General features: G+C 39.7%; 3 protein-coding genes and 2 long non-coding RNA genes across 5 annotated transcripts; 2 read left to right on the forward strand and 3 right to left on the reverse strand.

Annotated features, from left to right (window-relative positions):
- Positions 1-6,280: 6,280 nt before the first annotated feature.
- On the reverse strand, positions 6,281-7,254 carry LOC138223313 (uncharacterized). The gene is made up of 2 exons (XR_011181739.1): positions 6,986-7,254; positions 6,281-6,561 (listed from the first exon to the last, which is right to left on the reverse strand). It is a non-coding gene; the product is annotated as an uncharacterized lncRNA (long non-coding RNA).
- On the forward strand, positions 6,307-15,398 carry LOC102697842 (annexin A13-like). Its single transcript, XM_006639675.3, has 11 exons — positions 6,307-6,474; positions 9,470-9,545; positions 9,855-9,949; positions 10,064-10,234; positions 10,994-11,027; positions 11,677-11,756; positions 12,152-12,220; positions 12,471-12,572; positions 12,823-12,898; positions 13,610-13,722; positions 14,167-15,398. Exons 1-11 carry the CDS (start codon positions 6,460-6,462, stop codon positions 14,284-14,286), a joined length of 951 nt encoding a protein of 316 aa, XP_006639738.1. The 5' UTR covers positions 6,307-6,459; the 3' UTR covers positions 14,287-15,398.
- A 2,703-nt stretch (positions 15,399-18,101) lies between these two features.
- fam83c (family with sequence similarity 83 member C) lies at positions 18,102-31,079 on the reverse strand. Its single transcript, XM_006639766.3, has 5 exons — positions 28,535-31,079; positions 27,887-28,410; positions 26,574-26,741; positions 25,631-25,755; positions 18,102-21,000 (listed from the first exon to the last, which is right to left on the reverse strand). The coding sequence occupies exons 2-5, from the start codon at positions 28,403-28,405 to the stop codon at positions 20,031-20,033; spliced, it is 1,782 nt and encodes a 593-aa protein (XP_006639829.2). The 5' UTR covers positions 28,406-28,410; positions 28,535-31,079; the 3' UTR covers positions 18,102-20,030.
- A 7,382-nt stretch (positions 31,080-38,461) lies between these two features.
- uqcc1 (ubiquinol-cytochrome c reductase complex assembly factor 1) lies at positions 38,462-55,048 on the reverse strand. Its single transcript, XM_006639765.3, has 9 exons — positions 54,829-55,048; positions 53,467-53,574; positions 53,185-53,292; positions 52,036-52,108; positions 51,486-51,543; positions 49,351-49,459; positions 42,429-42,506; positions 41,672-41,785; positions 38,462-38,993 (listed from the first exon to the last, which is right to left on the reverse strand). The coding sequence occupies exons 1-9, from the start codon at positions 54,901-54,903 to the stop codon at positions 38,859-38,861; spliced, it is 858 nt and encodes a 285-aa protein (XP_006639828.2). The 5' UTR covers positions 54,904-55,048; the 3' UTR covers positions 38,462-38,858.
- Positions 41,741-46,396, forward strand: LOC107079612 (uncharacterized). The gene is made up of 2 exons (XR_001480564.2): positions 41,741-41,823; positions 45,132-46,396. It is a non-coding gene; the product is annotated as an uncharacterized lncRNA (long non-coding RNA).
- Positions 55,049-72,089: the final 17,041 nt, after the last annotated feature.

A 72,089-nucleotide genomic window follows, 5' to 3' on the forward strand; every position in this document is an offset into this window, starting at 1 on the left:
GGAGATGATTAGGACCTGAAAAATGGAAGTAAGGGTCCTAACATGGTATAGAAATTATTTTAATTATACTTGCTAGATGGTATAGTTGTGAACGAAACTAGAATAATTCTTGTTTGAGGACTCCCTCTATCCATGACACATGGTTTAAATGTTGAATTCAAATTCAAACAGCATTATTGGTATGACTGATGAATTACAGTGTTGCCAAAGCATGTAAGATAAGATAAAAATGTATTGTCCCATGAGAGATTTTTTTTATGGAAACCTAATACTCCTGTATATTTAAATAGAATGTAAACAAATAAAATTAAGAAAAGAGAAACATTGCACATTATTCTATATGCAATGAAAACAACATCTACAGAAATATTGTATACAATCTAAACACTTAATGGGACACTTACATGTACATACAACATAACACATTATTGAAAGACAGGCTCACTGTCTGTTCCTCAGTCTGGGACAGGAGATCACACATTGGGCTTCAGCTCTATTAAGTTCCCTGTTCCATGTAGGATTGGGAGCTCATCTGGGTCTGGCAGATTTAGATTTGTTATTTTAAGAAAGAATGTAGAATAAATATTTGCTTAAGATTAAGCAGTAGCCACAGGAAGAGTTCAGAAGCACATACCAAGACCTGTTCCTGGGATAGGGGACATGAGTTCCAGAGAAACACACCTGAACCCCTTTAGCACTGAACAACTTGAGAGACATTCTCCTGGGGTCTTTGTAGTCCTCTAGAGAGCCCAGTTACTTTTTCAAACAACAGAGATTATAGCCTTTACAATTATCTTTATGCAGACTTAAAACAACAAAAAATGGTGTTGATACTTTTCAAGACTAAGAGCTATGTGCATTGCTGCACTGGGCTCTCACAGTGTATTTCTGGTATGCTTAGATTGAGGGATTACTACTTATCAGTTAGGTAATAACTATCCCATCCTTTATATACTTTCACGGTTTTGTGCTGTAATTAAATTGGACCATTGTGTGCTCTCCATTAAAAAAAATACAATTTAAGCATTCTCCCTAGTACACTACAACAGTACATTTGAAACTTTTGGTACTTGAAAAAAGGTGCTAAGGAACGAACCAATTATATATCAAAGAAATGTAGAGAAGAAAGGGTATAAACTATGAGGACTGATAGAGCCTTAGCTAAAAATGTAACTTTTTACCTTCAAAATAGTAGTGCTGTTATACTAGCGGGAGAGGTGAAAAGGATGAAGCAGGAATGTAAAATAAAACTCCAAGGGATTGTACACAGAAGCTCACTGAACAGTGCCAATAATACGAATATTAACAGTACATCAACAATGATCCTAGTGATACAGAATGAGTTTTTTTATTGAAATGTACAATAAACTGCTCCATAATCATTTCAAGAATAAAGTGAAAAAGATATTAGGAGATAAGTTCTCAATACTGCTATGACATATCATTATCTTGGAAATCTGTACACAAAATCTTCGATTCCTATCCTTTGGGTGGGCATGAATTACAATGTCTTAACAGACTAAAGTAACACAAGCAAATCATTGTTTTCTACTTTAAAACAAAGCTCCGTTTGAGTCTGATGTTCTACCACACTTCAGCCTACATGCAATGTTTAAATATTTATGGAGGTAAACAGACTTATTTTGTGCTGTGTAACATACTTCCTCTTGCATCTGAATAGACCAGAGTGTACAAATATACAGCATGAAATATAGATCCTGCATGGTTGACTGTGAGTTCACATACAGTACATATCTGGCAAGCTGCACTGAGACAGTCTCCAACCTAAGTTAGGTAGCTCAAGGAGTTTGAGCACATTAAAACCTCACAACAACTCAGGAAGAGCCACAATAGACTCTCAACAACCATAGTCTCCATCAGCATCAACTCAACCAATGGTTATGGTGTCTTTTAAAAGCAAGTACTGTAGCTGATAAGAATAGTGTGATTGCAAATATTAGTTATCTCCATTTCACAGTGCTAGAAGAAAACCATCTATACATAATCTCTGTTTTTGCTTCAGATAAATAAAGATAGCTGATACACACCTTTATAAAGCTTACTGGCCTTATTTAATAGCAGCTGTTAACTTTTACAACAAACTTTAATCTTTCAAGATGTTCCCTTAAACACATGTATTAGATACACATGTAAACTAATTTCACTACTTGAAGTTAATTACCATGCTGAAAATATATATCATGCTGATTCATAAGTGCTATCGGTGGAGCCCACTTTGACTATGTATTTAAACAGTATATACAGTATACAAATACTTAAATCAGAGCATCAACAACTGTACTGATCTTAATAAAATTATTATTCGCATTCCAGCAGTCCTGGAAACAGCTTCTAATTGCTGCAAAAAAAACCATCCTGTTCCCATCACTCCGACCCACTTTCGATGGCGTCTCCACGGCCAGAGGCAGTAATACACACCCCCACCCGGGCTCTGAAGGGAGGGGCTGCAGTGAGCAACACGCAGAGACACTGTTGCCATGGGAACTCCAGCTGTTGTGAGCTACTGTAGGAAAGAGTCCTGTTCAAAACAGTTGGGAAATATTTAGACAAGGCAGGTGTTTTGTCATTTATTAAACAGTTTCATTAACTACAATGTGTTTAGGGTAAAGGTTCAGAAGAGTAGAGTTATGTGATTATTACACCAGACCGTGACAATGAATACTTAACAAAACTAAAATCTAAATGTCTTCATGCTTCATTTGTCTTTTTTATAAACAACCTTTTATCCACCTTAATGTCACCCTTTAATCCCAATTATTTGTTTAATTTCTGTTTCTATGTGTTCCAAATAGCAAGGCCTGTACAGTCCGGGACTATTGTCCTACCCTTCTCAGATGAGAAAACTTCATCACAGTGCAGGAAAGGCGATACCTTCTAGGAACACATGAGTCCTTTCTGCGCACAGCAATTTATCATCATAGTTCTCCTGTCTGGAAAGGGGAGCTGCTTTTCAGTAAAGATTTATTCTTGGTTGGGAGACTCTATAATAAATCACCACATTGATTCTCCTTGAATTACTAGATCACACTTATTAAAGAGAGCAGCCTGCGATGAAGTATTAGCTTCTCTGTGACCAATGCCATAAAACTGACCTGATATAATTACAGCAAAAGAAGACATTTGCTCTGTAGAGCTATATTTACTGTCTACTATTTAATTATTTTATACAGATGCCTGTTATCTTAATGAAACACTCCAGACTAAAATAGAATGGACAGGTTTTTCTAAAGCAACATTGTGAATTTTCTATACATCTTCATCTTCCATAATTTTATTTTTTGACACTTTGTATGAGTTGTATGAGTTCCAAAGCTCACCGATAAGACTGATGGTTTACACAAAAAATAACTTGTCTAGTTTACTATTACACCAGAATCTAGATCATTGATATAAAGGTATATACAGTATATATAAGGACAATCAGTGGTCCTGTGTTCCAAGAATGACTGTTAATAAACTATAATAAGAGGGGTAAACTTAAACAAATACTGGAATTTTGAGCTCCCCTTTCACATGAAAGATGAACTGTTCATTTCTGCCACAAATCTACTTGTTTTGCATACCTAAACTGCTAATTATTTAAATTACAAATTATAACTCTGATGTGTGCAACTATTTCAATAACAGCTTTAACTAATGCTGCACCAAATACCTAAGGTAGTCATGCCACATGGCAAACTGTAAATATACCAGTGGCCTTTGGCCTGTCCATATCTTTTTATTTATGTTTGGTGCGTGTTAGTCTCAACAATTTTGAATGACAAATCTTAGATCCATAAAAAGAAGAGGTCATTCATCCCATATCTAGTTTTGGTTCAGTTTTAGATAGTTCCCTTTTTTTTGTTGGGCACTACATTAGCGTTACTCCAGTCCCTGGTTTTTAGAGTCCATAGGATGTTATAGTAGCTTTAGAGTTTTGATAATGGCTCACAGGTAATAAATCTTGTTTCCTGAAGTACAGTTAGTAGAATACCATCAGACCCAGGATTTGTTTATCTTAGTGCTTCTAGTCCTTGTAACACTTTTCCATCTTCTGTGGTAAGTCTGTTAAATATAGACGTCTGTCTTTCCTCAGCCTGAGGTAGATAGTGGATTTCTATCTTAGTGAACACCTAAATGAAAAATCCATTTAGCTTTTGAAATACTAAGAAAAACATATTTGTTTTACACTTCACTATACACTTATTTTTTATTGATTTTTTTCTTACATTTGCAATCATTATGTTACTTTTACATGGTTTCTGGTATTTTCTGATCATTTTGTTAAGTAGTTTTCTTCTCCTTATACTGATTTATAAAACCACTTGAGCCACTGTTTTCTAGCCTTTGATTGACTTACCCCTATGGATCTGTATATCTGTTCTTTGCTTAAAATAAAATATCTTTTAAGTGTTGCCATCCAATCTCTAGTGCTGAGTACATGTCTTACTTATCCCTGTATACCTCTTGTAAGCTCTGGTTTGAGGACAGTCCTTCTTGATATGATAAAAGTTAAAAATCTCTCACACAAACCGTTTCGGCTTCTACAGTACATCCCTACATGATTCTAATTTCATTATATAATGTTAATTTACAACTAATATCTAAATCTGGAGGTATGTACTATACTTCTAAGTGTTTGAATAGTAATTAATAATAAACTTTATTTTATATGGCGCCTTTAAGATGTGCTGAATATAGAAGGAGCAGAGGGGTAAGGAACAGAACCAGTTAAGTAAAGGCTCATCTAAAGAAGAAGGTTGATCTTTATAGTGACTCTGCCCTTTTATAATTATAATTAATTATTAATAAAAATAAATACTTATACTTATATAGCGCTTTTTTGGACACTCCACTAAAAGCACTTTACAGGTAATGGGGACTCCCCTCCAACTACCACCAATGTGTAGAATCCACTTTTTATGCACTATAAAACACATAATTCTTACCCAGGGTTTCTAAACCTGGACCTGGGACGGTCACACCTGCTGGGTTTTGCTCTATCTGAGCCCTTACTTAAATAATTGAACCTTAATAGCACTAATAACCTTTTAACAGGTTTAATGTGACCTGGTTGCTATTTTAGTTCCTTAACTTGTAGGAGATTGCCTTTTAACTATTGTGTATTTTAAGGTATATACAGTTCTTAAGGAGAAACAATCTAGTACTTTGAAAAGGAAAAAAAAACTTGCAAAGGTTCTAACCAAACAAAATATTGATTCAATTAAGGATTTATTTAAGCTCTGTTGCATTGATAACCAGCGGGTATGTGTGTCCCCAGGATCAAACCTTGTAGATTCTGAGATGCTTGAATGAACTTGGTTAATTTAATGTGCTTGAAGTTTCTTTTTGGTATATAGTGCTTTCCCCCTCTTACTACTGTATGTATCTATTCGATTTGTATTCGTTACTATCACAATTCTTCAGCCACGTTTCTATTATACCAATCACATCGTAATTGCCAGGTGATGTAGCAGATTCTATCTCATACAGTTTGTCTCTAAGCTCATTTGCTGAGCGGAGGTAGGGTCTGTGTCGAGGTGAAAGTCTGGAGACTGCACTCTGGAAGGCAGGAAAGTGGGGGTGTCCTGTGGTGAGAGACACTGGTGGGCAAAGGTTGTCTCAGTTTGTGGAGACGAATCAAACCCAGGCTGGCCCGTCGGGTCAGGGTTCAGGAGTCGGAGTCAGGGGTCAGGGGGAGTCTCATCCACGGTGAAGCTGTTGTGAAAGCAGGGAAGGACCTGCTCAGCTCTACGGGGTTAATTAATCCGCCCTTCGGGGTGTTCAGGTAGTCTTATTTCAAGACGCACTTTGAAATGAGTTTCACCATTTTCCTTTTGAATGTCTTTTTGACATCAGAGTGCACCAGCTGCCTATCGGCTGCTGTATGAGCTTATCCACTGAAAATAGATTAATCCCCTTGTGTCCATGATCAATAGGCTTGCCTGGAGAGTGACTCACTGCCCTTTTCTGACACTTCCCTTATAATATTTAAAGGGAAAAGAAAAAAAACACGTCTGGGGAGGAGATTCGCTACCGAATAGAAACTAATGGCTCCTTGCTGTGCACTTTGGGGTAAGAATGAATGGTGTAGCCTGTGTTTATTGCCAAATATAATAATAAATAATTGAAATAAAAGACATTTGAAATCGAGATAACTTTTTTTTGTAAAAAGAGACAGCGTCAGTGGTGAATCAACGCAACAAATCAAATTCTATCTGGAGAGTGAATCCCTTGGTTTTTTTTTAAAAGAACGATTTAATTTCTTCGTGCTGTGTCATTTGTTCGTGGTGCGGCCGCTGCAGTCAGTGTTGTTACCCTGTGAAGCTGCGCTCCAGTCCCACCCAGAGCACGTCATCTGCGCGCAGAGCTCTGGCCAGCAGAGGAGAAGACGGGCGCTCTGCAGTACTGACTGGCGGCCGGGCTGCAGCTTGTAGCGGAGGGACCAGCATCGCAAACATGGGCAACATCCAAGTGGGTATCATCACCTTTCTCTCCGCTCTCGTAAAGTGCTTCTGCACCGTTAGGGCAATGGTCCAGCAAAGGAGACAGGAGCCAGCTCTGAAAAATTCATTCGAGAGCTGTTAACGTTTTTTAAAGTTTGTTTTCGGATATTTGGAACGCTTACATGTTACGAATCCTGGAATAGTCATTGAAGTATGTTGTGAGTGTTTATTAATATATAGTTTTAAAATAACGCTGGCCTTATATCTGCTGTGAAATACTTTCTCTTAACCTTGTGAACAAAGTGATTAGGTTTCAAATGTAGTTTTGATTTAGGTTTGGCTCTGGTACCAGTTTACAGGCAGACATTTTCTGTTAAAGTTGAGTATATAATACATGAGGAGGGAAAATGTCTTAATCCTGTTGGGAATCGTTTTTTTCCTCATGCGGTTTAACTAACTAGCATGGATTGTTTTGCAGTACGCTTGTTGTGTACACTAGAACAACGGTATTCTAGTTTTCTGTAAGCGAGGGAACGCACCAGTGAGGCAGTACACTGGCTGGGGGTCAGCAACCCCTCGCTGGAATTCGGCTCAGTCCTGCTAGGGGCCCTGGGTAGACAAGGCGTGTTTAAGAGCTGTGGCAGAGAAGTGCGGACGGGAAGGAAACTGCAGTTCCTGTGATGAGGCTGAGCAGAGCCGGCCCTTCCTTTCTGGAAGCTATTCTGAGGGCGGGTGGAGGGGAGTTCTGCAGACACCCTGTCTGGCTCTCCAGGCTGATTAACAATGACCGTTGTCTGAAAATAAGCGACGTCTCTTTGCTAGTGCTGTTACAGCTTCTGGTGAAACAAAACCATCAGAACAATATGGGGCACGTGTTGCAGAGACTGTGGAGAATATGTGCTTCCAACCTTTTTTAAAATAAGCTTTTTTAGCACTTCAAAATTTAAAACATAAGATGTTTTATAAATAGATATTGAAAACATATTTTAAGTGCTGACTTTCTGCAACTTTAAGATAGTTTGGAGCAGAAGAGAAGCCTGGTGTCCTCTTAAGATTTCTGCCCTGCTTCCTGAATTACAATAAGTATTTTTTGCCCTTAAAGTGTGTTCTTTACACACAGTGACACCAAAAAACAGATTAAAATAACCCTGTCTCAGCTAAGACTGGCATACTCAATACAATAACACACATAGAAAATGTGAATAAAAGTACAAGTAACAATAATGCAAGTACAATAGAGTAAAGCTTTATAATAACAGCATCTCCTGTTGAGACTGGAAGGGCAATGCAGGTGCCATGCAGAGAAAATTAAACATTAAGAACTAAGTGTACAGACAGTGTGGATACATATATGCAATGTCAACACACTGTAGTTGTGTATACATTGATTATATTGTATTGAGTAAACGTAATTAACAAAAAATATTACCAATCTGAGAATGAAAACTATTAGTGAGATACAGCATGAATGTTACTGAAGGATGTTGCTGAGCTCAGCGATCAACTGTGCTGTCTGAACATGTAAGTCTTGAGTAGCACTGACAGGTGGTCATGCACTGAGCACTGAGTCATCCCTTCATTGAGAGTAGAGTAGATAATGAGCTGATTGTGGTAGTGGGAGTACAGAGCTGGGGTAGTGTACAGAAGATCTTGTATAACAATAAGAAGTTAGTGTTCTAAATATTAAAAATGTTTTTGCTAGTTGTTATTGTTTTGGCAATGCTGTAATTCATGCCACAAATCTGAATATGATATGCCCTTGAATTTGAATGTGATAAGAGGCTGAAGACAGGCAAGAGCAGAGTGGCTGAGACAACAGGAGCTGAGAAATGTAGATTTGAGAAAGAGGTGTGTAGCTACAGAGAGACTAAAGTAATGGGGAGCATGAGAGAAAAGACGAGGTGTGTTAAGAACTTCGGTCACTTGGAATGGGCAGCTTGCAGGGCAGCCCATGAAGAAAATCGGGGTCTGGACTAGGAGTTGTATAGACCAGGATTCTGTGAATGAAGTGGCAGGGATGTGCCAGAAATGTGTTGGCACTGAGAGGAGGAGCGGGTGCTGATGGATTCAAGAAGAAAACCAAAGAAGAGGAAGAGGTATGGAGAAAAGTAGGTCTTGCTTTGAGAAGCTGAGTTCAGGGTGATGGGAGAGCATCCAAAAGGAGAGAGCTGTGAGCCTCGCAGGTATACAGTAGGAATATCAGTGGGAAGCGATGAGAGGACTTGGGGAGCAGGAGGAAAGATGGGACAGCAGCTGACTCAGAACAAGACCTCAGGAATGGACAGGAGAGCAGTTTCTGTGCAGCAGGCCAGTGGAAAGCCAGGCTGTGGAGTGTCAAGCACTGAGTGCTGCAAGAACAGAGAGAAAAGAAAGAGAAAGGGAAGACAGGGACTAGACTATAACTGAAGGTATGAGGTGTAAAGGAAAAATACAGATATATTTTGTACCAGAATGTGTTATTTCTATACTCTATATTCTATATTTCTACATGGGACATAAATTATATTTGTTAGGCGGGTAGATGAATGGGATAGGCTTGCATACAAACCTGAGTGAGAGCCAGCAGTGTATCTAACCGACCAGAGCTATATAACTGAAAGAGCTGGAGTTGTTCTGCTGGGCCTCAGCAATGCTCAGCAGAGACTGGGGAAGCCCACTTCTTCACACTGACCCATTCTTACACACAGGAATGGGAGCAGAACAGAGGGAAAGTCTGACATTCACACTGCAGTTATACTATGATGTCTTAGTTGAAAAAGGCAGCTTTGACACTCAGGCATGTTACTAATACACTAATACACAGACTTTACCATCTCTTGTGCTATTTTGCAAACAGTGTTTCCAGTTCTGTGACTATTGTGCCTTCTATATTCTTGTAGAAGAGCTTAGAATAAGTAGCTGGACAACATGAGAGAGGTTATAGGGGGCTTTTCTAACCAGATTAGTGATCCTGGGTCCTTGTGGTAAAAAACTCCCTTAAAATTAGAACCAAATCTGGAATTTTGTCTGTTCTTTTCTCCCAGCCTACCATTGTGGACTATCCTGACTTTGAGGTAGTGGCTGACATTAAAGCAATTCGCAAAGCCTGCAAAGGACTAGGTAAGAACCTGCTATGCTTCTTCTAATCAAGTACCACAGCACAGATTCTCAGACCCACCACTGTCGAGATAATTCAAAACACAGATTAGCAGACAGAAAAAGAATGGTGGCCAGATAAAAATCCCATGGTGTTGATTTACAGGGTAAAATGTGAAGTGACTCTATGAGGAAGCTTTTTATGTGCTGTGGTGGGGAATGGTTTGGCTGGTGTTTGTAAATCCAATTGCTTTATCTGTGTGCTTTGAAGGAAATTGTTTGACAAATATGCTTTTAATTTCTCTTCTCATTTGAATATTTGTTTTTCTTCAGGGACTGATGAGGAAGCGATTATTGACATTTTAGCCAACCGATCCAGTGCTCAGCGGCTGGAAATTAAGCAGGCATATTACGAGAAGTACGATGATGTGAGGAAATTTCTGGATTATCTTTACTCAGGATGAACAAACACATTAAATGCAATTGTAGTGGCAAAGCACTGAAAATAATTCTTTGCATAACTGAAAGAGCTGTATTTCCAGGAACTCGTGGAGGTCCTGAAGAAGGAGCTGTCAGGCAGCTTTGAAAAGGGGATCATCGCAATGCTCGACTCGCCCACTGTACTGGCTGCAAAACAGCTGCGGGCGGCGATGAAGGGCCCAGGAACTGACGAGGACGTTCTGGTTGAAATTCTGTGCACCAGAACCAATGAGGTTTGTCAAAGGGGCAGAGCAGAGCTGTACAGGAATGCACACATGTCTTTCACAATGTGTTAAATCTCGTAGTACCACAAAGTTTGCAGAAAAAGCCAGTAAAAAATACAAGGTCTGAAGTCACTGTCCTGTATCTACTCTGTCTACTATATTTGGCTGTGTGGAGTCACCATGTAAAGACAAATGGATTTAGCCTTTGGAATCAGCTAATATTTTCCTATTTATCATGTTTCTGTATGGCTCTTTTTCCTGTACTTTGACAGAAATTAATATAAGGGATTATAATATATCATTTATATACAAGATAAATATTTACTGTTCCATGTGACTGAGTTGAGAATTCAGACAGGGCTGTTCTAGTGACTTTCTCCCCGCTGTTCAGATGTTTCTGTAGTGCAGATGAATGCTACAGGTAATATTTTTACCAGATTTCAAATTAGTTCACATTAACATCTCTTTTTATCCATTAGGTCTTCCTGGAATTAATTTACAGAAACACAAATACAAAGTAAAAACAGAAATACAAATACAAGTTTACAGATATATTCTTAAAATAAGTACCGCAAACTGCAGAGAAGGTACAAATAAATAACAATAACAGAAATGACCACTACAGCAGGCAGATGTGGTATGGAGTCCTGGGCTGAAATGTGCCTGAAACAGTTTGATATCGAGATTGTTGTCCTCATCAAGTCAAATGTCTTTGAAGGTGTTCTGCTCACCAATAAACAAAAAAATATTTCCTATTGTTTCCAACAGGAGGTCAAAGCTGTAAACAATGCCTACAATGAATGTAAGTATTTTGTCAGTAGGAGTCTTGTCTGAAACTAGCATGCTGTCCTTAGTAAATCAATCCAGACTTGTCTGGTTTTCAGTTTTCTCACTGCGTTCCCAGCATAAACAGTTGAAAAAGAACTAGTTAAGAAACAAATCACATTATTGAAAGCTTAACTAAGGAGGTACAATTTAGATTGACCAAATATTCTGTTTCGGAGTTAGTACTAGAAACCTTTAATGACAAAAGGCAACTCTTTATTCACAGCAGCATTAACAATGGCAAAAGGACTAAAGGTGCCTGTTAGGATGATTTCAAGTGGTTAATTAGCCTTTTTGGACAGGTAATGATTTAATATTCAGATGGGTAGAGAGCTGTCAGGGAGATTTGTTCTTTTTTTTTTCTCCAAAGGAACTGAGCTGAGCCAAATTAAAGTCTCTGTTTAATCCCTGTGGTGCATATACAAGCTGTTCAGATCCAGTTGAGCCTCATCTCTAGTGTCTGCTAAGAAACAACCATGAGAATGGTGCTGTTATATCTCCTGACTGTATTCTGTTCTTCCCAGGCAAACAATGAAGAACAGCCCGCTCAGTGCAGCTCTTGTTGACATTTGCACACAGTTCAGCAGTGTTGCTGAGTGATTCTGTGATCTCTGTTGCTGTTGCAGTGTTTGAGAGGGACCTGCAGGAGGACATAGAGGGAGACACCAGTGGGGATGTGAGAAACTTGCTGTTGACTTTACTAGAGGTGAGTACACAGGGAGCCTGAGCAGATATTTTTCGATTGCAGGATCAGTATTAACTGATCCTGCAACCATGAGGATGGGGTGCTTGACGGGTATTTGGGTGGAGCAGTAGCTCTGTGGCCAATGATCTGCGCCTGTGGCTGGAAGATTGCAAGTTCAAATCCCGCAACCGGCAGAGGAGTCCTGCTCCTTTGGGCCCCTGAGCAAGGCCCTTAACCCCAACTGCTCCAGGGGCGCTGTACAATGGCTGACCCTGTGCTCTGACCCCAGGCTTCTCTCCCTGTCTGTGTGTCTGTGTCTCATGGAGAGCAAGCTGGGGTATGCGAAAAGATGAAGTCCTAATGCAAGAAATTGTACAGGGCTAATAAAGTGATGTTATGTTATTTCTCACTGTTAGGCCGACAGGGATGAAGGCTTCGAGGTGGATGAGGCACTGGCTGAAGCAGATGCCACTCACCTTTTTGAGGTATGATTACTTGCCACTGCATTTATTTAAAGAATCAGAACAGATGTTTACACTCTGTAATCTGAGCTCTTGTGAACAAATATAGGCTCAGTAACATCCACTATTTAGCTCCAGTCCGTAAATATATAATCAATCTAAATGAAATTTCTTGCTGCACAAATTCTGTGTTGTGTAGATATGCATATTCATGCTGTGCCAGTTTCATGTGGCACCCTTATGCTTTTGAGTTTTTTCTTTTGATTTCTCTTAGGCTGGAGAGGGAAGGTTTGGGACAGATGAGTCAACCTTTACCAACATCCTGGCCAAGAGGAACTACCTGCAGCTGCAGGCCACCTTCAAAGTGTATGAGTCGGTATGTCCTGTTAGACTGCAGTGCATGCTGTTTTACTCTTCTATTTGATACATTTATTCTGCTCACTGATTTTTGCAAAAATGGTCTTTACAATTTTTGCATGTTTTGTATAGAAAAATAAAGTCCTTTAATGATTAAAATCCATTACAGTTTTAAGATAAAAACAAGTGTTATTGAACAGTTGGAAATCTGACATCTGACCCTCATTGTTACTGTGCACAGTTCAAACAAACCTGACCTCTCTTTCTAGCTTTCAGGGAACGACATTAAGGATGCCATCAAGAGTGAAGCTTCAGGAACTTTGAAGGACTGTTACATCACTTTGGGTAAATATTCAGAGCCATATTTGTGTCGTGCCTTCCCACAAAATGCAATTAATTGTGCCCATCAGCTGGTGTAGGATGATTTTACTTTTTCCACTGTATATGCACCTCCAGATTACAAGTCAATTAAAAGAATCCTGTATTTTTAATACTACACACTATACTACTCTACGCGGAACTGTGACATTGTGCATGACTGTGTTTGTCCACTAGATGTCAGTGCAGCCCTGCAGACATAAAGGTGGGGTGTGGAATGATGTTTTTCAGGCGAAGTGAACAACATGTTTTATTCATGTTTAATTTACAAAAGGGTAGGTTTGGCTGGCAATGAAAATACAAAGGGTTAGGAGTGACACATGCTCCTAACACAAAGACAAACGAGGAGTTGCAATGAAGATGAACAACATATACAATGATTGATTCCGTAAACCTAATCCGTGACAATTTGTAATGCACAATAAACCTATTGACTGCGAATCACCTGTATGAAATACTGTTTATTTTATTTATTGGTTAACATGTTAGTGAAATAAATTTCAATTTGGAAACAAATGAATGTTTAGACATGTTTTCATCAGTTCATGGTGTTAGTTTGCTTTTAATTATAGTTGATTTCAGAGAACATTCCTTACCCAAGTAGTTGACTCTTTGGCTGCAGAAATGTAGTGTTGGAATGGAAAGCAAAGAGCCTGACAGCAGCTGTTTTTGGTTCAGTCAGGTGTGCGAAAAATCTGCAGCTGTACTTTGCCCGGCGTCTACACCACGCCATGAACGGAGTGGGAACTGATGAGGACACACTCATCCGCATCATTGTGGGCCGTTCAGAGGTACTGCCAGTGTCCCCACTCTCTCTCCTATACTGCTACATCACTGCCCATGTCCCAGCTCTCTCTCTCCTACACTGCTACATCACTGCCAGCTCACTGTCCACGCCCCAGATCTCTCTCCTACACTGCCAGCTCACTGCCTGTGCCCCAGATCTCTCTCCTACACTGCCAGCTCACTGCCTGTGCCCCAGATCTCTCTCCTACACTGCCAGCTCACTGCCTGTGTCCCAGATCTCTCTCCTACACTGCTACATCACTGCCGGCGCCCCAGCTCTCTCTCCTACACTGCTACATCACTGCCAGCTCACTCCCCATGCCCCAGCTCTCTCTCTTACACTTCCACAGCACTGTGGCCCGTAAATATGTTTCTTCTACTAACATTTTAATAAAACATGATCTTTAAGTTGAGAAGGGTCTCAGAAAAATGAATTATGCCTGTTTCAGATCGATCTGGAGACAATAAAGGATATGTACTCTGAGAAGTATGACGTATCTCTGAAGGATGCCTTGTGCTCCGAGTGTGGGGGTGATTTTAAAAGGCTCCTTTTGAGAATCCTGCACTAAACGGCCAGGGGTTCTTGCACCTCCCAATGACCCACCTGCTGCCAAGTCTTCAAGGGATTTTAAGCGACAGCCAGTGACTGAAGTCCACTGTTAACTACTGTGCATACACCTTTTGTAAATTGTTTTTCTGTGCATGTCTCACATAACACATTCCTAATTTTAAATTAACAATTTAACAATTGCTGACAACTTGAAGTGATGTTAATGTGAACGCTTTTTATGAATGTCTGTCCTCTGCCCTATAAGGAAGAGTTGCTAACTTTAACATGAATACTTAACAAATGAGGTTTTTTAGTAGAGTGTTGAATTCAAATAGATCATACTCGTTACAGCACCATCAGCTGGATAGTGGAATCAGTTATGACCAGGAAAGAGAGGACTTCTAAACTGAACTCCCACAGCTCAGAGCTAAATGCGACTCTCCTGTTGGTCCTTTCATTGGCTCTCTTCTGACTGACTACTATGACAAATATTTGAATTCTACTCTACTCTGACCTGTTTTATGAGTAAAAATTAAAAAGTAATTGCAAGACTGTAACATAAAATTGAGTACACAACAGATTTGTGAATAAACAAAAATGATCAGCTAGCTGTGCTTGACAGACCTGCAAGGTCTGTGAAGAATGACTCTGGGCAGTGCTGATGGTGTTGGGGTGTGGGAATCCCATCCTGTTTGTCAGATGTCAGTGAACCATGTGTACTGGATGTGCTGCTTTCCAGAACTGCGCAAAGTCAGAATAATCATTAAAGTTATTTTTGCAGGAGTGGCAGCACAAGGAAATTTTATATTTATTGAAGTAAATTCACTGGTAGAAGAACTACTGGAGCTATATTAGTAGTCAGACTTCCATTTTCTGTTTCTCATCAAGGAAACATTTTTTTAAATAGCTCCTAAGTGTGTCCATTGTAATCTGTTGCACTGCTTTTGGAATAGGTGAAAACTATTAGAAGTAATCTTCTACTTTGCAGAAGTGTGGGTAACTACTGTAATGGCAGGAAGTTGGTCTAGATTGTAAAGCACAGGCAGGGACCAAATACTAACCTCAGTCTCGCTACACATGAAACTTTCTACTTTCTGCTCTAAAGGCAGCATTAAACATTAGAACAAACAAGGTTTGTCTGTCTCTTTTATTAGTCTTTTTTGAAGCAAGTGCACAGTGGTCAGTGTCTAAAATTGTCAGTGAACTGACATTTGTCAGTTAAGGAACAAGTAAAGTTTTATTCCATGCTGAAAAGGGAAGAAAAATTCAACATTTCAGCTGTAGACCCTTCTTCAGGTGGTAGAGTGGTGGAATAAACCTTTATTTGTTCCTTTGCAGCCTTCCCATGCTGATGCAGCTACTTCCTTTAACTAGATTTGTCAGTTAAGCTGTCTTTAGCGCTCCTTTTTGGACAGTGGGTACACTCTTGTAATTTAAAAAAGCCATGTACGGACAGTATTAAGAAAACATTGGCAAAGAGCTCTAAGACTATACATAATTATATTCAGTTTTCATATATTGAACGTTTATGTGTACTTTGCAAAGTGTACTTTGTGTACTTTGCAGCACTGATTTTGACACAGTGTTAAAAAGCTTTGTTTTCCCTTAAGGGCTCCAAATAATTTAGCAGTCTTCGGAAAACCTGGTGGTTATATCAACACCAAATTGTTCTTTCTGTTTCTGACAGATACTGTACCATTTAATTCTGTCAATTGATTTAGATTGTACTATATAAAAGGAGTTTAATTCTGTTTGAACTTTTAAAAGAAAGATTTGAACTCCTCTGCAGTTCAGGAATTTTAAACAGTTTTTAAAAAGGCTGAGATTCTTCAAGAAATGAAACCTGTTTTCTCTCAGGGTTGGCTTGGTTTTTATATGGAATATTGTAAAAAAGATGTATAAGTAAGCTTCATTCATCTGTAATGTGATGCAAAGATCCCTTAATGTCAGCTACAATTAATTCAGCTCTTTAGTTTTTTATAGAAACTGTTCGCCAATACTGAACTGTGTGTTTGGAATTTCTCCCCTTCTTTATCAAAAAGGGAACAGCATAGTTTTACTCAGAAAAACTGCAGTTAGTCTTTCCAAAATAAACTAGTCAAGGCAAATGTGCTGTTTATGCCATTAGTATCATCCGGCTAAAATAAAAAAATATATTACAACCAGCACTCCCACAATGCATTCCCCATAGAGTACTGTCTGTACTAGTACAGCAGCTCATCCTATATCTGTGTGTAGGCAACTGGTTGCAATTAAAGCAGTAATCGATGCATTGCGAGTCCATGTGTGTGGTACCACGTACGTGGTGTGTTTCCATGTGTGCATGTATGCAGCGCGCGTCCGTGTGTGCATGTACGTAGTGTGCGTCCGTGTGTGGATGTATGCAGTGTGCGTCTGTGTGTGGACGTATGCAGCGTGCGTCTGTGTGGGGCCGCATGTTGTGCACGTCCGTGTGTGGATGTTGGTGAGTGTTATGTATTCAAAGGAACAAGTAACAGGTTTATTCCATGCTGAAAAAAAGAAGAAAGAAAATGTTTCGGCTGTGTAGCCTTCTTCAGGTGTGAAGAAGACAAGGCAGTCAGCAAAGGTAATGTAGCTGGAGAACAAAGGGTGGGAGAGAGGAGGAGTGAGAGGTGTGAGCAGGGGACAGACAGAGAGGCCAACCAAGAGGTGTGAAATGAAACCTCCAATGAATGGAGAAAATTTAGAAGAAAAGTAGTCTCTTGTTAAGAGAAGGGGGAAGGTGTGATCCTAGCTGCAGGATAATTTTGGTTTCTGTAGTCTTTCTGATGTATGAGTTCGTAAAACCGTCTTTGAGAACACAGATGGAGAGATTAGTGTGATCATGGCTGTCAGAGGTGAAATGGGAAACAATGGGCTTGGAGAGATCTTTAATCTTTACAGCCCTAACATGTTCTCTGAAGAGAACATGAGTGGTATGTATGCTGAGGTTCTCATTAGCTGTTAGGGGATTCATTTTGATTTGTAGCCTGAGACTATCCATTTGTTTTCCATCAGCAAACACTCTGTTAAAGAATGATTATGGCCTGATCTTATTCACAAATCTATTTTTTTTCAGCTCATAATGTATTTACATACAGTATTTACACTACAATTGAACCAGCTTGCATTTTTTCCAATTTTTCCATCTACTATAAAAGAAAGGCCACCTATGCACAGCCACAGTGGAATGCACTGGGACAGGCTTTTAGCATAGCCAAAAGACAGTCTAATGTCTCGACACACAACAAAGACATCTGGAGAGCTGAACAAACAGCAGGCAAACCGCTGATGTATGGTCTCAGTCAAGATCTAAAAACATTTCCAGACGGTTAGTAGTGAACAACAGGAATAAAGAAGAGGATAGCCCTTGTCAGGAGTTTCTTTTGACACTATTTCTGCTGTAACCACCAGTTCAACATCTTGTTTAAGATTAAGGACCATTACAGGTTTTACCAGGGTGGTTATTTGCTCAGAAGGTTACCTCTAGAATAAGACAGAACCAAAGAGAATTTGTGATTGAAACCAACTTCAATGAGTAGTTTTGGGCATTGCAGGTGTTGAAACAATGAGGAATCTTAAACTTCAAAAATGAAACAAAACTTATCCAATAACAATGCATTGTTAAAAGGTGACTTTCAGATAAACTGGAATATTTTAAATACAGCTAAGAAGACTGTAAGGAGGACTTGAGGTCAATCTCATTTGTTTTTACACACAGGAACCATAGTCAGTCCCTAATCTCTTATTTGTTCTGAAATCTATTGGTATTACAGCATTTATACTTCAATGCAAAACGGTTTGCAATGAAAATAAAATAAAACAGAAGTCAAATTCTTACAACAAACTTTATTTTTTTACATTGTTACAATCTAGGTATATTTTTAACTGCAACTGAAAGAACAAGACAGTATGTCCTGTTTTTTTTTTCCAGTTTAGCTACTTCTACTCTTAATCAAGACAGAATCAATCATACTTCAGGACTTTTAAATTTACAGGAACCCTATAATACATAAAATTACAGGCCTTTGTTGAATTTGTTACTCAAGACAACTGAATTTACTTTTGTATAACTATCGGCCTTAAACAATACAATCTACTGACATTTTTGTAACACTGTCAAATACATCCTGCATCCTGCACATAAGAACATTTATTTAAAAAATGTAAATAAAAACTAAAAGTAAACAAAACATCACATCAACCCATTTTTATGTACATTGCTCAATGCGTTTGTAGAAAATTCACATTGTAATGGAAAGACTGAATCGTAAACCACCAGCTCCTCCACAATGGAGCTCAGCTAGAAAATAACTATTTTCCAATAAAAAAAACTGGGAATGACACCAACCATACATTCCAGAAAAATTGTCCTACTACCCAGGATTACATTATGTGTTGTTGTCTCTCAAAGTATGAATATTTACAGCAGCCCAATAAAAGCTCCCAGTGAAATGTGAAGAATGTATGAACGACAAAGTGCGGCTGTAAGCTCCGATGTACTGTATATGAGCAGCTGGACAGCAGTTAGTGACACCACAGGGCCCAAGTGCAGCAAAACTTCTGTACGTCACTGAACCCTCTACGTTTCAGGGAGCCTGAAGTCAATTTTTCAACTCAGATATTTCTACAGAATTACTGTCTCTTCCCTCCTGGGTTCTGTAAATTGACAATTTTGCACCAAAAACACCATTAAAACATCATGAAAGAGCACTGTTCCCGTAGACACTTCACTTTATACCACAATGAAGAACAAATATAGTAAAGCCAAGTAGCAAATTACACTGTGTTCTACACTGCAGATTTACAGTAGTGTACAGTATGTTACAGTAAACAGTTATACTGTGATGCATTTCTTACTAGGACTAGTAGAGGTAAATCTTTTTTGCCTTTCATGCTGACCCAGGTTTACAAATGTGTATTTTTAAAAGAAGTGCCTTAAAATTATTATGTTAAAAATGTATTTAAATGAATATTTCTTTACATACAAAACAATAAATACAACAATCAATACTCATTAAAAACTCGTTTTGGAAGACACCACATTTAAAGATGTTCCTTTTCTTAAAAAATACCAAGTTCAGGTAATACCAAACATTTTAAAGAGAGAACTTGCCCAAACAGAACTGAAAATACAGGTTTGTCATGCTCACAGTTTAAGTTTATTAAAAATTATGATACCAGTTAAACATCATATAGTACAAAATAAATGTGTACAGGCTTTTTACCATTAAAAAAGTATAAATATGCTGTACAGATTTCAGCACCATCTCCTTTCAGGAAACAATGCTTCCTTTGGAAATTGTGGAAAATTGACCTTTTCCACATCAGTAAAGCTTTATATTAGTTCACTGTTTAAAAGTACCAGTTTGCCACTTCCGCAGCCATCAGACCATGAATTAAGGCTTTGCTACGTTTAAAGAAGCCACATGACCTCTGTTATATCTATGAGGGACACTGATGATACAGTGAGCTCTTTATATAAACATCTGTTTCTATTCTTACCAATCACAGTGGTAAGGTGCACAGCTTCAAATAAGTATAAGGTGTATAAAAAATTGTAAGAAACAGTCACACTTCTCTAAATTTTAATTTAGATTTAGAGATTAAAGTGCCATTTTTGTATGCACAGCCACAGTGCCCTAACCAAAGGAGGGAATGCAACTTTCTTAATGGTTGACAATAGCGACAAATAAGGTACGGGATGTGCAAGGACACTATTTAAGCACCAGCACAGCTCTGTGGAAAACATCTCACTGGTGTTCAGTTGTTGCTGTTCTTCACGAGCTCAAACCTGCTGTAGACCTGCTTTGACTTCATCTTGTTGTACTGGTTGACAAGGTCTAGCTTGCTGTGCCCCAGCGTCATTCTCTTCTCATCGTGGCGGCTCAGCCGGGGCTGCCTCTCCGCAGGCAGCGCCTCAACAGCAGGGGGCACAGGGGGGAACGGGGGCTTGCACTCTGGCTCCATCTGGGAAAGGTCTGGCCCGCCAAAGGCCATGCTGTGGGGGGGGGACTTTCTAAACGCAAAGGTTTCTCTGTCCTTTGCAGAAGAAATGAAGAAATCTGAGATTTTACTAAGAATAGGAGCAGTGATGGTCTTCTGCTTGCCTGTAGGGTGTGGATCATGTGGAGGGGGGCTCTTAGCTGCATTCTGAGGGATGTTTTGCTTTGGTTCGTACAGACCCAGACCATGAATCTTTGAAGACAACCCACCCATGTTTCTGCCCAGGTGATCAGGTCCAGCTTTGGACCACTCTATTCCAGGGGAATGGCCAGGCCCAGAGCGCTCTCCAGTGAGGCCAAGGCCATTGGCAGAGCCTCTCCTGCCCTGGCTGTTCTGATTGTACGGTACTAGGTTCTGACCTCTCCTCTCAGGACTCAAGTAGCCACTGTTGGGCTCTTTCTTCTCATGGTTGACTTTGTAAGTGGGGATGGGCATGCCTGGGGCTTTTTTGATACTATCGAAACTGTTGCCAGACAGACTGCTGGAGTTCTCAGAGGATACCCTCTCCAACTGCTGTGGTTTCTCCTGCCTGATGTTCATCTCCCAGTTAGCAGGCGATAACCCAGAACAATACCTGGGCAGGCCTTCCTCATCCGGATTATGGAAGCAGTCAATGATCTCGGAGTCAGCATAGAGGCAACGGAACTCATGGTCAAACAGCTCGGCTATCCTGCCAGAGAAGTGCAGTACCATGTTGCTGTGGACTTGTGCTGACAGCCATGTGAAGCTAAAACAGTGAGGAGCAGATGAGTGAAGTCAGTCCATTGTAGCAATATCAGGAGGACACAGACTAAATGAGGGCAGTCTACAGCAGGAAAGAAAAAGCAGAGGGACAAACAGTGCTAAAACAATTATGCCACAGGAACCATCTCCTTTACTTCCTTTGCTCCATGGTATACTGACTAGTTGCATTGTCTCTCTTGGTAATTTCGGTTCTGAAGTTGGATTAATTAACACTGGTGTTCCTCAGGAGTTGATATCGGACCCCCTGCTATTTTCATTATTTACATATTCCCCACTTAGTCAGCTATTAAGATCATATGGTCTAAATAATCATTTCAATGCTAATGATACTCAAATCTACGTCCGTACTAAACCCGATACTGAAGTGGCTTTCTCCGCTCTAATTGCATCTCTGACGTAGACACTGTATGCATGACTCACAATTTCCTTCATGTAAGCAGCAACAAGACTGAAATCATGCTTCTTGGCACCTCCCATCAACTAAGAAAACCCAATGCCATAATCCTATCTGTGATTGGAACTGTACTGGAATTTAAATTGAAAAACTTTGGGGTGATAGTGGATCCAGGCTTGACATTTGACATGTGCAATATATTGTAAAAACATCCTTCTTTTCAACTGTTGCTGAAAAGCTGGTCAACACTTTGATCTTCTCTTTAATTGATTTCTGTAATGGCCTACACGCTGCAGTATATAAATCAACATTGAACAGTTCAGTATGTCCAGAATTCAGCAGCCTGACCAGGTCTTGTATAAGCGATCACATTACTCCTATCCTGGAGTCTTTGCATTGGCCTCTTATCAGGTTTCGTGTCGACTTCACAATCCTCATGCTCACCTATAAGACTCTACACCAACTTGGCATCTCAGTATCTGTCTTACTTTCATCCTACTTCCCACCTCAGAAACTTTGATCATCCAATTCTGGTCTCCTGTCTGTCCCACAAGCCCATCTACATAGTATGGGAGATAGGGCTTTCCCCTGCCATGCCTATCCCCAAGGACATTAGAGAGTCACCTTTCCTTAACACGTTTCAAATCAAGATCCAACACCCAAATCAAGTTACTTATTATTTATTAAAGAATTTATTTGATAATATATACTATAGAATATTACAAGGTAAAATTATGTAATTTGAAAACAGAGCACAATACATACTAAACCTTTTAAATTACCCACAAAAAAGTCTTATTGATTTACTTATGGCCTGATATGTCAATAATACAAAAACCCGCCATGTCCAACACACAGAAACATTCTACACTAGCACAGCCACAGAACAATTATCAATAAAATTATGAGGATTCCTGCACAGCTTTGCAAAGTAATATATTATTGTTAATGAAAATCACATAATGCAGTCACTGAAAGTACATTAAATCTGTTCTGCAACACTGAGTGAACCTCCCATTTTGAAAAAGTAGTAACGTACTCACACAGCATGTAATTCCAGACACCTATAATTGTGTTGCATGTTTGATTTTGAATTTTTACTTTTCTTTTCACTGATCATCAGTAACATTCCAATTTTGTAATAAAGCATATTTGCAGATTTATAAAAAAAGGTGACAGTCTGAATACTTGCAATGTGTATAGTCTATAATGTCTACACCGACCAATTGTCTCAAAAACCATGAAACGTTCTTAGGTTTGCTTCGGGCATGCTATGAATCCCAATTCTCAAATCAACTCAGTGAACATCTCTCAGGTGACCAAGACAACTTTGAATTTCATTTGAATACTGAACCTGAGTCACATCACCCATTTTCCTTACCTGCATGTACATTTTCCAGTTCTTGGTAGCTGAGGGAAAATCCCTTTAAAACACAGCACAAATCAAGCTCAAAAGTAGAACAATAACTTGTGTTTGCTATTTGCCAAAGCTGTAAACAACTGTATCCTACATTGAGTTACATTTGTAACAAGTCCATCTTGTAAAACAGATAGTTGCCTTGTCATTTTGTTCCTGTTTGATCAATCACTGTTCACAACCTTCACCACAAAGTGCATGGTTTCTGAGATAATAATTACAATTAAAAAAAAATACAATTCATTAAGTAGATTAAGCACATATGCTTTTATTACTAACCAGCATCATAAAAAGGCTCCCTATTAGGGAGAGTGAGTTACAGAATTACTGTATTACTATTCCAGAATAGATTATCTCTGGGACACTTTTCCTTGTAAAGAATTGGATGCATAGGGACATTTAAGGATCAGTCCCTCTACCCAGTTGCTCTCTTAATTTTTTCAAGTGCTGTAATGTCTGGGATAATACAGTACAGACTACCTCCTGCCTCTGAAAACCGCACCTACTACCACCTTCTCCTCTTCCATGTAGAATACTCTAATTAGTTCAAGGATGTTGCCCAAAACAGTTGAAGATATATACACTGTATGCCAATGCTCAACTTAGTCTCCATAAGTACTTAAGAAAATTAATTCCAAGTGTTTTATGGAGACAGGTTTACTCTCCATGTAAAGATAACTAACTTGAAATAATAATGTGAAATAGTAAGAATATTATTTTTTGTTCATCTTTCACTTTTGTTTCCAATGCTTTAATCATTCATACAACAGTATGAACCTTTACAGTTACTATGGTGTTAGCAACTTCCTTGTGCACTGTTCCACATTTTTTCTAGATTGATCATGAATGTCAAAACCAAACACTACAAACAGGTTTTGCTTGTATTTTGGGGTTACTGAAAATGCCTTTGGCAATTTCATTACAAATGACTACGTGGATCTCAAGTCAAGCAAAACATGTCTGTGTGACAGGCACATCTTTAACATGCATGTGCTATATCGCTTACATGCACAAACCAGCCTTCCCTGCCCAGAGCACACAAGAATGTTTGCACAATCACACTGAAGGTAAAACCACAGCCACTTCATTCATCCCCTCCCTGAAACAAAACAAAGTTCAGAAAAAAACAGCTGTCTTGCGTTCAGTTTGATTAAACTTGGAGTAGTACACTCTAGGGGCTAAAACAAAGACGCTGCTGAGTTACACTGCTCAGCCCTTGAAGCTTTGAAGGCCAGTGCCTGGAAACTGCATTTGTTCTGAAGCTCAGCTCAGCCCCTACGTAACCCAGTCACATACTGTACTGTAAATACTGCAAAATCATCTTACTGTACATAAAAGCAATTCCAAAGAGGAGCAACACACACAGTGTGGTGTAAAATGAATACTGACTATGGAGAAAAACTCAACTAAGGAGAGATAACATGGTTGGTGCTAGATATTTCTTTAAAGCTACAAATAACAATAATAATAATAATAATAATAGTTTTAACATGACTTGAAAGGTAAGAAATCAGTATTTTTTGAAGTTTTAATCTTAAAACTATGTTGCCTTTTAAGATCATGCAATCACTGAATTAGACATATTAATATTAATTAGCCCTTTTCACTTTTATCTTGAAAGATGTTCCTTCTATGACACATTTATTAATCTTTATCACCGGTCAAAGTTAGCTATATCATTCTGATGACCCCTATTAAGGAAAAGCAGAAGTTCTTGGCTGTTATGATTGACTCTATAAGCATCTCTTTGGATCAGGAATGTCAAATTCAATTCCTGGAGGGCCTGGTGTCATCTGCTTTTTGTTTCAGCAGAATTCTTAGATACATAGTTGATCTAATTATTTACTTCATAACTGAAATACATTTAACCCAGCTCATAATTGTTTTAAACTAAACTTATTTTAATTAAGTGACATTGTTTTGAGTTATTAACTGTAAAAGACCTTAAAATATAGAAAAATCTTGTAATAAATTTAAGAAGTAATTAGATCAATTGTTTAATTGACAACTCAGATTGGGCCAAAGTTTAAAAACTCCAAGCCCTCCGTGAACCAAGTTAGATATCCTTTATTTAAATAGCTCTGCCCCTCAGTGTTGGAGCATAGTAGACAAAACTATATTTTCACATATTCAAAAAAGATCACCTTAAAGGACTGGAAAAAAAGATAAAAAACACAGAAAATACAAATAATGATTGTAAAAGAGGAAAAAGTGGAAGTTAAAAGATACTGAAAGTAATACGTGTGTAAACAATATATAACAAAACCCACACGTATTATGGGAGCAACAATAGAAATGCTAGGTTATTAAAGTATTTTTTACTCTTTAAAAATAACAACAGGGAGATCCTTTGTCATGGGGATAAATCATTCCACATTAGGATCTTTAAAGGCAGTGCTCTTCAGTTAGCAGACTTGTATTGTATGGCCTGTCATAAGGCTTACATGCTAAAATATGGTTTTAAAATCAGTCCTGAACTGATGTAAACCAGTGTAAGTATGACAGCACAGGAAAAATAAGTTCATATTTCTTGTTAAGACTTTGGAAATACCAAGAAAAGTTCATTACAAAATTTAAGCTTGATTCTACAAATGTACTCTAGTAGTCTTTTAGATTCTGACACACAAAAATGTCTGAATTTGCCAATTTCTCACAGACGGAAAAGTGACATTCCTGATAAGTTGCTCAAAGGAAAGATCTTGATAAAAAAAATAACAAAGTAACTGAAACCAACAGGGATTATCTGTCAGAAAACAAGCATAAGACGTTCATTTTAACAGTCTTATAAGGTATGTCTCTTACCTGTAAGAACCAGCAATCACTTCTTCGCAATCTATAATTAAAAACTTCTCCTGGACCTGCCCAGTGAACTTCTTCCCAGACTTAGTGCAGTATGTATCTCCGCACACACTACGGATTCTCATGTTCTGAAAAATTGAGAAAATCCCATTTACAAAAAATATGCTCATCATATAATCATCATGAATATCTCACAGTTTTTTTAACCAGTCAATTGCTAACTTGAAACGTATGACATCTTTCAAATCAGTTTGATGTTTTATCTCCTCAAATAGTCACTTAATTACAAATATGACCATAGGAAAAATACAAACAATGTTTCAGACATGTGAGAATGTGTAACCATTATTGTTTTTCAGAATTCATATCAATATGCCAGACCTCATAGATGATAACAATCTATATATATGCACAGCATAGTTGACCAGGAGTGAGAAGTATAGCCTGAATACTTTTTTGTGGTTTAATATTTATCTGGAGTTCCCAACTCTTTCTGGGAGAATTATGTAGTTGTATCATAATGGAAAATAACTATTACTTTTTATTAAAAATTGTAAAAGGGATCTTATCTTTCAAAATGTAGCCAATGTTTAACTACACTAGTTTCTTTAGTACTTTTAAGTGCCTCACTTGCAGCAGTGATGTCACATGAGAATTTTCTATATTGTGTTCTGTATGGAGTTTAGTATTAAGTGTCAAAAATGATTGTTGTTTAAATCATTAAAAAGTATAAATCCTAAACCACATTATAAAGGATGACAAATGAATGTCACCAGACCTTGCTTTAAATGAGATGGCACCTGGATAAAAACAGGAATTTGCAAAATAATTAGGTGAACAAATATTTTACAGGGACATGTAAAGAACTACTTGAATGACAGTTGTCTTATTTTCCTCTTTGCTCATGGAATGAATTTTCCATGCTTTAGTTCGGTCGCATGCTTACACCGAGGTGTGTGTTGCGGACGTCCAGAGCCTGGCACATATTAATGAAATACTGCAGGTTCCTCTCGTCCAGCAGAATGTACACTGGAACCTTGCGCTTGTTGGAGGCTTCCATTAAGTCACAGAACAAGTCGACGTCGGTGAAGAGATCCATCACTATTGCAATCACCTGGAACAGAAATAAAGATGCATACATACTGTATGTTTCCCTAGTCTTCACAAGGAGAGGCAGAAAAATTAATTATACCACCCACTGAAATTTTGGACAGGAATGCATTAGACACTGTATATTAAATAAATATTAACTCAAAGCACATTACAACAAACACACCCCACATAAAAGTTTGTTGGTTCTCTGTCTCACATCTATTGTTTAAATGCTGAGTCACTTTATACCAGTACAGACATCTTTTTCATGTCAGTGGCTACTGCCCAAGTCAATCCACCAGACTCCACCAGAACTCAAAAAGAAACATTTGGTTCAGAAGGTGTAGAAATCTGACCCTGAACACTGCTAAATGTAATCTTAAAAATTAGATTGAGTCCTACTGAGTCTGGGGGAAACAAAATCTGTGAAGGATATTTTACATTATATTAATACAAGAACTACAGTTTGCAGTGTTCATAAACTTGTTTTTGAAAAGCATTATTTAGACATTTCATTTGAAATTTTGAAATGATTTCAGTGCCTGGTGAACATCGAAAAAAAACTGTACAGCATTTCAACAAGTGCTGACATTTCATTCATAGCAAAACACAGACGTTTGTATTAAAAAGGTTTCATTTGTTATTTGCAAAAAAAACAAAAGATAACTATAAAAACGGTAAAGTATAGAGGACTGCAATTATGTATCACATGAGGTAAAACACGTGTTTTTTCCTGACACGAGGCGTGTCAGCGTGTGGGGATCCCACGACCCCACGAGTGGAACCGCGATCTCCGGAGCATCTGATCCTCAGAATCGATCCACAGAGAACACGACTCGGACGCCCTTTCGCGTCAGCTATCGAGCTTGTTATACCGGCAAGGACAGATGCCATTTGTCATTTTTTCACTTGCGGCCTATCAAATTTGTTGAAGTTACATTATAGTTCATAGATACACAGAAAATATACAAGATTAAAAAATACATATATTCCTAAAAATTAGTGGTTAAGAAACTGTTGCGTCTACTTTAAAATCAATGTTTTCAAATACATATCATGAAACTCTTCTGCCTGTTGAGTACGTTTATATTCCTACCTGTTCGGGGTTCGATTAAATCTGGATATGTACAATAGCTGGGCATAGATCAAGACCTGTTCCTTCCTTACCGTTTTGGCTTTGCTAATAAGGGAACGAATATGATCTTTCAAGTTGTGCGATCTGTCTCTCTGGAAGTAGACCTGGGTCTCTGAAGGGCCGTGGCGGGTCTGCATTTCGGGCCAGCCCAGTTCCAGGGCAGGAGGCTCTTCATCGGACATCATGGGGAAATAGGTCCCGGAGGTGAGCATTGACACCGCGTCTCCTTCCAGGAGGGAGTCCCTGTCGGAGCCATTGGCGTTGCTGTTGTCTGAGCTGATGTTCTTGGCTGCGGTCTCCGTGATATACTTGATCTCCAGCGGCGACAGGAAAGACACTTCTCTCTCCTCCGACAGAACTCGCCTGTACTCCGTCTCTCCGGACTCTAGCAGGGCGTCTGTGGCCAGCCTGGCGGCTTCATTGTGGCTGAACTCCAGAGGGGAGCCCTGTCGCCACGGGTTTTTCACGTCTTCCACCCGAGACGACAGCTTTCCCAAGGGCTTCCGTCCTGTGTTGGAGGAGCTCGGCCGCAGAGCCTCTGAGTTCATCATCTTGTCTGTGAAAAGAGTGGCTTCGTGAGCTTGGAGGTGCCTAAATCTTTTTGCAAACTAGCTATAGTCCGACCAATGTATCGATGAAAATAAAACAGAATTATTGAATAGAACAGCACACCTACTTACCGAAAGTGATCCAGCCGTTGCGACCTCCAGTCCTCGCAATGACAGCTTTCCCGAGGGGATGGTATGTTGTTCGCGTCTGATGGGAGGGACACGCCTCTTTCACCTGGATCCACCTGTCAGGGCCGTGAACGCGCAGTGACTCCGCCCTCAGTCGCACACGGGAGCCCGCGGGAGCGCGCTCAGAGGTGCTGGCATAGAGCCCGGCATAGATCCGTCAACAGGTGATTCCAGAGAAATTCATGAGAAAGTGGACATTCTTTCTCACTGCTGTTTAATTGTTACAGTATATCTGCTTTCCTAGCAAAGCGAAGCAAGATGTTTAGAAACAAACAAACTGTATTTGTATAATAGTCATGTGAGTATGATTAACTATTGCTTTGTTACTGGGAACCGTCCTATTTCCATAGTGTCACGTTCTTCTTGTGCCCTGGAGTGCTATTTGTGGTACAGGAAATATGACTAGCACTTGCAAAGTATATTGTAAAAAATGCCGTATTAAAAAATACTTGAATTGCAGCTTTTCATAATGCAGAAAAATGAAGAGAAATGTTACAATTTATATGCCGGTATTTCTTTCAGTAAATGATGAAATTTTACACAGAGAAGTATTTACATACAGTATATCATTATGAATAACCCATTTAAGGGTAGAAAGCGCACTGTCTGACATGAGAGGTGACGAGTATAACTCCCGCTTTCCCTCTTATTTGCATCCCCCCCGGGACCGGCAGCGGCCACAGAGCACCGAGTCTCCTCCGCCTCAGCTCGGAAGAAGCTGCGTGTCTCCGCACAGGCCTCACACCTAGTGCATTCACGTTTCCTGCTCCACGCCCCTGAACATTCACCTCCAGGAGGGACCAGCAAGTATTACTTATCATTCAGGTAACCAGCATAAGTATTACAATACACTGGAGCTAAGGCTTATTGGGGAAAGACATCTTTAATCCCCGAGACCCCGAGAAATGAGCTCAGATTTCAAGTTTAAGTTTAATATTTTACCATATCACTAATTCGTGTATTTTTTAGTCAATTTACATTTTGCAAACTTTTCATAAATTTGCTTACAGTGACTTTATTTCTTAGATTAAGGAATTGTTGTTTATTTGACAACAGTGTCCCCTCAAACTGCAAACAAAGCATGTTCAATGAATGTTCTTGAACTATGGACTAATAATCCTCCAAAGTTTATGTTTATGTCATTTGTATCATTAAAAATGGCAATAGGGAAGTAAAAAAGAGCCACAAGAAGGAGGTTAAAGATTAAAAAGAACAAATGGGTTTACAAGCATCCAGGGAGCAACATTAGCATTAACTCCCTTAGAAGGTTAAACTGTCCTTAAAAATAATTCGTAAGTTATATATTTCACAACCAAACTGTTCTTTGTTAACGGGCTTCAAAGGCTTCTCAGTTCTGCTGATTGTTCAGAACAGGGCTGATTTTGCATATTATCAAATAAAGAAGCAGAGATCACTTTTGCGGGAATAATTTACCCTGTGTGCTGGAAAGGTCATAAGAAGTGTAAACGAGAAAAATAGATTTTTTATTACTGTCTTGCTGATGTACTGGATTCTTGTGTAGACTCTGGAAAAAACAAGTCCAAATGGCAGAACTTGCCTAGTGGAATGTTTTGAACAGTGAGCAATTGACTTTAATCCCTTGTTTAGGTTTTCTTGCAATCTTAGCATTATAATATTCACAATTACATTCCCATTTCCTTGTACAGTGGTTAGTTTAAATTGGGATGAAAGAAATTTCTTGCAATCGATTCAGTTGGTGAATGATGGTGAGAGAGGTCAGAGGATTCGAGTGGGAGTCAGGAAGTCAGACCCTTCAGCCACCCTGTGAGAGTCTGACTCCAGACAATGGCAGGCAACCAGACAGAAAAAAAAACAAATAAACAGAAGGACACACCTGTAAGAAACTATTCTTAAGCACAGAGACACCAGAAATTTACAATAAACCACTAAGTATGTGTTGGGTAGTATCGATTCAGCTAGTCCCTGCTATGTTTGCACATGGTTATTCGCTCTCGCTTGAGTCGAGAGACTGAAGTCTTTTGAGCATAAGAGTCTCTCAGCCACAAAACCTTCACCTCCCCAGGCCTGCGCCTTGCTTAATCTGGTTCATGTGTGAACCTTTGAACTGGGACTCCTGTCAGTTCTGAACTTTGTCAATTACATCTATTGCTACATTAAGTGTTCCAGTATTGCACCTGATTTTGTAGTAGCAGACTCAAATTTATTACAGATAATAATAATAAAATTCTATATTATTGCACCATTTATGGCTCCTGACTTGCACACAATTTCTTTAACAGACAGACACAAGCAAAATAGTGTAATGCAAGGTTTCTTCTTAAGTATGTTAAATTTCAATCTATAAACAACAAGGAGATGGAATATTGAATACTGTCCCATCAGGTTTAACAACTATCTCTTGCTGGTATTTATTTAATTTAATAATAATTTTGCATTTAGAAGGATCCTTCATTTAGAAGAACTTTTCTCGAAGGATACAAAACTTTGTTGTAGAGGTCCAGACAAGTTTTGAAAAGATTTCTGTTGATTGATGCACAAATGAAATTATAATGTCAAATATTATTATTATGTTTCTTATGTCTAATGGATTTATTCAAATTTTTTAATCAGATATCAAACTCAATCACAAAATCCATGAACAAAAATAATGTGTGAAATTTGAAACATTTTGTCCATATGAAACCATAACTTAAGTTAATGTTGGATAAGACCTGCTGCTGTATTTCTGCCAGTGTTTACACACGGACCTGATCAGTCTATGCAAAAACTGATATGTGATGATCATTCCCCACGTTCCAGCTGGCGAGAGGGGGCTGGTAGTAGTTGTCTCTTATTAATGTCAACTTGGCGAGTTATTAATGTCATTTGGCATGTTATACTGGAGATGTTGTATTAGACTCAGCTCAGAAGAGAAAGCTGGCCACGGCAAGACCACAATGTTGTGTTCTTGAAGTTGTGTCATTGTAGTCCTGCATCGTATGATCCTGCACTGCCGTGCTAGAAAATGGACTCTTGTGGATTAGCATGCAGGAATGAAAAGGGCTAAATCAAATGTGACTGGACAGTAGGGCTGCTCTCAATCTATACCAAAGGTGTTCTAGTGTTAAAGGGGATGCCCCTCCACATCAGCTCATGACATGAAGCAACATCTCATCAGTTTGCTTGAATAAAGCAAGAGATCACATTATCTCTACATACATTATCTTCTGTCAAAGCACAACAGTATCCATGTATAAAACACTCCACCTCTTTTTTTCTGCCACTGCTCCAGATGTTCTCTGGCTCACAGAAGATGATCATATTGTCTTTTAATTGTCAACATGTTGCTCTCCAAAGGCCTCCAAGGAGATCAGTTTCATATAGACTGTGAGCTGTGATTGTTCTATTGATGGACAGGTTATTGCTTTCAGGAATTTCTCATGCTGTAGTAACTGCTGTCAGAAAACAATTGCATGGGTGGATAAGATAGACAAGACAGTTCTAGGCCAATGTGGTGACCCTGTTCTTCAAAGACCCAGTTTCATGGTTTCTTTGGACTTTGGCTGTTGACCATTGAGACAGACATTTCATTTGCTGGGCAATGTTTCTCATGATGAAACTAACTTAAATTATGGTAATAACAACCAGACAATCTGCATTAGTCAAGTTGGATATGGGCACATCTTCTGTTGTTCTTACTCCATTTGTCTTTTTGATTGGATGTTTATACAAAGTCTTATTGAACTAATGTTGGTAATTTTAACTCAATTATCTAGCAAAGTACCTGGCAGTTTAATGAAATCACTTTACTTGGGCTCAGAGTATTTTATCCCAATGAGTGATACTACACAAGCAATGAAACAATCTGATCTCTGATCTCTATTTATGTATCTGAACTCTATTTAAATAACATTATGCATGACCCCAACAATCTATTGATTTGAAATGGAGGATGCAGCACTTTCATTGTTCAAATTCCTTCAATGCACATGGCAGAAGGAATGCTTGATGGATGTGCAAAAAGCACAGCTCAAACTTTATGAAGCACACGTCCTGACAAGCAGGGCAAAATCTCATTCACACTGGGTTAGTGCCCGAGGGAGTTGCTATAAACTTCAATTCACAATCTTTATATGCAAAGAAAAACCAAGCCTGAAAGAATTACCCATCCATCCATTTTCTTCAAATGCAAGGTCTTGGGGGTGCAGGAGCTATTGGAAGGGCAGACAAACAGACGTGCACACACTGACCTCTAGTGCCAATTTACCCAGAATCACATTAACCTACCACTATGTTTTTGAACTGTGGAAGGAAACCAGACCACCCAGAGGAATCCCACATGAATCTGGGAAGAACGTACAAACTCCATGCAGATAGCACCACAAGTCCAGAATTCAAACAATGCTAACCACTGCATCCCAGTGCCGCCCTTTTTAGAATTAGGGAAATGTTCAGTTATTGCACACACCACACTATGGGAGGACCTGAAATAAGTATTCAAAATTGTGAAACACATTAATAAACTCAACCCAATATATCCTCTGACTGAACAGTGAAACACAAAATTCAAGAACAGGAGTCACTTCTTTGCCCAAAGGTTGTGGGAGTGTTGAACAAGCTAACCAGCCATGTGGTCAAAGATAATACTCTGGTTTCTTTCAAGAAACGGCTGGATCAGATCCTTGGTTCAGTTAACTACTAACTACAGACGGGCTGGATGATCTCCTAACATTTGTAACTTTTCTTATGTTCTCAGGAATACCAGTTATGTTGCAACATGGGTGGAAAAAAAGTTGTATTTTTCCCTTGGCTCAGACTAATGGATGTTGTCTAAATATGTGATATGAGGCGTTCACATATGTCATGAACCAAACGTATTTACTTCAAGTGGTCAACAGTTTCTGTGCAAATTTATTTTTAGAGCAGACTGGAATGTGGTTGGAAAAATGAAACATTGCCATTTAGTTCTGTTTTTAGTTTCGCTCTTTAGAACAATGGTAATACTGGTTTCCCCTATTAGTCAGCTACTCGAGTTTGTTATTGTCTTATTAGCTGTCATGCTCAACATGTGACATGTGAGGCTGACTGACTCAGACATCTTAATCTCTTTACTGCTGATTGCAAAAGCAGGTACCTTTCAGTTTAGTCCTTACAGGAATATCTGCCTATTGACTGTCAGTCAGGAACAAGGAACTGTCACTCATTAACTTAGTGCTTTCATGCTACAGTATGATGTTATATACTGTGTGTATATATATATATCTGTTGTATGAAATATAACTGTACTATGTATTACACCATTAATCAAATGCCTTTCTATAGTTGTCAGCCAAGTAACAGATACCATTTAATGAGTTGCTATAAAGAAATATAGTAGCAATATAGGAGGATATTAATATTCAGAGCTATGAAGTGAAATAATTGTTATTGCTTGTTGCCACAGTATTATCCTTCTACCTGTGATTATAAAATTAGGATAAAGTAATCCCTTCTGCATCAATTATGAATAAATAAAAATGAATATACTGTACATTTTACTGCAAATGTACCTAGATATCAAATAAATCATGCCAAGTCTACAGTATGAAGCGTTATCTACTGTTAAAATGAAAATATTCCAAAATATCAGGTTCTTGTGTTAAAGGAGAGTCTTCCACACACATTGTCTTCTGTCAGAGCAAAATAAAATGCATCAGTGCCTACAACTGTGTTTTCCACTTTATGTACTACTTTCTCTGCAACTTAGTCATATGTTCTTTAACCCACAGAAACGGATGATTTCATCTGTCAGCTGTCAAAATGTTAATCGTGAATGTGCACTAAGCATGCAGGTAATTTTCATGCAGAGAGCAAAACTGCTGATTATTCCTTCCTGGAATCTCTCATGTTGTAGCTGCTGCAGCCTGAAAACAGGTACGCAGTGATATCAGCTGGGCATGACAGTGGTGTGGGACAGTGGGACAAAGTGGTGACCCTCTGCCTTCCAGAATGTGGCTTTTTCCTCATAGAGCTTGTTTTCTGGTTTCATGCTCTGGCTAACGTTTTTCACCGACAGCCTAACATTAACTATCCCAATAGCAGCTCAGCAATCAGGAACAAACATAGTCATAGTCATAGTCTTCATGTTGTATTTTCTTTGTGTAGCAGTATACTGTATACCTAGTTTTAAATTTAACATAGGTACAGTACAAGGTAAGCTCAAACATGTCTGCACAGAATTAGAAAGAATATGACAAGTTTTCTCACCTTCTGTTTCAAAGGCATCTTTTGCAAGGCACCTTAATCTTTTTCAAGCTTTTCTAAAAACATTCTTTGTGCATTGCAGGTAAATCAGGAATTGTGTGGGCTCATTTCAAAACAGGCATAAAACTTTGAAAAACAAAATGCATGCATACATACTGTAAGTATATGCTATTTGTTAAGTGTAAATATAGTATTATACAGTATAAAATACACTCTAATAGGTGAATTGTCATTGTACATTGTCTTATGATATTGCTACAAGAATATTTTAAGGTCTAAACATTTCCAGTCTGTTCATATGGTATTTGTATCAAGCTGCTTTCCTTAAAGAATTAAATGTAATTCAAGTAACACACCCTAGCTAGCATTATCTTGTTAAATAAGCCTTTGACAATTATGCTCCAGAGCATGTGATTTATAGCAGAGGGAGAATGGCTGTCACTGGCAGAAAAAATCATTGAACCACAACTTACCATTGCACTGGTCACAGCCCTGAAACCAGCCAGATCATCTTTCTTCTTGCCATCTGTTTCCTGAAAACTCATGTCTGAGATTAATTGTGGCCTCATGGACAACCAACACACCTCCTCCTTTCCAAACATAGCTCACACATGAGCAGTCAAATCCCCAGAATATTTCACTGCCGAATGTAGCAGGACACACACCATCTTCCTTGTTTCCTAAAATATTTTACAGGCTTTGTAGAGACAAAAAAAGAAAACTATAACTAAACAAAGGCAATACATAGCTCTGATGTGACACAGAAAATATGTCACCAGCATCAATCACTGATGGGTAATCATGTTAATTATCAGAACCTAATTTTGACACTTCACATGTATGTACTACTCCAATGTGTTTAATAACCAAACAGTGTTATCCAGTCTCTTCAAAGTGGATTGAGAGGAAAATAGTGCAAAAAAGCTCACTGAGAAATGTGATAAAATGAAATGAGTAAGAAGTTCTCTAAGGACTGCAGTGAAATCATTTCAGTTACCTAATTATGCAAGTTTCATTTTCATCTTTTACAATGCAGGGAACCAAGTAGCAAATTGATTAACTAGTATATTAACAAGCAAAATAAAGTTTAAGAATTGCACAGTTGCACTATGTACCATGTCAACAGAAAGGTGAGGCCCGTTTGGCAGAGACTTTTTTCTTTAGGGGGGGGCACAGCTTGCAGCTACAGGACAGCCAGGGGAACAGCACACAAGCTGAGAATGAAGCCCCCCTGACCATGACCCGTTCAGCCTGACAGCACACAGCTCAGCCAGCCCATGGGCCCAGGCGGTACCTCAGAACCAGGTCAGTATGGATTGGCCAGTCTTTTACCAGACTAAATCCCCACTGTTTTATTCTTCTAATGAAAATTACACCATGTTTTCTGTGTAATTAGGGCAGGACTTAATTTTACCACCAGAGAAAAAAGGCTGCTGACCTAGATAACGGCTGTGTGTCACTTTCAGAACACAAAGAAAAAGTTGTGACTCTCCTGTTTTTTTGCTGGTGCTTTTTATAGAGTCAGACAAAGTCAAAAACAGCATTCTGTGGAATCACATCGCCCAAGATGAATTATCACAGTAATTTTCAGCTTCTGGGTGTGTTGAGGATACACCTCCCCAAACTGTCTTTTGAGTCATATTTCTTGAGGACATTTGTAAAAATACATCCTGCTGACAAAACCAGTGACAGCCTCTGGCTGTAGGTACAGTAAAGGGAAAAATCAAGTCATGACACAGTGATCTGCCGCTATCCCTTTCTGAATATGCTCTTATCAACAGGATGCCCTCTGCTGTGCACTTGGTCACACTGCATCCCTAGAACCCTCAATCATTTGCTCCAGCAGAGGACAGTTCAGCTCTGTTCTGCACACTTTTCTAAAAAAGCAATATTTTGCACAGGTGCCAAATAGAGTTGCTTTTATTAACATAGTTAGTTAGTCCTCTTAGGCAGGAAAACCAACCTGAAAATCTTCCACTTTCAACACTCCATTTGTACCTGTCCACACGAGGAACAACTGCAGGGCTAAACGTCCCCAGGGTAAATTTCAGGTGATGTGCCGGGTAATATTACAAAATCCTACAATCTTTAAATTGTACCAATACTTAATGCACTTTAATGCAACGTTTTTCACTTTCCACCATTTGCAACTTTATTAACCTTACAGGGAACTACACATTTAAGTTTTTGTACCTTAACTAAGTCTCAGCATCTTGTGATTATGATAGAGACACACTGGAAACACAGGTGAATGAGTGATGGTGCACTATATGAAAAAAAATATTCTTTAGATCACCAAGCACACAAACAGATCCATGCAGAAAACCTTAACATGTAAAACAACAAACTGCTGATTAACTGATAAGTAAACCATAAGTTTCAAGCACTTGGCAATGTGCTTAAAGCCACTCCATGACATTTCAATACAGCGTGTAAGCTTTTGTGAACAAACTTATGCAATTTCTTGGACACCTGCACTTCCCATAATCTACTGACTGACTGTCCTACCAGGAAAAGCAAGGGGTCTCTGGAACCACGCAAATTAGAAAGTGAATGTGATACCCTCTAGCACAACCAGAACAAAATGAATCAATCTTGACCTTATTACAAACTTTAGAATTAGGCTTGTGCTCTTCCAACAATAAACTGCAGCTGCTGCCACAGACAACAAACGTAGGTGACATATCGGTTTCTGATTCATTGGGATTCTGCAGCAATTCATCTGTCACTTGTCAAGCAAAAAACAGATTTTTTTTACAATACAAATTGTTCAATAAGAAAAATATATTATTTTTTTGCAATTTACAGTATCTTTGGTATCTAAATGATGCTATATAATTCAAAATTATAATCTTTTTTTCCCCCGAGCATGTGGAGAAGAATGTTTTATAGGTTACTCCATATTATGTCATGAAAATACATATCACAGGCTTCTTCGACACACCCAAAGAAGGTTCCACAGCCAAAACAATGTGTTTCTTTTCTTCTCTTTTCAGCATGGAATAAACCTTTACTTTTACTCCTATATCATAGGTTACATAACCAAAATATGTATCATAAATATATCATATGTTATTGCCAGCTCTTGGGATGTAATATTTTAAGAGTTGTCATCTGCACAAGACATGGGGGGAATATTTACTACAGTAGGGACATCCACTTCCACTTTACCCAGGGCAGACCATATGCAATGAGCCCTATCCTCTAGTGTTCGGCCATTTCAGAGTATTGGCTGCTTTTAGGCCAAAACATATCTCCCAGGCCACAGGTGGCAGTGGGGAGGTGGGACATAGAAACAAAAAATGAAAAATCAGCTTAATGTCCAGTGGTGGACAAAATATAATATCAAAAAGTATCAGTGTTTCAAGGCTCAGAGCAGGCAGCACTTATCTGTGCTCTTCAGCTGACTGGCGGGGGGTCATGGCTGCAGTGAGTTGTAACCCAGTACCAGTCTCTATCCTGGAGACCTGAGCATCACATACAGCTGGACAGCTCAACAAAGACAAGGAGAGGGAAGGTGAAAACAACACAGGCTTCAGGCTTCATAGTTCATTCACGCATCACAGAGCAGAACAGTGTAATGAAACAATTCTCCAGAACTGCTTGGCAAGGCACAAAGAATTCCTCACAAGACTTGTGTAGTGATTCCTTTCAGTAAATTAATCATTACAGTTAGACAAAATCTTTTATTTCAAAAAAGCCTGCTTCCATAGAAAAGCTCTTCCATCTTGAAAGGCCTTAAATTTTCCCAGAAAAACACTGAATGCATAAAGTGCTGTGACAACCTTGCAGCAGAAGGTAAATACGAAGGTTTATACTTATAACTTTCTAATGTTACAACTGTAAAATCACATCCCTTCAGCAAAAATGATTGTGCAACATCTCACAAATATATCCACTGACTGTCCATACCTTTAGAGTTCTCTCAAACTGCTCTCCCTGCTTTTTTGGGAAAGGGGAGGTCAGGGGTTAAGTGGGTGTCAGAGAGGGAGTCTGTCTAGTGTATATCCTCTCAACCGAGACCTGCACTGTCCTCAGAGTGACAACAAGGGGGAAACAAGTGTTAGAGACCAGCATCATTGTAAGTGGGGCTGGTGGGCTTCAGGATGCTCTGTGCATTCTCTTCTACTAGGGGGCGCCATTTGACCTCCCCAGTCAGCAACAGGTCCTCACCATCCAGTGAATCAATGTACTGCATCTAAAAACAACAGAAATCACAGCAAAATTGTCACTCAAGAACAGAGAACAGTGGAGTTTAAATACAGTGCAGTGCTGTCTTGTATGTTCAACAGGCTTACAGAGGAAGCTTTGAAGCATTGTAAATAAAATTCACAGTTTCTTAATATAATCTTTAAGAATACATTCCAAATGCCAAAGTATCCAGAGGCTACTGCAAGGGGAAATCCTATAGCAAGAGCAACGTGTACAGTTACCCCTACAACAAATTGTAATAAATAATACAAAATGTAGATTTACACAGCTCAAGCTCTTGCTATTGACAGCACTCTACCTTGGAAGCTAAGCTGGAACTGGTCAGCACTGGGATGAGACACCCTTAAGGAAAATCATGTCGATGCTGTAAGTTTTGTTAGTACTTTCTAACCCTTGTACAGCATGTTGACCACAGATACTGTGGCATCTTTTGAACAAAACATTAAACTGAGGTCCTTACTACTTGGTCATTAAAGTTCTAACAGCCCAGTCCTGGCTAAACTGCACTTTGGGTTTTGACAATCTGACCCTCCTAACGTTCCCCCTTTATTCAGTTAGTGAAGGGATTTCTTAGTCCTCTGCCTGAACTGCTGTAAATAGGATTGCTGGTGCAGAATTACTGTACATCAACCAGGGGAGAGCTGTTCTTCAGAGATTGATAAAGTGCACCTTGTCCTGTATGTCAAAAACGTTAGAGTAGCTCAGGATTCAAAGCTCTATATAAATGCAAGGAAATAAAATAGTAATAAACAGTTACATGCTAGTATGGGTTAAGTTTAACAAGCCTCTAGGAGTCACTACTTTCCTGCTGAATCACCAGTCAGGGACAATGTCTAGGTTATATCATTCTCCTCCTGGAATTAAGTTGACCAAAAAGATTTGGTCAGATCTATAGGAGTCCTTAAGTTTTAATTAAAGAAGCTGCATTAGCTCATGGAAGGAGTGTTTGATGAACGTAATTAGTGTGAGTAATGATGCAGGCTGGTGCCAGCATACAGGCCTCTGTACGTGATTTCATTACTATGGCCAGGGCTGTGATTTCCTCTCCTGTAGTCTGTCATCAGGCACTGCTATATTTTATGTGGTGCACCTGCAGTGAAACCACTCAGAATGTGATTAAATGCTTGTTTTGCACTCAGTTTTCTTCCTCTGTCTTTTTTTAATTAAGCCTCTTGAAAATGCTGGAAAAGGCATTTTCTCCTCTGCTTTCACAAAGCCTGCAATCCATGCACATCTCATAAATTATAACAGCCACTTGTAATGTGAGCCCAGATGGCTGGTACCTGTGAAGCCCTGAGCTTCAGGACTGAGAGGCAGAACAAAAAGCCCAGACTGGCAGCTCTGCTCCTGCATCTTTCACTGCACTACCCTGCTCAGCTTTTCACCCTTCAGAGTACAAACAACCACTGCCCACAGCCATTTTTAATAAAATATTGATGCATTTTTAGCATAAAAGAAGAAAAAAAAGAAGAATCTTGAGGGTTGAGGGACACAAGAGTGACAGTAAAAAGCATCCAATTTTCCTCCTCCTTAATGAGCCAATTACAAACCACCCTCTTGCAGTGCGTGCTCACCAGCAGTCCAGTACTGCGGCTTTCCCCATTCTGACAAGCTGCCACACAGCCCTCACTGCTTGTTAAACTCTGGTTGGTCTGGTTGGTTAAACTTCCCAAGATTAAATTCATATTGAGTTTAAATCGTTAGACTTTTCCTTGCTGGTCTGGCATTGTTTTGGAAGGCTTGTAATGAACGCGTACAATGCTCTGAGAATTAATCACGACTGTCGTATGCTGCTGCCATCAAGGCCTGAGCAGCCAATCCTTTGTGATGTGTTTTGGTTACGTTTGCCTTTCTGGAAGCCTGGGGGACAGCAGGAGAACAGCTCCAGGAAAGCTTTCCTGTGGAATCTTTAGGAACATATGGCACAGGCTTACACAGCCTGCAGGTGTTTCTGTACCACTGATGTTTTCAATCAAAGAGAACATGAAAATATACAACATAAAGGGAACTTCTTCTAGGGGCGGTGGAAATTAGAAGAGATCTGGCTCTGGGGAGGCAGGTTCAGCCAGTGAGGGCTCTCATATTACCATTTCCTGGGTATGAGGCTGGAATCCCGAGTCTGAAGCTGGGCCAGGCATGCGATACCGCCTTAAAAACACACTAGGACCAGGAATAAACACTGGAGTGCCAGACGAAAAGAAATCGTTAAAATGCTAAAATGCTGTTTCCCCTCCCAGCACTGTGACCTGCTGACCCCACACTGCCTCTTGCCCTGCTCTCCTCCATTCTGGTGTCCGCAGAGGAGCCCACTGTAGAAAGCAGTGCTGCGAAATGGCCTAATAACAAGTGCCGAGCTTCTCTATGGAAAAGAACAAGACTGCTTCTGAGCATTTTCTTAGCATTTTCTTGCTCTGTGTATCCCTTAGCAACTGAAGCAACAAACAGAACAGCTGGTCACTCTGTTCATATTTAAACCATTTAATAAGCCAGCTTTATTCCTTTGTATGTGATGATACAAAAACAGTGCTGCGCGTGAGCGGCTGGGTGCCACTGCCCACTAATAAAGTGTTTTTTTTTCTGGTGCCCATTCCCTGCTGGTCAGGGCAGTGTGCGGAACCCAGGGCCGCCGGTGGTGAGTCTGGGGTCAGGGTCGGTGGCCGCTACCTGTTTTCGGACGTATTCCACCATCAGCTCCAGCTGCCGCGGGTCCTCGCACTGCCTGTTGAACAGGTTCCTCCAGAGCGCGGCGGCCAGGACTCGGTCATCAGACAGTACTCCCTGCCGCGTAGAGCCAAATGTCACAGGTTGCACAGGCTGTGAGTAAATACGCCTGGACTGACCGTCTTCTCTACTCTCAAACCTGCTAGCCGAGACCCTGTTCTACTTCCTTAAGAGTGCACAGAAATGTGTAACATTTACCATACCTGGTCAAGGTGTGAGCAATATTGTCAAGGTTACTGTCTTCACAGACCTCAGACAAGGTAAAACTGAAATTCTGGCCACAATCATTAAAGGAGCATTAGTGTCATACCTCCCTATTCCACAATGAGGCAGTGAATTTTTTTTACTTATAATAAATACTAACTCATAATCAGCACAATTAGCAATGATTTGAATTTTATTAACAGTGATGATATTGCCAAACACAGGCAGGGCTATCCACCTAATTGGGACACATAGACAAAGACCAGTCTTCAATCAGCAGAGCAAGGAAGAAGTGAAAAAGTGTGAAACTAGCCAGGACAAGACATAAACACGAGCAGATTTTGCTTGTTTCCCAGGACTCATAGGTCTTCCATTCAAATGCTCAGAACATTAGATATTTATGGTCTAACCCTCTAGGATGTGCAATGTTGATTGCTTTTTCTATTCTCCTTCAAGAAGGTCACCACGCACAATGCTGGGATATAAACATGCTTACCTCATCATAGCCAAATATAGCAGCGTAGAAGTTCTGTGTCATGGCCCTCATGCTCGCCTTCAGGGCAACGGAGTCGATCTGGAACACGGGAGAGAGCCGTCACGCGAGCACAGCGCCACACAGCTCAGCCAGGCCGGGCTGCAGTCGCAGCGGGGGGCGCGTGCTGGTTACACCACTGTTTTGAATAAACAGAAGACGACTTCTGCTTTGCTGCGCTCTTTAAATCACATTTTCCACGTCAAACTTAGGCTTATTTTTTAGTAAAATAAACATTCCCCCAGGCTGGTGCTTAGCATCATTTCCTGTGAGTGAAATGCCTGGTTGGGCAGGTCAAATACGACAGCAGTGCATGTCTTAATGTGACTGTTTATTGTGCTTGGCACAGCCAGAGTGATTAGCATGTCAGGCTGATGATTATTTCTCACTGTTGTATTCTTCTTGTGAATATTATAATTAAAATATTAAAATTCAGGTTGCATGCATACTTTCTCTGTTTGCAGACAGATACAAGCAGAAGGCTGATCCAGCATTGCCACTGAAAAAGAACAGCAGTTGTTCAGCTTTTCCATGATATCAATTAAGCCTCATGGTTAATGGGTAAAGGAAAAGAGATAAGAAATTACTATTTTGCTTGCTAAAATACCTGTAGTTCGATGAGGCGAGATTGCAAATAGCAAAACAATCAAATCCATTGCCACAGAAATATTATGAAATTTACAAAAATATTAATCAAGTTTAAAAGGTCACAATATCACTTCAGATGTGAAAATCATAAGAGCCAAGCACCGTGGCCTGGAGAGAGCTATATAATATATCACCTCACCAGCAGGGGCAGAAACTGCTCTGGCATTAATATATAATTTACCATGAGGATATCATCCAGCTGTTTCTTGAAAGAAGTGTAGGTTTTGATCTCAAGAACATGACTGGGTATTTGTTTCCAGACTCCCACAACCTTCTGCATAAAAAGTGCCTCCTGCTCTTGGTTTTAAATGTGCATCCACATAGTTTCCACTACAGTGCTCCTTGGATAATGTTTCACTATTGACGTCTACTGGGTTGACTTTGTCTAAACCTTTGAGGGGATTTTGAATATTACAAATCCCCTCAAAGTCATCTCTGTTCAAAACTGAACTTCATCCTGTCAGTGTTTGGACATTCTCAGAAGTCCCAGATGAAACAAATCCATAAAAAGCTATTAATAGCTATTAGCTATTAACTGTGAAGAAGGCTCCACGGCCGAAACGTTGTGTTCTCTTTCTTCTTTTTTTTCAGCATGGAATAAACCTATGACTTGTTCCTTTGCAGCCTACGCATGCTGACGCAGCTACCGACCTGAACTACTAAAAGCTATTAACTACCACTTTCTATTGTAGTGTCCATCATTAAGATGTTCAAGGCCACAGGAAGAGCCAGTACCATGATGGGAAGTAAACAGAAGAAATGATAACAAACTTTCAAGGCCTGAAGTTCCAGATCTCCCTAGTCTAGCATCATAGCGATACCACATCTCAAACACTACCATTCAACATCAACTGCATGAATACGCTATTCACTGTTGCAAAGACACAATTCCTTAGGATCAACACAAAAGCGTAGTATGGATTTACCAAACTACATCTCAATGACAGCAGGAATCATGTCTAACGGTCAGATGAAACGGAAATTGAGCATTACAGACATTCTCACCAGCATTATGTCTGGACCACTGTGAAATATGGAGGTGGCTCTATTTTGCTTTGGGAGAGTTTTGCATCTTATTGTCCAGGTGTCATACAGTAGCTAGAATTGAGGAAACGATGAAATCAAGAACTCACCAGAACTCTCTGCTAGAATGCTCAAGCTGGGTTAAAAATAGACATGCCAGCATTTTAATGGTCCCAAGCAAGACCAACAAAGAAATGGTTAAATTAATACAAATTCTCACACCTGAAGAAGGCTCTAAAGCCAAAAGATTGTTTCCTTTCTTTTCTTTTCAGCATGGAAGAAAACTGTTACTGGTTCCTAAATAAAACAATATCAACATACTTGACTAGCCATCTTAATCTCCACACATCAAATACATTTCAATTTTTGTGGTCTGAATTCAAGAAACAGTTCACAAAAAAAAATGAAATCTTATGGAGCTCGAGAAAATATGTATTTTTGAGCAAAAGTCGAAAAATCTTTTAGGAGACACAACCTTCTAAAATATTACTGGAAGCACTTTGTGGTGTGATCAAAGTAAAAACTGGATGCACAAAGTACTGACTGCAAAGGTTTGAAAAACTGAGGTCTGAGTATTTTTAAAACAATACACCATTCTGTGGAAAATAAATGATGTTGCTTCTTTCTGAGCTGTCTTAAAAAAGCTTATTTGCAATTTATTCCAAAAAAGAAAAAAAATTCTTCCTACAGAACCATTTTTCAGTAACTTACAACAAAGATATGAATACATACTGTAGGATACACGATGCCTTCCGTAACATTGTTTGTCTGTTTTATCACATTCCCATGTAAATTATGTCAACCTAAACACTTCCACCTTTTTCAGAGCAGCTTCCTCTAACTCTGCCTTTCCCATTTTTTAATTATAGATTATGGTTTTGTTTCCCGGTTTACCAATATGCACTTGTCTACATAAAACACATTCTTTCAGGTGTTTGACCGCCTTGAATTTTACCTAAATCATTTTTTAATTTCATTCACTGTCTTTTGGTACAGGAACACACAACCTTGTTGCTATTCCACTACTCCCCAGTGCCCTGCTGACAGCCATCGCAGGAGTGAAGGAAGTAGCAGGGGACAGAGGGAGAGCCCCCCGTGACAGACGGAAGTCAGCTTCTCATGGTGGACAGACCATGTGAGGCCCAGGCAAAGCAGGTGGATGAGTGACAATAGCATGTGATCACAGACACCACTCCTGCTTTCCATCTGTTTGGAAATGACTTCAAAGTTCCTCAAAGCAAGCACTCTGGCAAGTGAAGCAAGTACTAATGAGTATCTCCTGCCTGTGAGAGACTCCTCATAACACAATGAGCTCCCTCTGGGAGGTCTGGGCAATGGTGAGCTTTGCTATAACTGGGGCTGGCAGTAAAACTTTATAAAACTGTAAAATATTTTACAGATTGGCCCTGGACCTCTTGTGTTCTTTGCACAGTGAAGCATTGTGGAGCCATCACACAACATGAGGCCCTTTTACATGTTCTGTGGCTGTGTGTGTGTTTGTGCTATGTGAACGTGTTCCAACAAATGACAGACTTAGTTCCGGCCTAAGGGTTTACTACATGCTGAAGGTCTTGGTTACTCAACAACTCTACTCAAATCTTTACTCATCTTCTCTTTATCAGATAAAAAAGTCTCTTTTTCAGCCGATTAATGTACAGTTTAAGCAGCATCCTGGGTTTTGATAACTTCAGGCAAATGCAAACCAGAAAGATACGACAACTATGGCTCTAATAATTAAAAAAGAGCCAGAGAAGATAGCTGAGCAAACGTGATTACACTTGAAAGCTTAATCCCTAATGAAAACAGAAGTGGGACAAACAGAATTGAACCCCCTCAGTCTTTTGATTATTTTTGAAAATCAGTTTGTTTATTCAAAATCATTTAGGGTCTCTAACACCCAACTGCATTCAATATCTCCTGAAGCACCTGTACGTAATTAGAAACCTGTTCATAATTACCAACATGTGGTACAGTTTCGCCCCAAGCATGGCAGGCACAGCTCTATCCAGCAAAATATTTACTATGCTTCACAGATCAAACAGAAATGGTATGGAAGACAGCATATTGCCCTTTCACTAGTAATTAGTGTCATATCTCACTTCAGTTATTGCACAAACAGAATAGCCCCACTGTGCACATTACCTGGCACAGCTTTCCCACGCCACTGAATCCTCTCACGTGAAAAACATCAGTAAAATTGGAAGAAGTGACCAATGTTTTATTTTTCTGCACAACCAAATAAAACTATTATTTCACAAGTACCATTACTATGGTCCTATGCTTTCTCATTTAGTAAGGAGCACCTTGGAACTGAAGACAGAACTGCTGTAGAGGAATTTAAAACACAAGACATGTAAGACTGGTACTCAGTGAAGAAAGACAACATCTTTAACAACCAACAGGAATGTGATCCTGAAAGTGTTCGAAAGAAAACTGACCACTACCAACTGAAGAGTGCTTAGTTAGTGTGTCCCGTGATTAATATTGTGGTTTAAGCATTTTGATTTCTTGTAAGTAGTCACCACAAGTTAATGAAAGAAAGTGTTTTATTATAGGCCAGAGATCTGTTTTTTCTCTTTAAACTGTACAACACAGCTACAATGTCAGTTCTCAAATGGCCACTTCTCAACTAGGGAGACAAAGTTTCATGTACCATTCTTAATAAACAATTTTTCCTTTCCAAAGGTAAATTCATATCTAAAACCAATTCTTCACAAGCTTTTACGCATAGTGAGCTGTGTCTTTTGGTTTGAGGGAAAGGGCATTATTTTTAAAAATCTTAATCTGAACTCAGTCTCCAGCCTATTTATAGTAAAAATTTAAACTTGAAACAAAACAGCACAGTGGAGTCATAAATTGTAATCTGAAGGTAAGAAATGTTTCAAAACAATTAATTTTCTTACAAACTATACATATTCCAAAATATTTTTTTAGTTACCAAGCATTTGTGATGTCCAAATTTAATAAAAATATTAAAAAAGAGGCCATATACTAAATATTTGCCATGACACAAAACATATTACTTCTTTCAACCCGGGAGAAATAGAAGTATTTATCAACAACAACAACCAGAATAATAACAATAATAAAAGGACATGCTAGAGAACTGATGGCTAAGTTTTTTAAGTGCCAAAGTCTTAGTAGCTCTGGAGGCTCTAAATTACGGGTAATATAAACAATGGTGGTGCTATGAAAACCTCTGCCTGCCATGTCCTGTTACGCTAACAAGGGTCTCTTTATAACAGTAACCTCTCCTAAGTCAGGGAAATTACAGACTTGCCCTCATTGTGCCCTCAGGCAAAATGGGTGGAGAGCTGGAAAATGAGGCAAGCTGTGGAGCTCAGCAACCAGCAGGCGCTGCCAAGCCCCTGGCTGTTGTGCGCAGGCTTCACTCCAGCTGGTGGAGGACATCAGCCACAGTGGGCTGCAGGCTCCACTCCTGACGGCAAGAGGACTCTGCACTGAGCAACACTTCCCCCTATTCCAGAAGGAGCTTCTCACTGTCTTTTTGAGATAATGTCTTCGGATACAGTGCAGGCAGGAGGCAGAGTGGATAGCAAACATTCAAAAGTCAGTTTAAGGTGCACATTGTCCTGCTTCCATTGAAGCAATTTTTTGAAAGTCCTGACACCAACATGAGGCCAAGCCGTCAGCAGACCCTAGCTGTGACAGAACACATTTAGCGGGAAAGCTCTGAACCACATGACAATGCACATCTGCTGCTCCCAGGGTGAGAGAGATTAACATATTCAGGGCTACATTCAGAGCTACATCTGGACTGTGCCATCCTCTCTCCTTTGCCCACAGAGCATTACTCTTAATGCCAGGCTTCAATAAATAAATGAGTAAACATATGAACCAAAAAATCATGGCTTTTTGAATAATTTCTTTTAATTCCAATTTATCGTCCCCAGGAGATCATTGATTTGGCTTTGGCAAATATTACAGCATGGAAAAGAGACAGACAACAGCACAGAAACACTGGTGATTTCACTGCTCAGCTCCTTCTCTCTCCACTCTTTGAAATTGTCATGAATCCAATTAAAATGAAAATCAGAAAATAACTACTGTGTAGCTGCCCATCTCTTCCATACGTATGTATGAGTACTTCAATGCTGTACAGTAATGATTTCAGGCAAAAATCCTTTCAGGTAAAAAAAAGTTATAAGATACTAATAAAGACAAATGCAAGAAATGCAGAAAAGCTGTTCATGATTTTATCACTCACTGTCAGTCAAGTTACAAATATTCTTTTACAATTTTGATATACAGCCTATAATATCCCACCATGTGACATACTCTGGTTAGGTTTTGATTTAGAGGGAGTTGGAAAATAAGCATGATTTTCTCGCTCTCTCGCTCTCTCGCTCTCTCGCTCTCTCGCTCTCTCGCTCTCTCGCTCTCTCGCTCTCTCTGGGGGTAGCAAGTTTGTCAAGTCAATCTGCCGAAACCAGCAACTCTTTCAAGACATATTACAGTTCAATTCTTTCAGAATCTTTTGACAACTTTGCAGCATTATTAAGTATTAGCACAAAACATGGAACACATGGAAACATAACTTTGAGAACTTTACAGTTCTTTGTAGTGCCTTGTCACCTTGGCAGGAGAGCTTGATAAACATGCTTTAGGACCCTTCTTGCCCTATAGATAACTAGCATGAGCACAAAAGACATGCTGAGCAGGCTGGCTTCGGCTTAGAAAGAGCACAACAAAAGAGAAATGGCACGCCTGAGACCCCACACGCACTAAAGAATTCTGAGGCGTTTCTTGGGAAGCTAGGCCCATCATTCCTAATTTTATCCCGAGGCTTGGGTCAGGAAAGGTGACCGGTCCTTGTGAAAATCATGCGGGACCTTGGTGGATATGGAGGGACATTGGAGATGGAGGAGGCTGGAAGATGCATGGCCTGTTTTTACAGCTGTGTCAATGCCACCATCCTCACTAACTCAGTCAGCCCACTAAGGTCCTCACCAAGCTCTCTGTTCATAAAGCAGCCACGTATTGAAAAAAAAAAACTATTCTTTTATGCCCGATGTATTTTCAAGTAATAAACATACCCAGATAAAAATGTACCCAGAAACGTGTATTTTTTAACTGCAGGATCGAAACCTGCTGCTCACAAACATAAGTGCACAATGTGGATACCTAGTTATCTGAGCTCTTGCTGGTCTTCTGTCAGAGTCTCTGTACAAGCCGACCAGGTGCTGCAACTCACCCCCATTATCTTCCCGCGCTGCTCCACATCCTCCCACATGGAGTGCACGATGTAGCGGCACATGTACTTCCCCGCACGGCCCTCCTGTCTCATTCGCACGAGGCACATCCTGCAGGAGGACAGAGCACAGTGGCCTGAGCATCACAGCACTCCACACCGCAAGGGAGCTGCCTTTCCACTGGGATTCACCTCAGGCTGTTGCTGCAGGATATATAAGAGTCAGGAAGCATAGCACACAGCAGGACCAGGTACACGTGTGGTGTGAGCAAGATTCAGCCATCATTTTTCTAAGGGCTACTACGAAAATAATGTATTTTGTGAGCGTAATTCGTAAGATGAAGTCAATACATCATAGTGTGTTCCAATAACCAGATTGTAAGGTTAACAATTAAGCTCTATTTTACAGTTTGCCAGTGAGATTAATATTACTATTAAGGAATAGGGACAGGTTCTGTTCAAGGAGATGATATATGTTGTATATTATGTATTCTAGGGTGCAAGGCTCCCCACCACTGTCATCCAATTAATCAGCTAAAGACAAAGCACTTCATCTGACCGTGGTTTGACACAGTGAAGAAACACGGCAAGCAGGAGAAGACAACAGTTAGTCAGGGAACCTTGTGCTCTTGCTTCTTTCTTGTTCCTCTTTCTCAAACAACTCTCTTCCACAGCGCACCTCAGCAAGCCTGAAGAACAGCACTGTGTTTGACATATTTGTATTATTTAATAAATTATTATCCTGTGTTTTGTTTTTGCAATAAAATCACTGCAAACAATACATTCTTTGAAATTTATTTTCTTTGAAATTAAGCAAATATTAAGTTAAAAGTAAAATGGAACTGTGCTATTCATTCCACTCAATGCAGTTATTGAGATGTAAGTGTACAAATGGGGTTTTCTGCCAGAGCAAAAGGCATTAAGGACCTGCATCTGTTGATGATAGAGAGTTCTAAAAGGGAACCTGTAAGGTGTTTGGCAAGAAAATAGCTATAATTTAAAGGCCTGCTCACAGGGCTGGGCATGACTGGTGCTGTCCTGGAGCCTGAAGTGTCCAAGCCCAGAGCAGAACAGGAGTGCATTGAGGTTTGTCCTGTCTCTGGATCACTCACTGGGAGGTGGGAGAATGTAAATATCACAGCTGGGATTAAAGATTACTACAGCTGTCAGCTAAAATCACTCAAACCTTGCTTTACGTAAATGTGGAACTTTTCCTGTCATGCAAATGAAAAGCAAACTTTCTGCTCTGAAAGCTGTGAAATCCAGTAACAAACCTGTCCCCAGGTGTTTGGACTGAGTTTGTTGGGGAGTGACATACATTCTCAAGAATTAAAAGCAACAGGAAATGTCATGAAAATACAAGAATGTCACTCCAACAGCACTGCGGTTTTAGATTTTTCCAACCTCACTTAATATTTATTTCATCAGTGATGCCAAACTATCTAATAGATCAAACTAATGCCTCAGTTTTAAAACAGTGAAAAATATCCAGACAGGTCACTAAGACAGTAGGAAACTGTTTCAGCATTTGAATCAATGTAGTTAAAAAAAGCTGAAAAAAAACAGACTCACCTCAAAAAATAACTTAAAAACCAAGCTCAGTAAAAATAAAAAGAAAGGTCTATAATTGCAAAGATAAGAAAGTAAAAACTATTACTGTGTTAGCTGTAGTAGTTCAGGTGGGTAGCTGCGTCAGCATGCGTAGGCTGCAAAGGAAGAAGTAATAAGTTTATTCCATGCTTGAAAAAAATGTTCAATTTCAGCATGGAATAAACCTATTACTTTGTTAGTTTGAAACGATATTAACTGCATATTATTGTTTCACTGGTTCTTATTCTGCTATGGATCCTACTTAAAGAATACTATAGCTAATTATTTTAAATACTACCCATCCATTTTCTAAAAGGTCTATATAATACAGGGCTGTGCGAGAGCCAGACGTATTGGGACAAGCAGCAGGCACAAGGCGGGATACACCCTAGACAGGAAAACCGTCCATCGCAGGCATATTTCAAATGCTAATGAAGATTAACAAGAATCACATTAATAAGACCAATGAATCTTGTTTCGAAGGAAACATGTATGAAGCAAATTATGTATAAATGCCACTATAAAATATGTCCGAGCTCTGCACTCACCAGACATGGAGCTGGGCCACAAGAAACCAGGAGTTGAGTGTGTCTGGGAGGGAACACTCTGCACACAGAAAACCAGGGGTCAGTCAACTTCCTCTTCACCTCGGACTCAACACAGGCCACATCCTCTAACACACAACGTACCACTCAGCACTAATACTCTAAGCTTGATGAGATGGAAAGTCACTAATTTATTTATACATCAAAAAGCTGCAGGAGTTAAATGCGTTCAGTCCACCTGTGTACAGGCATGGACTTGCCCTGGTCAAAATGTGTAAACATTTCTGACATGCCTGGACCAGAAGATGCAAGCAGAAGTACTTTCTACAGAGTTCAAGCTACTTTATGTGTCCTGTGAAAACCTCAGTACAGGCTTTCCAACAATCTCAGCAGGATCCCATCTCTCATTTTAATTCACTTTTAGGAGAATACTATTTTTTCACAATTAATCATGCCTTTTATCATGTAAAAGTTGATTCTGTCCTATTTAATAATGACTACATTTTAAAATCATGATGATCACCCACTGATCATAACGTTGGCGAACACTTACTTTCAAAAAAGTCATCATAGTTAATTCTTTCCACACAGCAGGTGTACATGCGCAATGCAGCAATCTTAATTTTCTGTTGAAAAACAATGAAAAAACAAACAAAACTTCAATTTATTACTGTGAGTATTAATCACCAATAGCTGGAACAGATGAGGCCTGGAATGGGCCTCTGAATCTTGAGTAATAAATATGCTGACACACTGCGGTTACTGGATGAAAAGCAGCTTAAGCTTAACCTTCAAGAGAATTTGGTCTTTTTTATGTCACCTTTGCTACACTTTGAGCATTATGAACACATAATTCAAATTCACACGTTATAAAAAGCAGAGGGTTTGGCTTGCACCAACAATGCCATAATGAGGGAGGAATGTGCATCATGGATAAATTACACTCTAAGCCAATGAGCAAATAACTGACTTGGCTGCTCCTCTCTGAGCTCAGCCACAGCTGCTCTGTATAACATTATTTCATGAGCTTGTGCAACTCTGAATCTGTAACTCTACTACCATCTCCTTCTGCACAGCTGTGCGCCTGCTGTTGTGGCTCGAGCTGGGGACACTGCGTATGGAGCGTCGGTCAGAGGGAGGCAACTGGTGCAAGCCGAAAAGGTACAAGGTTTCCACTATAAACTGGCAACTACCAAACCCTCGCAGGACTTCAAGCATTAATGTGAAATTCCAACACATCATGTGTCCCCTTCCACTGTAAATCAATCTCTTGCTACCACACATTTTCCCATCATATCTCTCTATTGACTTGTCTTTTTATATATGAGCCCTTTTAAAAAAAGAGTTGAACCACTGGAGCACAACCTGGCTCACTCACAAAAGATTTTCATAGACGTAGAAGTATGCAGCATGCATCCCCAGAACTGTAAACACTGATTTCCACTGCCAGAGTAAGGCTACAATGCATAATCATGAAGTCTGGAAAGTAGGAAGCAATGAAAAAGGGAACAACTATATATCAGTTGGCATTTGAGTGAAGATCCCTCTTAGCCTACTGATGCGACAGGCTCAGCTCAAGTATGGCTGCTGGCATGTGACTGAAGACAAGACCAGAAGGGCAGGTAAGCATGACCCAGAGGAATGAAAAGGCACACACCTACTGAGTCAGACAGTCTAGCAGAGGGGATGCAAGATCATTTACCCATTTATTATATTTGAGAGGACCAGTGAATCCCATGGCTTCAATAAGTTTGGTGAAAGCTCCCACTTCTTCTTCTGACGCCTGTGGTGTCTGTTTTACTGAGAAGAGCTGTGCGGGGAAAAAAAGTGCATTACAGTGAGTGAAACAACCACAGCACAGCAGCAGTGCAATGCTATAGGACCTTATGACCCACAAATACCACTTGCTGCACTCTCTGGAAATCATGACCTTCTAACATCTTTTCCTGCAGACTGTATCTTACAACATCTTACAATATCGTACCTGTGCAGTGCTGTGAAATGTCCTGCTCTGAGACAGTGGCCAGGAACACAGCTCCATTCTTCTGTGAACTTCAAGGGTTCTGGATAAACAAGCTCCCATCTGCCGAGTCTAAAACATAACGAAAACAATAATAAATGTTTCCCAAAAGTGCAGCAAGTATAATACAGCAGTAGCCCATTTTGTGCAAAACATGTTCAAGAAAACACCTATCTGATTTTAGAGTACTCATCACCAAATGAGTAGTCACTTAAACGTGGTTCGGACTGCTCCCTCAAACACAGAGCACAATGCATGTTGGGTGTTGTAGTTTGTCGGTAAAGTATGTCAGGCATTGTCATGATAACTTGAATTAAATATGAGTACTGCAATACCACATAGGAAAGTGTCATATTAGTAAGAAGCTGCATCAAAGTCGATTACATTAGTAACAATTAATCCACAAGCAAGAATATATACAGCTACTGTAAAATCTACTATCAGTCATGACTGTACCAGAATAAGGAGATCAACACCCATACTCCTCCTCTCCTCAAAATTAATGTGAAACTAATAAGCAACACCAAGCTAACAAGCTGTGATGTCTTCTGAGCTGTTAGCTACTGGCAATGCTGAAGATCTTTCTGAAAGAGGATGGTGATGTGCCATAGTGATTTCCCTTAGCCATCGTAGTGTTCATTCTGCCATGAGCTTGGTCAGGGCAACCAGACATTCCGTATAAGAACCAACACAGAAAGCAGAGGAGGATTTCTTCAGACAATGCGGTGCAAATCAGTCATAATCGTCTACTTGCTGTTACAGAATGACAACACGTGAATCCCTTCTACCACAGTAATGGATACAGCATGCAACTGAGCTTAGATCATTACATTTCTAAACATTAAGCTTCAGAATACAGCACTACGAAAACAACCTATAGAAAGGAGACCAGGGAATCAGCCTTAACAACATAATTAAGCACCTTATTTCAGACTCCCAGAACCTTGTGTTTTAAGAGCGCGTCTTGAATGATATCGGAAATTGCACACGATATTAAACTTCTACTCCTTATTTTGTGATGATTGGAATGCTGTCGGTAGACAATAACCTTGCACGCAAGGATTCGCGAGATACAAATCTTGCCACAAAACTTCACTAACAAACTCGTATTAAATTTAGGGGACTGAACACTACGTCACAAATGGGCTACTTTAGTATCCACAAATTGAGAAATTTCCGTCATTTTAGAGAAAGTTTCATTGTGGAGCCAGCAGGTAAAATGCACGTTATAAGCGCAACCTTCAAAGACAACATATTCAATTAAATATATCCTGTCACAAGGCAAACTCATGGCTGCAAAGTCTTTCCTACAGCTAAGGTATTTACCTTGACAAGCGTCCCGCAGTGTGAAGTAAAAGAGACGCCGCTCCTTACAGCAGATTGCATAACTCGCCGATACATTTTCCTCTATTGAAAAATAATCTTGCCAGATGAAAAAAAAATACTTGAAAGTCGAAATATTATTTTGGATCCAGTCTGCACGTTTTGTAATCCTCCTGTCACCGCCCCTCCTCCTGCAATGTCAAAGGAACCCGTCCTACCGCGATATCCGCCCGGACAGGAATCTGTGTCTATAGCAACGGGTCCGCCTGCAGATTGAGAGCACACGGAGGACTGCAGTAACCTCGTCAAAACAGCATCGTTATGCCAACAAAATTAATATCAGAACGTAAAATGCAATGTTTCAAAATAAATAAATTCTGGATTTTCAAAGTCAATATACAATATAAAACTCAGCAGTGAAACTGCATTACTGTAGACACTAAGCATTAGACTTAATCATTAATCATCCATTTGTTCATTTTTAAGTAGACATCTTTGCATTGCAAACATGAAAGAAACACAGATATTATCCTTTAAACCCAGTGAGGTTATCAATATATTTAGCTTGCAGGGGGCATTGACTCCTCAGCCAAACACGTGCACCAAATGTCTGAGCCTGCAGTTCCTCTTGTACTTAGCAGGATTATCAATATATATAACTGCTTATCAATATCTTAAATATAATTTCACATTTTAATGTTCTGGTTTCCACAGGAAACGGAGTCAGACTCACAGCCCAGAAGGGCGATGCTGATTCTACAGGGCAGCAGAAAGACACTGCTGGCTTAGCTGATACAGTATGTCCCATCTTCTTCGCTGCTGTCTGTCTTTTCCCAGGTGAACAAAAAAGGTAGAAGAAATACGTGCTGGTCATTTGCCACCCAAGGCATCAGAATGAGGTGCCAATGCGAGGGTGCCCAACAGAGCTCACCATGACAGTGCTGTGCAGCACATGACCAGATATCTTGCAAGACAACAGCTGCTGAACCGGCCAGGGAGTGGGCTCATCCTGTACTGGGATTTTCCACCAATTTCAGGGTTAACTACAAGGGATAGCCATTGACTGATTTAGCCCATTCTTGAACAGAGATATAACCTAACCCCAAATTCAAAATGTGGACAAAGTTTCCTTCATTAAAATGTTTCAAGAATATGTTTTGACAATATCCTAGTGAACAAGGACAATTGTTCATTACATATAATGAAAGTGTATTGTGCTACGATAGTTTCCCTGACTATACCAGAGATCTGCTCTGCTGTGATCCAAGTATTGCACAATGCTTTAAAAATCCCAGGACACATGGCGAAGGGGTGCAAAGGGCTGATAACTCCAGTGGTGGTGAAATGTCACTCTGGGCTTGCAAATCTTAATTCAATAAGTGAAGTGTCAAACATGTCCACTTGCTGTGCTGTGCACTGGGGCAGGTGGCCCAGAATGGCTGCCAAGTGTCACCCAGATGCACTTCCCCACTGCAAGAAGGGTCCCCTCCTGGATGTAACGCACCGAGGGACCCTTTGTCCTGAAGGGTGTGGGAAAGAGATACTAATATAATATTCTGTACTTTTTCTGCTTTCACCCTGATTTACCTTTTGCTTTACTATACCAGCAGCCATATCACCCTGCAACTTACAACAGGCAACCCACTGAAGCTAAGCAGGTGTGAGCCTGGTCAGTACCTGGATGGGAGACCTCCTGGGAAAAACTAAGGTTGCTGCTGGAAGAGGTGTTAGTGGGGCCAGCAGGGGGTGCTCACTCTACAGTCCATGTGGGTCCTAATACCCCAGTATAGTGACGGGGACACTATACTGTAAACAGGTGCTGTCCTTTGGATGAGATGTAAATGAGATGTGGTCATTAAAAATCCCAAGGGTGTGTCTCGTAAAGAGTAGGGGTGTAACCCTGGCGTCCTGGCCAAATTTCCCATTGGTCCTTACCAATAATGGCCTCCTAATAATCCCCATCTCTGAACTGGCTTCATTACTCTGCTCTCCTCCCCACTAATAGCTGGTGTGTGGGGAGCGTTCTGGTGAACTATGGCTGCGGTCGCATCATCCAGGTGGAAGATGCACATTGGTGGTGGTGGAGGGGATCCCCATTACCTGTAAAGTGCTTTGAGTGGAGTGTCCAGAAAAGTGCTATATAAGTGTAGGCAATTATTATTATTATTATTATTATACCCTACTGTGCTTTTAGCATCATAATGAGCATTTACAGAAAACACAAAATCATTGACAAAGCAGGCTAAATCAGAATGCTTATTCCTTCCTGTAGCCAGTTGTTTGTATGTTGAGTCTCTATGTCCATTCCCTCCTGGACGGTGGCAGCTGGATTGTATGGGGCCGTGGAACTGGACTCTGCATTCAGCGTGGCCAGAGCTTTGGCCCTCAATAGCTCTCGTCTGTGTGCTGATTACACAGTGGAAATACGTCTGCATGCTTCACCTGGGATTTAAACATAAACTCTCCTGACCACTTCATTATTGACAGGCCTGCTTGGTATGGGGAGTAATTGGAGATTCAGTTTTGTTTGCAAATGGTGAGTGACAGGGCAGGTAACAAAGTACCATGCTACTGAAAAGGTGACGTAGTGCAGAAACCTTCCCTTACTGTCTGACTGAGCAGTTCAGTGTGGAAAATGTGAGAAGTTTAGACAGCACCAACAGGGTACAGTCTTACAGCATGAATATGAGCAAACTCTGTACTTCTATAATGTGGGTTTGAGTGACTTTGTGATTGTAGATTCAAATGGCTTCTCTTTGCTACCTGAGAGCTAGTACCAACCAATATTTCTACTTCTTTCTACTTCGTCAGAAAGTAAGAAAAATTAGTTCAAGATGAAATAATAATTTGAATTTCTATAATTTGTGCCTCACAGATTTCTTTTAAAACTGTACATAGAATTTAAAATTTACACTCCACACCACTGGACTTTTGAAATTCCTTCAGCAGGTCCGGTGGAGTGCTGTGGATTCCCCTTTCTTTCTTGAACACACAGGAATCTCAGAACATAAGAGATCCAAAGAAAGCATATAGTAGGCCAGGAAAGCCCTTGATCTTGGAATGATGGAGAGATGGAGAAAAACCCAGACCTCATCACTAAGCTATGTCTGCCCTGTTGTCCACACTTCATAAGCCTAACTCAACCTATCTGCCTCTCTTTTGGGATGATATGTACTGTAAGTACATACAGGGTACTGACACCCTGTTGTTATTGAGTAAATTCTCTCCTGAAACTTTACTACCTCTTGTTAGGATAAATGAATGCCAAATAAAATCAGGACCATTATATCTTAACAAAAATATTTATTGCACTTATTAAATCATTGAATTACTTTATTTTGTTTTAGTGTCCTGCAACTCTATGCACCAACGCGTCTCCTTTCCTTATGGATTTTCTGTTTTTTTTTAACTGTACCCCTGTGGCCTCTCAACCCAGACTTGGTGCTGGGCCCTAATGGGACCCTGTTCCTGGCTCCATCCTAAGTGGTCCTGGAAACATTTCTGATGCATTGTCACTTGCTGCAAATTAGGCACCTGAAAAAGCAAAGTAGTTAACTGTCTTCACAGATAGGAGGGTGTTAAAAACATGATGTCATGTTTCCATACCCCTCAAAGACCCCCCCCCCCACACACACACACAGCCCCACCCCTGAGGAAGCCAGACCACTACAGCACTTTGATTTAACAGTGTTTATTTTCTCTTTCTCTTAAACTCCTAAATCACTGTATTCCCTACATAATCATTAGACTTTTCTCCTCAGAAATTCTGCAAGCTTACTTCATTTCGTTTTTAGTTACCGTCTGTCTTCATGTTCTCTGCTTTTAAAACAAACACAGTTTCCGTTTCACATGGCTGAGCACAGCAACTTTTAAGGATTGCTTTTGATTCATAAGACGTCTGAATACCTTTGGTTTAATACAATAAGTAAAATAGACGTTATGTTAAATGTTAAAACTCCAAGGTAAGAAAAACAGTTGGAAGATATTTTTCATAAATTTCTTCAGAACTGTCTTTGTCTCTGTGGTGTTCACTTTGTTCACTGTATGGTGTAAAATCATGCTGTTTGACTGCAGTTCTTTCTTTTCATTCACTATAAATTCACCATATATTCACTAAGCTGGTAAACAAGAATACTGCTTCTCTTCTACCAAATCCACACTGTGGATATTATTGGAGGTTCATTCTATCATCCTTTCTTTTCTCTGTTAGAGAGAGAAAAACAATTTATTAAAGCTGCGCACCAGTTTTTTAAAGTTCTTCAAAAGCAAAAAAGATTTATCTTTAAGGACATTAATCAGTATCTTTATTTAGCGTTAAGATATTAAAAGCTTTTCATTTCTACAAGTCCTTGAGGGGGTTCAGCTCTGTGTTCCCACTGAAACACCAACACTGATGAGTTGGTCCCTGTTCCAGATGTGACTTCAGCTGGTCCAACAAAAGCAAAACCTTTACAGCACAAAGACACATACTGTAGATTCTATGTGCTTAGAAAGAAATAATTCTTTTTATCCTGTAAAACTACCAATAATTTGAAATTAGAGAAAAACAGAAAACAAAGCACGAGTTTTGCATCCATGTGAAAGATTATCTATAGCATTAAATAATTATGATTATTTTGTTGTTGTTAAAAGGATTTTCAAAGGTATCAGTCATTCCTGTGCCCCAGCACAGCGCCATGAGTAACCACTGAGTCTGCCTCCTGCTGACTCTCTGGATCTTCTCTGATTGGGCTACTCAAAACCGATGCATGCCTGACTGCAGGGCTGCAGCAGACCTCATGGCTGGCCCATTACTAAATCTGTCATTTTGGTTATGATCATTTGCAAATTCCTGTGTTCAAGGTCCATTAACAATGACACTCACTTCACAAACAACCAACCAGTAAGTGGAACCATTTTTCATTCATATTGTGGTCTGTTTGAGTTTCACCAGCTGCAAAACAGAACTGTTAAAGATCGCTATGCCAAAATGCATGCTAATATGCAAATTAAAAACTAAAAATCTGCACCTGACAACTTGCTGGCAGGGCCCTGGTATGAGATTAATGTTGGATAAGTACCTGATTTCACAGCTCCCAAGCTGTAAAGCAAGCAAAACCACGCATCGCTGCGCCTGCAAATTGTTCAAAGGCATCCAGGCATCAGGCAGTTTCCTACCCCAGCCTCATCCAAAAATCACAAAATATGTAATGTACTTTTGCATGAAAGATTGAGAAAAATAATACATAAACCCTGCAGTATACACACGTAAAAGTACCAAAAACACTTGGGGCTTTGAAATGGGGATGTTTTCACAGAGGGGAGTGGATGAGGTAATGTTTTAATTGTCTGTAAGTTGCTCTTGAAAGGCTGTTTATGGTAGGTTAGAAATTTCCTCCATGGTGTTGATTTTTCAGCTTTCTTATTTTCTGGTTAAATTTTGGGACTGCAGCAGAATTCGTAGTTTAAATCAGATGAACTCCAGTTGGAGACGTCCAGACTCTAGAGTCATGTACTGTACATACTGTACAACACTAGAATTTTAAACTCTTGTTATGATAGATATGCTTAATCTTGCTTTTAACTTTGTAAATCCATTCCTCACACAGTCTAATTAATCTGAATCCATACTTTCATCTGGGTTGAAATGGATTTAAAATGGATTCTGAAACACATGCAAAAAGCATGCGGTATGTACAATTTTCCATTGGCTTCGGGTGGTATAAGCACACGGCACTGCAAATTTGAAGCTCTTTAATGCCACTTGTGCATGGCAAAGATGTGATGGGCGAGATTCTGGTTCATATTTCTGTCATCATTGAGATAATCATTCAGGCGTTCTCTCATACTTAGACCAGCTCCAAGTGAAAGTTTCACTGTAGAGAAAAAGACATGAGCTCACCCTTACTGCTTGGCAGACAGATGCATTGCTCATCTATCACTATTCACCTGTGCTTAAAGCCTGGGGATCTGCAGACATGCCCCTTGAGAAAGAGCCTTCATCTTAGAAACAGGGTTTCTAAGCCTGCTTGGGTGGTGGTTACTGTGTTGAACTGCACCTAGGAGCCTAATGGGATCATAGCCTATCTGAGAAAAAAAACATTTGATGAATAGAAGTCCATAAATGAAAATGTTTCTGTTGATATAAGATTAAAATAATTGCACTAGAACGAAAGTGGACCACACTCCAGGGAAAGTTGTTGCTAGTTTTGCCATTTCTAATTATTTTCTGATTTATTTCCTGTGTGTTCATCATTGTGTTTTGATGTAGTTTTCACTACATACTTACTAAGTTGCTGAAACTCTGTTCTTATTTCTTTACTTGTTTTGACTTGTTCTGAGTTTTGAAAATTAAAATGAATCTGAAATTTAAAAATTAATTTTGTGATTGTAATGCACATTGATGTCAATATAATTGTTGTGTCATTGAAAGCAATAATGCTCATCATTACTCCCAGAATGTAGTTTAATGAAGAGTTTCTGTAATATTCCATTACATATTTTGGCTGTTGCTGGAACTTTAGCGTAACATTTTAAAATATGCATATTTTCCTATGATAAAACTGATCATCATGAGCCTTCTCCTTCATGCTCCTTCAGGTCATTAATGGTTCTTATAAGATCTTGAATGCTGACTCACTGCTGAATAAAGTGGCCAAGGAAAGGGAGTAAGACGATTTTCATTGTAGCTGATCAATGTTATGAAGTCTCAGGACTCCCAGCAACTATTAACAAGGTCAAGTGTCAAACACCGGTGATGGACTGGTTGTAGCCTTGTTGATGCAGTGCCCAAAGCAAAGCCAACTTTGTGTTAATGCCCCATTGTAGCCATGCCAGACAACAGCTCCCAGTCTGCTGAATCCAGCAGTTTATTCTGTTTGTCATAGCTGTCAGAAAATAAAAGGTTTAGAATTGCTCATAGAAGAGGGTGAAGAAAGCTTCTAAAAAGCAAGACAGGAAATGGAAACAAATGAAAGAGGTATACTCAGGAGGTAAAAAGTCACTTCTACAATTCTGTGTTATATTTCAGCAGCACAAAGATTTTGTCTGGAAACAATAAACATTTTAACATTCCAATAGCACTGTCGTTAATCATGCATGTTTGCCCAGCTCTACAGGTGTATCTAATAGCACTCATAAGAAAGTTCAGCAGAGCACGGTCAGTACAGGCAAGGGTTGCAGCAGACTGATTTATAGAGCCTTGTTACTTTCTTGTGGGAGAAGGCAGAGATTGGAAGACAGTTGCAATGCAAACAGGAAAAATATATTTTGTATGAAAAGAAACTCTTACTTGCTCTATCCAATAAACTCAGTCCCTGGCATTTCTGAAAAACCACATCCTTCACATGATTTGATACAATTCTGATGGACAGGTTTTAAAAATCGAGTGCTTGGTGAAAATTCAAAGTTTAGATACAGTTTTAAAAGAAATGTATTGGAACAAAGTAATAATCTACAAAATGACTATCTCAAAAGAAGTTGTAGTGAATCACTAATTCAAGGGTAACATAACATAACTTGATATGTAAAGAAAAGGTAAAAGTCCAAATATTTTTCCACCTCTAGAATAATAGAAATAATAATGAAACTCAACTGATCAAAAAGCACAATACTGTACAGAAACTGAAGTATTTTTTATTGCAATAAGATTTAATTCTTCAAAATGAAAAAAGAGAAAAAACTTAGCCAGATTAAATGCTTTACTCAGGAAACTAACAACCCACATCCTTTCCCTTGAGTGAAACATGCTATCGCTTTTCACTTGGGTCTGATTAATAAAGAGTGATTAATGAAGACAAGAGAGGAAACATCAGCTTCCCTGATCTGCTCCTGTTTCTGTGAGAAAGCTTGGGAAAGAAAGCAACAATAAATTACCACAGTCTGGGGAGCTTTCTCGCTGTGGGCCTGCAGTGCTGCAGTGGAATTCCTTGGAGTGGCTCAGGTCTGTCCCACTCGCATTGCCACAGTCCTGCCGGACAATGGGAAGAAAAACACACCAGCCACATAAAACCCACGGGCTGCCAGGGGCTGAGCCTGCATGCCAAAACAACAGGGACGAAAGCGCTTGTGGGTGGGAGGGTTCACCGAAAGAAAACTACAGGGTGACAGTTCCATCAGCATCTTATACCTGTAATTAAAAAAATTGCAAACATTTGCAAAAAGTATTCAAGAGATGTAAATATTTTATCCTCATAGGCTTAGTACACTCTGGCACAATGCGAACATGCAGTTTGTATATCTGAGCACTGCAGCACTGTGATACTGCAAAGTGAATTGAAAAAGCAGCAGAACAGAAAGCTGTAGCAGGAGCAGCAGTTACACTTGTATCTGAAACTTGGCAGGAGCCGTTCATATGCCTGTGACTTCCTTCGACAAGAGCCTAGGAGCTCGAGGCTAGAGCGCTGCAGAGGGCTGACAGACTGGACAATGAAACAATAAACCTGGCTGTGTAATCTGATTCTAATTAGAAAGAATGTCTACACTTCTTCCTCATAGAAAAAATAAACGGCGGGGGGTTCAATGTCTGAACTGAGAAAGTTCTGGAGCCAGGCAGCATTAAGAAAAAAGTAATATCCGAACACACTCTGTAGCTGAAGTGAACTGCAGTGCATTCTTGCTCCACCTGGAAGATTACAAGCTTGTGTTTTCCTCTAAATCCTTCTGACGTGAAGTGTTGAAGGGAGGCCTGTGAGTTTCAGTGTTAGGAGCCAACAGGAGGCCGCACAGCAAGAGTGACTGGTGAGGCAGGTGAGACTACTGTACAGGTAGCAAAAAGGCTCATCTTTCTTTGAATACTGATGGCACAGCCAAATCATTCAGAGTGAAAATCTAACATTTTCTTTCCTTAAAAAGGCTTTCATGAATTTTGCTTCCATTGTACGGATTCACATATTTCTTTTGCCACTGCCTTCTGGTTTTACTGTACCTCTGATTATGCTTTTCCACAGTTTACCATGATGTAATACTTTTATAAGAGCTTCAGAAGTTCAAAACCTTGTTCTTGTGGTTCATGGCTCATAGCCTCTCATCACTCACTGAGCCCCATCATCCTCCCAGTCTCTCTTCCTCTTGGCTCCTGAATGCTGCCACTGAACTCTGTTCCCACCTTGGATCTCACCCCCAGCATCAGCCAGAAACACAAGAACAGAACTTTTCCAGGACTGTTAGTTGGATTGGGGACCTGAAAATCTGCCACAGTCTAAGCTCACAGTGTTGCGGTCAAAGAACAGTATTGTCACTTCTGTTTTCATCGCGTTCTAGTCAGGGGTTTCTTCTGGTGCCAATGTAGGATCACCCCTCCCCGCGCCAACCTAAAATCTCTTGCTCTTCACTCTGCCTGCTTGCTACTTTCACACACAAAATCATAACAGTAAACTGATGAACAGCCTGTGAACATGAATTTTGTATCATTTACACTATTATTTTATTTTACATTTACACTATTAAGTTATGAGAGCATACAATTTTTATGTTATCTGATGCTTGGGTTAGAGAATTAAACTAGTAATTAATGACTCCACCTGAGAAGGTTATGTCTCTATTAATGTTATTTTTTTAAATTGTTTCCAAAAAATATCTAGCCATTTGTAGAAATGTCAAATATTTTCTTTTCATTTAAATAATATCAGTCTTCTGATGTGCAACACCTGCCAAAAGCAACCTCCACTGGTCTACCACAAATTCAAACACTTCAGACTCTGCCATCCACACACTTGGATGTAAAATATGTGGGATTCTCACAAATTGCTGACACTGATGATCTTGAACTTGCTTCTGACAGTGAGGGCTGGGCACGGCTCAGGGAAGTGTTTTCTTTTCTTATAACAGCGAAAGGCTTGTAGACGATGGATGGCTTCAGGAGGAGGAATCTGGAAGACACATAATAGATTTCTGTAAAACTGTTGCTTTGACCTTTACCAGTAAATGGCGATGGATGGATAACTGATCCTATATGAACATTTACTTTAAGAGCCTTTGCAGGCTGTAGTGAGGAGCCAGTAATTGCTAAAACAGAAACTGTACATTTTATGTGTAATAAACCCAGTGGTTTTATTAAGACTCAGAAACAGGAGCAATGAAATTTCTCTGGAAACCAAATTTCATTTAGGTCTTCAGAAGAGAAAATCATCTAGCACCTCCTATGAAGTAAATTAGAATGTTTCACCACCTGCCTTCATCAGAGCCAGTGCCAACATGCGGCTCAGAGCCCACTGGTAAGATGGCTGTCTGGGACGGTGGGGTCACGCGGCTGACTTCCTGAGCAACGGTCAAGTCGAAGCTTTTTTGCTTTTTCTTTTCTTTTTTTTATCCCACATTAATTCAGTAGAGGGCAAGACTGGGGCTGTGGGAATTTAAAAATATAAAGATGATGATGAAAACCAATGGATTTCATCCTTCTGTGCTTGACCAGATTCCTAGACAGTTGAAAAACGATGGGAGAAAAGACATGACCAACTGAGCAAACTTGCCTTGTTAGAACTGCTCAGCCCAGCAATGATGAATCTGAAACTCTAGGCAGTTCCACTGGGCATGAAACACAACTCCAATATGTCTCCTGTAATGTTATGCAGTATAAAAGCCCTTTAAAAGGATCTGCTTTTTATGATTTAGCGGTTACTTTAATCCCTTTCTTTCATTCGGCTTTCAGCCTCATGTCTGGCTTGCTTCGTTAAATGAGAGCACAGTGTGTAATTTGAAGTTTCTGTGTATTTATCTAGATCATTGAGTGAGGTGTAATCAAAACGCTTTTTGGGCCAAGGTGCGAGAAAGGGGCCCAGCCCCAGGGAACCAGGAGATATTTATGAGCATTTTAAATAGGTTGCAGCAGGGGACCCTGGTTGCTGGCTTGGATTTCAGTGTGTTTACACCGTCAAGCTCAATGGAAATCTTCTAGTAAGCTCAGTCATCGGTTAAAGACAGCAGCCTTGTTGACAATGGTCCTCTTACAGATTAAAGAAACTGATAGCTGTTGCAGATGAGACTCCCAAATGTGTATAGTAGAAAAAAACTCACATGAGATGCTAAAGGAGGAGCATCTCGACCCAGCAGTGTGGAGCAGCACTGTTCCCCTCTCCCTGTGCCGGAGCGCAGTGCCCACTGAGAGGCACCCCTTGAGCTCAGGCTGTGAGGGAGTTGTTTGGCTCATTTGGGAGGCTGATAGATTGTTGTCTGGTTAGGTAAGCGGTCAGGGGCTGCAGTAATTACTCTGAGAAAATATGAGTCATCCGTTAAGCTGATGCCCACCCGGCTCCCTCACACATGGCCATGGCCAGCGGGCTGCAGCTCTGACGGGTTTCTCCGAGCCCCTCCGCCTCCGCTGAGCGTCCCCACGCCTGGGCCAGGCCACAGCAGGGGGGAGACCGTGACACGTGAGAGACACTGAGGGGAGCAGCGTGAGGAGGACACAGGACCCAGCCGGCGTGTGCTCCGTGGCAGGAACACACATGAATACATGAGCACCCCACTGCTCTTCCGACTCAGGGGCCTGTGTGTGTGCCCTGTCCGTCGCCTGGACAAGTCCCACTGAGAACACAATCTTCAGCCACGAGCGTGCAACATCATCGCTCAGAATCACTGCTTTATTTTTGCCATGTTGCGTTATTATTGATGTTTCTGCTGTATGTTTTCTATCACTCTGAGCCACAACACTAGTACAAGGGATTAGTATTGATGAAACAGACTAAAGCTATTGCAATGTTATTTTGAAGTTGAAATCAATGAAATATCTGTTAAACTATCATTTTCATCCAGAGCATCAGGTCATTGAGGTCACATGTGCAATGTGCCGTTGTTAATAATGGTCACCTGAACTCGTGCACGTGTGGCCCTTTTCTCCGAGATGTGCACCGAGGCCTTGGGAGCACGTGTTTAAGTTGGCCTGGGCTCGGCACCAGCACGCTACAGACAGAGGTGACATCATATCTTTACAGTCTCTGGCATCGTGTAACTGCTCCCCAAAGAGTCGAGCTCCTGAGCACCAGGCCAATGTTAAAGTTCAGAGAGACTCGTCGTAAAGATTGGCTGCCCGGAGTGTATAATATTCCCAGATCATTGCTTTTATTTGTTTCTACATTACAGTAGAAAACGGAAGTCCTCAAAGCTTCTTCATGTCAACATAATGTAAGTATTTTAGAAGTACAACTGCCAATCTCTACCAAATAAGAAAATTATTTTATCCTAGAATTAACAATGAGGCTATAATATTATTATTATTTGTTTAATCCCCAGTTCTTTCTCACGCCGCAATGGGACTGACAATCTCCCAGAGTTATTCAAGGTTTAAAAGTTACTACACATAGCTACGGCAATACATGTTCTCCATTTTAAGTGCAGACTTTCACTGTCATGCAGACACTGCCAGAAATTGTTCTTACGCTCTATTTTGAGAGCAGGAAAGGCGAATGGTGTTGAGAGACAAAGAGTAAAGGAGAAGTTTCAAACACTCATTTGAAATGTTCTATGAGATGAAAGAGCATAGTATTTCAAATTCAGACCACAGTTCAAATACAGACCACAGCCATAAGGACCAGACGAGAATGAGACTTTAAAAACACTTTTGTGCTATACAGTGTTGCTGCATTTCATTAAAACACCAGGGGGTGCTAATGTTCCTAGTTCCTTGGTTATCTGAACCTACAAATCCTGTCATGATGTTTCTTAATTGACTTGTGGTGTTGTCTTTGTGACATCTCCTTTCTTTCTTACTTATGCTGCTGATACATATCAATCCTTTTTCTTGCTTACATGAAAAAGAAATACAGGGAAATGTATGGTTTATTACGATATGTATTTAATTTAATATGTACTGATTTTGATGTCTCTCCAAGCTCCAAATTTAATATTTGTAACTTCCTGCAAAGAGGACATGAGTGCACTTCAGAAATCTGCTTCTGACCATGGTCAGTTTATGAAGGAGAGCTGCACCGTGCTCTGTCTGTGATGCAGTGCTCTGAATTGTGTTGCAAAGTGTTTGTTTTACCGTGCTTTGTTGGCGTCACACTGTCTCAACTATTAACATAAAATCATCCATTCATAATTAATGGTCTGTCATGTCATCTGTGGTTTTATATATGAGTAATTTGATTTTAATCAATGCAAAATGCAAAGCAGTTGAGTTCATTTGTCAGCTTCTACTCTGGGTTAATGAAAGTTAATGAAAGTCTGGAATCTGCATTACTTACAGCACCCAGCATCACTCACTGTCTCACACTGTAATGCTGCTAGAGATTCCTAGCTGTGCGTGTTTGCATGACCCTACCACCTTTATCCTGCAGATATTTGAAATTTATAAATATGTATCTCAATGTGTCTCTCTTCAGATTAAGGAAATCCGTTATACAGCTAAGTTCACAGGAAAAAGCAGGAAGTTTTTTCCCTCTTTTCATCCTTTGCTTTCTGGATGTTTTACAAATTGTATTGCTATGTTTATTGTGAGTCCTTGGCTTTAAAATCACACTGTTGAAAGAAAAGAGCCCTAGGTATGCACATGGAGTATTGTACATGACTCTATTTTTCAAAGTCTGTGCAGCAACTGGGCTAGGAGAGACAAAGTAAAACGCTTTATAGGACATATCTGAAATTCTGTGATTCCTTATCTTTTTTTGTACCATCAATAAAAATCCATCACAACCCATCGAAGCTCCTACAGAAAACTCAGTGTCAGTCTTGTTTCTAAAGAGCCTGGACCAGCATCCCGGGACCTGTCAGAGTACCACAACCATTTTCATGAACCAGTCTGCGGAACAGGTCTGGTCCCTTTTCTCTCTTGTTCTTTCTATGAGACCAATGCTGAGCCAGAGATTTCAAAACAAACCGTACTGGTTCAGAAACCCAGACACAGGCCTCTCTCATCTAACAATGGTTTAAATAATAAAATTTATATATCCAGTCATGTAAACAACTCCAAGGTCCAATAAAATGGCCTCGATGAGTGATGTCAACACAGAGGGTTAAAAGGCCATGCGGCACATAAATTAAAAAGTACTACAGCACGCTGGAGTTACTGCAGAATGACAGGGAGTGCCCAAGCCTCCCGCAGCACACTTTTACTGGGACTAGAGGAATGCTGTGAGAAAGAGTGCAGCATGCAGATCTTTCTAAGGAAGCCATTGAACAGTTTAAGCCATAAATGTTTCGCTTTGCTTTTTTCTCTCAAGACACATTGTGTTTTGAATTTAACAAGAAGATTCCAGGAAAGCGGAGGGATGCAGGGGGAAGTAAGTGCCACTCTTCAGCTGACCCCTGGAATAAAATCCCAAGAGGATCAAGTTAGTCTGAAACAGGTCTGCAAGTCTGCTTTGGGTGATAGCGCAGCAGAATGGAGCCGGTTATCGGCTCTTTTTTTTCTTCTTCGGATGAATATTAAGCTTCTTTCCAGACTCTCTCAGTACTGCAGAAGCAGCAGATGAAGAAGCAGAAGCAGAAGAGGAAGAAGAAACAATGAAAACCACATACTGATGTTTACAAGAACTTCCTGTGGTGTAAACTAATGTGATTTGGAGTCAGAAGCCTTAAGTCACCAGCTGCTACCATTGTTATAAATCTGTGAGGTGCAGGAGGGAAAAACCTGCTTCACTGTATTGGCTGTTCTGCAGTCCAGTGACAACGAATATTTGCCAGGAAGGATTTAGTGTTGGTTCTCTTTAAGCTTTTAATTTTCTCTCAAACATGTTTCCAATTTTAGGGCTACTTTGGCAGAAACCATAAAAGCTATTAAAAGTTTATTGTTTCATAGAGTGCAGAGGACATGGACCAAAGAATACATCAAATCGAACTATGGTTTTATTTCCGGTCTCTAGGAATATAAAACCTCATGTGTAAAGTCAGAAAGAAAACTCCAGGGAAGCAAAAAGATGTATTAACTTGACATCAGAGAACTAAAATTTAAATAATACAAAAATAGGATATAGATAATAATTAAATGACAAATGTCTAAAACATTTCTTTGAAAATCAAGCAAGTGTACTTAAAGATGAGACCCTAAATGTCATTTTAAAAAGAAAATGTGAAGGTTAATACTCTGAAATAAGATTAATGAACTTAATTTTGAAGTGTAATTCCCTGTTTTTCAGAGGGGAAGTAAGGACTCAGGGTTGCACCTCCTTGAGGTACGGCACTCTCAAGCCTTGTCCGGACACAGGGCTTCACTGCGAGTCCCCGCCTCCCGGGGAGCTGACCTTGATCTCTTGAGAGTGCCCTGACATCCCTGCCCTCTCACCTGACCCTGTGAGTAAGATGGAGGCAGTGTGGGCTCCCAGGAGCTCCATGCAGTAGGTGGCAGAAAAATAGTTATAAAGTTAAAAAGGTAATAAAAGAATATTATGCGTAGCTGGTCAGGATTTATTGGACTTGGGTAAGCATTCACAGCCTCCATTGGGCAATAACAACTGAGCTGATAGGTTAAAATGTGTAGAGGGACAATGACATCATAATATGGTAAAGCAAACTTTTTCATGTTACAGTATGCTCTTTATGTCACTTTTCTTTTTTTCCTTTTTTGCCACTTGGAAAAGAATAATTTATTGAGCTCTTAGAAACACAGGAACTAGCACTGATTACATTAAACGTGTAACAGCCTGAGGAAACAGAACCTGAGATGGTTTGTCGCTTTCCTGCAGTGTGACCCTGCTGGTTAAAATCCCTTGAAGGGTCTTGTTTTTCCTTTCCAGTCCAACATCATGGCAGCAGGGCCAGCTCCTCTCTGCTCCCCACACTCCCATAACAAAAGCTCATTGCCCATTTCCAGTCTTTAGTAAGAGGGATTCCTAAAGGGTCGTTTGTGGATTTTCAGCTTCGCCAGCTTTTATTTACTTTTCCCTTAAGCTAAATCTGTGATTTAGTGTGCTAATTCACTGATGGGTAGTATTCTTGAATGCATATAGTTCATTAGGGGTCATATATGTACCATTCCAGTTTCTTTAAATTTTGCTGAAATAAACATGCTGAAGGTTATTGGATATGTGGTAGATTTTTAGTGTTCTTATATTTTATAATGGTCTTTAAGACCATTCACATCATTCACACATATATTTTACATCCCTCTATCTGCTTTATGAATTCTTAAGCTGCAATTGAGGGATATTTTCTGATTTCCGATTGTAGCATCACTTTCATTCCATTCACATTCCTTTATAAAGGGGGCGAAAACTTTCATCTCGCAGTAAAGGCAATAGGGATTTCAGAGTGTCCACACTTATTTTTAATGTAAGTGAACATTTTCACTTGAATGCTATTAAAAATAGATCGAAAACATAAAAACAATGGAAAGGTATTATTGAAAAAACCATGACAAGCAAAGAAAATTGTTCTTTCTCTAAACCCTTTAATCCACCCTGACAGATCTCAAGTTTACTTTGTAGTTTCGATGAACACTTTGTTGACTTCCAATGCAAGGACTTCTTGAATTAATTACAGGCTATTTTATAATGATCTGTAGTTAACTATTTTGCTATTTATCTTCAATCTTGTATAAATTGTGTTTGACAAGGAAATTAAATGAAAACTTAAAGACTTCAATAAGACCTGTTCTAAATTATACTGACTCACACCAAACCCATGTTGCTGATTATAACTAGCATTCAGTATTTGTGACCTGGACATTTTCATATACCAAGATCCATTTAACTTTAGTAAAATGTAATTTGCCTGCATATTCTTAAAAACATGTATCTTGATTATTTTCAACAGTTACTAAATAATGAGGTGACTGTGCCTGACAGCACAAAATCCGAGCAATAAAATTCATTTTAATAGCTTTGGAATGTTAATGACACCAGTGTTTGCTCTTTCACTGTTTAAACAGACTGTGCCACATGGATTGTTACAGAGAGTACTGCAAAATTGGCACTCACTTCGATTTTAATTTATTTAAATGTAGAAATGATGACAGGGTTAAAATATGTAAAATTATAATGACTGAAATTAAACCCAGCCAATGTCACAATCCAGAGCTCACAGAGTCAATCTCTTCTTTCTTCTCAGTCTTCTATAACCACAAAAGGACTTGGTGAAGTGAATGATTTGTGCACAATGTTTTGTTTACAAGATTTGGTCTAAGCTCTTAATTACCCCAAACCTGATTAGGCAACAGCAATACAGAGTCCAGCTGCAACTGGTTTCATTTCCAAATACTCCTTAGAAAAACTGGACAGCTATCAGGTATGCAAATACGTCTTGTGGTTTTAATTCCTGTTGATGAGCTTTACTGCCAAGTTGCATCCCAGGCCGTTTGAGAGTTTTGAAATTGTAAGTGTACAAGCACTCAGACTTCTGTTTTGTTCCATGCA

The sequence above is a fragment of the Lepisosteus oculatus genome, chromosome 16 (genome assembly GCF_040954835.1).
Source record: "Lepisosteus oculatus isolate fLepOcu1 chromosome 16, fLepOcu1.hap2, whole genome shotgun sequence".
Taxonomy (NCBI): domain Eukaryota; kingdom Metazoa; phylum Chordata; class Actinopteri; order Semionotiformes; family Lepisosteidae; genus Lepisosteus; species Lepisosteus oculatus.

Coding starts and splice junctions, on each gene's coding strand:
- LOC102697842 (XM_006639675.3), top strand. Junction 11,028..11,676: donor AAACAATGCCTACAATGAAT/GTAAGTATTTTG, acceptor TTGCTGTTGCAG/TGTTTGAGAGGGACCTGCAG. Junction 11,757..12,151: donor TGCTGTTGACTTTACTAGAG/GTGAGTACACAG, acceptor TCTCACTGTTAG/GCCGACAGGGATGAAGGCTT.
- fam83c (XM_006639766.3), bottom strand. CDS start 28,405: ATGATGAACTCAGAGGCTCTGCGGCCGAGCTCCTCCAACACAGGACGG. Junction 25,756..26,573: donor TCCGCAACACACACCTCGGT/GTAAGCATGCGA, acceptor TCAATTTTTCAG/AACATGAGAATCCGTAGTGT. Junction 21,001..25,630: donor GTGATTGCTGGTTCTTACAG/GTAAGAGACATA, acceptor TCACTGTTTTAG/CTTCACATGGCTGTCAGCAC.
- uqcc1 (XM_006639765.3), bottom strand. CDS start 54,903: ATGTATCGGCGAGTTATGCAATCTGCTGTAAGGAGCGGCGTCTCTTTT. Junction 52,109..53,184: donor CTCTCAAATATAATAAATGG/GTAAATGATCTT, acceptor GTTTTTCAACAG/AAAATTAAGATTGCTGCATT. Junction 42,507..49,350: donor AGCGCGGGAAGATAATGGGG/GTGAGTTGCAGC, acceptor CCCGTGTTCCAG/ATCGACTCCGTTGCCCTGAA.